Source organism: Oncorhynchus nerka, linkage group LG12, assembly GCF_034236695.1.
Source record: "Oncorhynchus nerka isolate Pitt River linkage group LG12, Oner_Uvic_2.0, whole genome shotgun sequence".
Lineage (NCBI taxonomy): Eukaryota > Metazoa > Chordata > Actinopteri > Salmoniformes > Salmonidae > Oncorhynchus > Oncorhynchus nerka.
This window is the reverse complement of record NC_088407.1, coordinates 61,364,312-61,436,400: the sequence shown is the minus strand read 5'-3', so window position 1 is coordinate 61,436,400 and position 72,089 is coordinate 61,364,312. Positions and strand designations below refer to the sequence as shown.

Sequence of the window (72,089 nt, the reverse complement as noted above, 5' to 3'; positions counted from 1 at the left end):
ATCACTGCAGTTGGTATCCCCAGTTGTAATAAGATATCAGAGACTTGCTGTGGTGTCAGCACATCAGTTTGAGGATTACATCAATGAAATGTGTTACTTGACTCAGCAAGTATAAACTTCTTCCAGATACAATTGATGTAGCTAAAAGCACGGCTATACATTTTACAGATGGGGATAAAGTATGTTCTGGTTTTAACGCATGCCGAGGAATTCCAAATAATGTTCATATATGTTTGATCTGGTAAACTGTATTGTGGAATTGACTGTATGGTTTTGTGCTTCAATGGGAATAGTATATCAATAGCAATGAATGTTGTGTTAAAGTAAACATCCATGTTCAGTACTCACATAGATACCTCAATGTCATCCACTGTGATTTGACCTCATTGTTACAATGTTTAGAGTTTTCCATGAAAACATCCAGTGCTATATCTATCAAGATGTAATTTATGATGATTTATTTTTTTACCTCAGATTTGGACTTGTTTGTCAAATAAAAAAAGTTAATGAGCATTGATTGCTTATTGATAAATATTCACATTAAATATTCATTCAAAGTGATTTTGGGTGCTTTTTTTTGATTGTTAAACATCACACATACCAGCTAGTGTTGCTCCATCGAGTTTCACAATTAATGCATTTCATAATATCTAAAAACAACCCGCATTGAATTTGATATGGATGCTCCCCTTGTTTGTAGTTTCTCTTAATTGTTGTAGAAAAGATCTCTCTCTCTCCGTGTTTCTGTCTCTGGAAAAGAAGGTGAGAGTATTGATATAGTGAATTATTCAAACAAAAATGGCGTTTATAGGCATTAACGGCAGTTGTAAATTACACACGGAATCCCAATTGAGGTGCGTGGGCAGACGACAGGGTCTGTCCTGTTCTGCACTGGGTCAGTGGAGGGGTTTGTTTTCTGGTTTCTAGGGGAGGGACGGATAGGACTTCCCCACTTCTTGCTCCCACTTTGAGCTGTGCTTTTTACATCCCAGTTTACGTCTAGTTGGCATAACTCATTTCCGCATTCCCAAATCCTCCCAGATAGGGATCACTATTTAAACGGGCTGATGCAACGGTTTCCAATTTTTAAAATATACTCTCGACCTTCAGCTGACAAGAAGAAAGGACAACTGTTGCACTCGGGATCAAAGTCAGGTAATATATTTTCGTAGTCGAGAAACATTTATTATACTGGGGCGCCACACTTGAGTTGCGAATGTGTGCAATTCATGAGTTTTTCAGTGGACAATTGTGCGCAATTGTGCAATCCCGTTCTTTCGTTCTCTTTGGATTGGGCAGCAATAGCCTAATTTAAGCATTTATGGAGTTTATAAACGTTCTTCACAAGACAACTTTACACTCAATGGTTTTCATGTTTAGTATGCACGCTTGCAGACCTACACGTTTATTCATCCCAATAAAGTGGTTCTCTTCAACTTAATTTTTCCTGAACGAACATGTATAATTGGTTTAACGTTTCATCACTGCAAAAGTCCGTTACATAACATGCATGCCATACTGAATATATAACTAATGCTTTGAAATGAGTCATGACTCAAGTGTATCATTATTAACCAGGTTTACTTTTCTTGTTGCTGTGTAAACACGGGCTTTCAGGAGTTTTACAAAAACGTGATGGAATTCTGACAATGTATCAATTTAGTAGGTAGCCTACTATTTACAGTGGACGCTGGATCTATTTTTTCTGTAAAATAAAATAGGCTTCTGGTAATAATGCTCATTTCTCAACTATTTTCAGCTCTCTGTTAAAGGTTTCTTTATTTTTTCACTTTCTGTTTTAGTATTAACTTTTCCTGTTGCATACCCAAATCATTGAGTAATGAACACATTTGTATCGTTCTTATTCATATAATACATATTTCAATTTAATTACATTTTCTAATCTGCCTTTATTGGGACATAGATTATTGGTATGAATGGTGAGGTTGCAGGTACACAGTCCTCAATTGAAAACCTCCAAAGGTGTCTTGACATGAGACATTGGATTGCTCATAAACCCTGCCTTATTGTTCACCATTCATTCCTTACTTTCACTGGGAGGGAGAAAACATGTTTCTTTGTGAATGCAATGTAACTGCGCTTTACAGGACCACAGGACATTACATTAAGATATACATTTTGTTCATTGGGCAGATGCACTTATCCAGAGCAACTTAGTCAGGGCATAAATTACCAAGATGTATTTATCTCTAATACAAGGACAACAATACATCTATTAGATCATTTTCTTAGATATCTGCAATGACTGTGTAATTGCAGTTAGCCTGCACATAAACTGTGCTATGGAGATATTTGTATTATTGTTAATTAAAATTGTCTGCACATTCTTATGGCTTTGTATACAGACGCACATTACAGTTGTTGCATAAAAAAACATTACAGGGACCTGGTTGTTGAAGTATGGGACTACTGCATAGGCTACTAAAGCTGCCACAAAGGTCATTATCATGTAGCATTGCAACTAACATCATAACAGTACTAGTTTCAACAATACCAGAGGAGTTCCACATATTACTTCCAGGTTTTTGGGCTTGGTACTTTCCTTTTGAGGAACTTTAGAACTGAAACTAATTATATGCTGAGACAAAATGATGGACATTTGCTTGTATTTTCTTGATTTAAAAATGGGTTTCAGTCTGGTACAATCAAAATGTGCACCACATAGCAAACATTGAATCACGTTCTGCACATAAGGTGAAGCAGGCTAAGACAGGTTTTGCTAAGACATACCAATATCTATTCTGTTAGTTAGCTCTCGCTCTCTATCTATCCAGGCAAAAGTTTGGACGCACTTACTCATTCCAGGGTTTTTCTTTTCTTTTTACTATTTTCTCCGTTGTAGAATATTAGTGAAGAAATAACTATGAAATAACACATGGAATCATGTAGTAACCCAAAAAGTTTTAAACAAATCAAAATACATTTTAGGTTCTTCAAAGTAGCCACCCTTTGCCTTGATGACCGCTTTGCACACTCGGGGCATTCTCTCAACCAGCTTCATGAGGAATGCTTTTCCAACAGTCTTGAAGGAGTTCCCACATATGCTGAGCACTTGTTGGCTGCTTTACCTTCACTCTGCGGTCCAACTCATCCCAAACCATCTTACTTGGGTTGAGGTTGGGTGATTGTGGAGGCCAGGTCATCTTATGCAGCACCCCATCACTCTCCTTCTTGGTAAAATAGCCCTTACACAGGCTTGAGGTGGGTTTTGGGTCATTGTCCGGTTGAAAAACAAATGTTAGTCCCACTAAGCACAAAACAGATGGGATGGTGCATCACTGCAGAATGCTGTGGTAACCATGCTGGTTAAGTGTGCCTTGAATTCCAAATAAATCACTGACAGTGTCACCAGCAAAGCACCCCCACACCATCACTCCACCTCCTCCATGCTTCATGGTGGAAACCACACATGTGGAGATCATCCATTCACCTACTCTATCAAAGACACGACGGTTAGAGCCAAAAATCAGACCAAAGGACAGATTTCCACCAGTCTAATGTCCATCGCTCGTGTTTCTTGGCCCAAGAAAGTCTCTTCTTCTTAATGGTGTCCTTTAGTAGTGGTTTCTTGCAGCAATTTGACCATGAAGTCCTGATTCACACAGTCTCCTCTGAACAGTTGATGTTGAGATGTCTGTTACTTGAACTCTGTAGCATTTATTTGGGCTGCAATCTGAGGCTGGTAACTCTAATGAACCCTTTGCCTTGACACATTTGCACACTCTTGGCATTCTCTCAACTATCTTCATGAGGTAGTTACCTGGAATGGTAAAGCTGCCAGGACTTCATGGCTTCTCTGCAGCAGAGGTAACTCTGGGTCTTCCTTTTTTGTGGCGGTCCTCATGAGAGCCAGTTTCATCATAGCACTTGATGTTTTTTGCGACTGCACTAGAATAAAGTTCTTGACATTTTCCAAATTGACTGACCATGTCTTAAAGTAATGATGGACTATCATTTCTCCTTGATTATTTGAGCTGTTCTTGCCGTAATATGGACTTGGTCTTTTACCAGATAGAGCTACCTTCTGTATACCACCCCTACCATGTCACAACACAACTGATTGGCTCAAATGCATTAAGGAAAGAAATTCCACAAATTCACTTTTAAAATGGCACAGCTGTTAATTGAAATGCATTCCAGGTAACTATCTCATGAAGATAGTTGAGAGAATGCCAAGAGTGTGCACATTTGTCAAGGCAAAGGGTGGGTACTTTGAAGAATCTAAAATATAACATATATTTTGATTTAACACTTTTGGTTACTACATGATTCCATATGTGTTATTTCATAGTTTTGATGTCTTCACTATTATTCTACAATGTATAAAATAGTAAAAAATAAAAACCCTGAATGAGTATGTCAAAACATTTGACTGGTACTGTGTGTGATATATATATATATATATATATATATATATATATATATATATATATATATATATACACACACTGACAATTACAATATTTTCATCTGTTAAGCCAAATTGGGTTGTATCTGTGCAATGGTAATATTTTAGTAAATTATTTACTTAGTTGAACAGAATTTGCTGTAAAAGGAGGGCAAATGGAAGTTGTTGGTAGATTTAGTGTTGCACATTAGGGCAGTTAGGTGGTGGAGGGAGGGGGCAGATAGAAAGGGCTAGCATATTCTTGAGTGAAACAGGCTACACTTGCATGCAAATACACAAAAACCTCGAATTACTTGTCTTGGTACCTTGCCCAGAGTGAGGTTATTGGCTTACTTTGCTTGGGTCCCATTAATTGCAACTCAACGTTGTACGACTAAACGGCATAGGCCCAAGCTGTATAGACATTTGAAGGAAACCTTCAGTACTTTCTATTATTTGGGTCAGAGGTAGGACATCCTGTATCAATGTATCCTGAGTTTTAGTTGGTGTCTGGATTACTGTACTCTTTTACTAGTTTGAAGTTTTATTAGCCGTATGTACGGGATACACATGGTATTCACCGTCCAACAAAATGCTTACTTGCAGGTTCCTTCACAACACAAATAATCAATAATAAAATATAAAAAATACAGACATAAAGTAAATGGCTCAGTACAACAGAATACATTTTTTAGCACAAGTATAATACAGGAAGGCACAATGTTTAGTCCAATATTTACACGTTTTGGAGAAGGGGGGTTTGGGAGGCAAGTGTTTAAGTTGTGCAGCATTTAGAAATCATAATAGGAGTCTGGTAGTGTGTGTGTGTGTGCTAAGTTCTGGAGAGTCTGTGCAGGTGGTCAGTCCAGTTAGTGTTCAGCAGTCTGATTGCTTGTAGATACCAACAGGCTCCGAGACAGTTTCTATCAGACCTCAAGCTCTGATACCGACTGCCTGATGGTAAGGGAGTGAACGGCTTGTGGCTGGGGTGTGTGTGGTCCTTAATGATGCTGCGGGCCTTCCTCAGGCACCGTTCTGAGTAGATTTCCTAGATGGGTGGGAGCACGGTACCAGTGATGTACTGGGCCATCTTCATCACAAGCTGGAGGGCCTTGCGGTCGTGGATGGAGCAATTTTCGTTCCAGGCCGCGTTCCAACCAGTCAGGGCGCTCTTGATGGTGCAGCAGTAGTATATAGGACCCGGGTGGCATGTGAATTTCTTCAGCTGCCTTAGGAAGTAGAGATGCTGTTGCACCCTCTTGACAAGAGTGGTGGTGTTGTTGGTCAATGTCATGTCCTCAGTGATGTGGACACGGAGGAACTTAAAACTGCTGACTCTACTGCAGTCCCGTTCATTTGAGTCAGGTCATGTTCCCTCCTCTGCTTCCTGAAGTCAACAATCAACTCCTTTGTTTTGCTGATGTTGAGGGAGAGGTTGCAAGTTCACTTACTTCCTCTCTGTAGGCTGACTTGTTGTTAGTTATCAGGCCTATATATAACTGTGGTGTCATGCAAAGCCATGCAGTCATAGGTGTATAGGAAGAGGGCCGAGGAAACTTTAAGAGTCAGTGTGGAGGAGGTGTTGCCAATCCTCACAGCCTGTGCTCTGCTCGTCAGGAAGTCCAGGGTCCAGTTGCAGAGGGTGGTGTCCAGACCCAGAGCTTTGTGTTGAGCTTGGAGGGAACAATAGTGTTGAATGCTGTACTGTAGTCAATGAACAGTATTCTCACATAGGTGTTCCTGTTGTCCAGATGTGTTACGGCTGTGTGAATAGCGATGGAAATGGCATCCTATGGCATGCTAACTTCCAAACAAAGAAAACAGTTTATGTTCTGTTTGTTTTTCCCTCATCATTCACTCAGCCATTACTTGAATGCTTGCATATCCTGCTGAGCTCAAGCTATTTCTATTTTTAGATCTTTTGGAAGGATACTGTACATTCAGAACAAAGGTATACGCTAATATGATTCTTTACCCAGGTTGTACCCCAGGGGTGTTATTTAGTTGGTGTTGTGAGTATATCTGTAAGTCCATTTCAGTCCATAATGTGGTGGGAAATGTGAAATCAGACAGTGGTATTGTCTGCAGCATGCAACAGGCTCTGATATCCTTGGGAGAGTTGTGGTATCTAGCTGTTCTTGGCTACCTCTCTCTACGCACCTTCTCTTTGATTTTAGAGCCGGTTGATTTTCATGGTAACCTTTGCATTGAATAGTAGCAAAATAATGAATGGCTGATGCAAGCTTACAAATGAGTGAGGCAACATTTTGTAGAGTCAAGCAGTTAATTTAAAATGCTTTTGTTTAAACAAGCGATATTGAGACACTGTTAAGTGAGCTACAGTGTAACCTAAACAAAGCAAAAAAAAGAAATGTCCCCTTTTCCAGACCCTGTCTTTCAAAGATAATTTGTAAAAATCCAAATGGCTTCACAGATCTTCATTGTAAAGGGTTTAAACACTGTTCCCCATGCTTGTTCAATGAACCATAAACAGTTCATGAACATGCACTTGTGGAACGGTCGTTAACTCAAATCAAATGTATTTATAAAGCCCTTCTTACATTAGCTGATATATCAAAGTGATGTACTGAAACCCAGTCTAAAACCCCAAACAGCAAGCAATGCAGGTGTAGAAGCACAGTGGCTAGGAAAAACTCCCTAGAAAGGCTAAAACCTAGGAAGAAACCTAGAGAGGAACCAAGCTATGAGGGGTGCCAGTCCTCTTCTGGCTGTGCTGGGTGGAGATTAATAACAGAACATGGCCAAGATGTTCAAATGTTCATAAATGACCAGCATGGTCAAATAATAGTAATCACAGTGAACAGGTCAGGTTTCATAGCCGCAGGCAGAACAGTTGAAACTGGAGCAGCTGCACAGCCAGGTGGACTGGGGACTACAAGGAGTCATCATGCCAGGTAGTCCTGAGGCATGGTCCTAGGGCTCAGGTCCTCCCAGAAAGAGAAAGGGAGAATTAGAGAGCATACTTGAATTTACACAGGACACCGGATAAGACAGGAGAAATACTCCAGATATAAAAGACTGTCCCTAGCCCCCCAACACAAACTACTGCAGAATAAATACTGGAGGCTGAGACAGGAGGGGTCAGGAGACACTGTGGCCCCATCCGATGATACCCCCAGACAGGGCCAAACAGGCAGAATATAATCTCACCCACTTTGCCAAAGCACAGTCCCCACACCACCACATCGTTAAGACACTAACAGCGTACAGACGGTAGGCAATTAAGGACACAGTTATGAAAACTTAGGACACTAAAGAGGCCTTTCTACTGACTCTGAAAAACACCAAAAGAAAGATGCCTAGGGTCCCTGTTCATCTACTTGAATGTGCCTTAGGCATGCTGCAAGGAGGAATGAGGACTGCAGATGTGGCCAGGGCAAAGAAATTGCAATGTCCGTACTGTGAGACGCCTAAGACAGCGCTATATGGAGACAGGACCATCAGCTGATCGTCCTCGCAGTGGTAGACCACGTGTAACAACATCTGCACAGGTTCGGTACATCTGAACATCACACCTGCGGGACAGGTGCAGAATGGCAACAACTGCCCGAGTTACACCAGGAATGCACAATCCCTCCATCAGTTCTCAGACTGTCCGCAATAGGCTGAGAGAGGCTGGACTGAGGGCTTGTAGGCCTGTTGTAAGGCAGGTCCTCACCAGACATCACCGGCAACAACGTCGCCTATGGGCACAAACCCACCGTCGCTGGACCAGACAGGACTGGCAAAAAGTGCTCTTCACTGACGAGTCGCGGTTTTGTCTCACCAGGGGTGATGGTCGGATTTGCGTTTATCATAGAAAGAATGAGCGTTACACCGAGACCTGTAATCTGGGGCTGGATCGATTTGGATGTGGAGGGTCCATCGTGGTCTGGGGCGGTGTGTCACAGCATCATCGGACTGAGCTTGTTGTCATTGCATAGGACTGAGCTTGTCATTGCAGGCAATCTCAATGCTGTGCGTTACAGGGAAGACATCCTCCTCCCTCATGTGGTACCCTTCCTGCAGGCTCATTCTGACATGACCCTCCAGCATGACAATGCCACCAGCCATACTGCTTGTTCTGTGCGTGATTTCCTGCAAGACAGGAATGTCAGTGTTCTGCCATGGCCAGCAACGAGCCCGGATCTCAATCCCATTGAGCACATCTGGGACCTGTTGGATCGGAGGGTGAGGGCTAGGACCATTCCCCTCAGAAATGTCTGGGAACTTGCAGGTGCCTTGGTGAAGGACTGGGGTAACATCTCACAGCTTTAAATGGCAAATCTGGTGCAGTCCATGAGAGAGCGAGAGTTGCACCCCTTCTGAAAAAACCTACACTCGATCCCTCCGATGTCAACAACTACAGACCAGTATCCCTTCTTTCTTTTCTCTCCAAAACTCTTGAACGTGACGTCCTTGGCCAGCTCTCCCGCTATCTCTCTCAGAATGACCTTCTTGATCCAAATCAGTCAGGTTTCAAGACTAGTCATTCAACTGAGACTGCTCTTCTCTGTATCACGGAGGCGCTCCGCACTGCTAAAGCTAACTCTCTCTCCTCTGCTCTCATCCTTCTAGACCTATCGGCTGCCTTCGATACTCCTCTCCACCCTCTCTGAGTTGGGCATCTCCGGCGCGGCCCACGCTTGGATTGCATCCTACCTGACAGGTCGCTCCTACCAGGTGGCGTGGCTCTCACCACTGGCGTCCCCCAGGGCTCTGTTCTAGGCCCTCTCCTATTCTCGCTATACACCAAGTCACTTGGCTCTGTCATAACCTCACACGGTCTCTCCTATCATTGCTATGCAGACGACACACAATTAATCTTCTCCTTTCCCCCTTCTGATGACCAGGTGGCGAATCGCATCTCTGCATGTCTGGCAGACATATCAGTGTGGATGACGGATCACCACCTCAAGCTGAACCTCGGCAAGACGGAGCTGCTCTTCCTCCCGGGGAAGGACTGCCCGTTCCATGATCTCGCCATCACGGTTGACAACTCCATTGTGTCCTCCTCCCAGAGCGCTAAGAACCTTGGCGTGATCCTGGACAACACCCTGTCGTTCTCAACTAACATCAAGGCGGTGGCCCGTTCCTGTAGGTTCATGCTCTACAACATCCGCAGAGTACGACCCTGCCTCACACAGGAAGCGGCGCAGGTCCTAATCCAGGCACTTGTCATCTCCCGTCTGGATTACTGCAACTCGCTGTTGGCTGGGCTCCCTGCCTGTGCCATTAAACCCCTACAACTCATCCAGAACGCCGCAGCCCGTCTGGTGTTCAACCTTCCCAAGTTCTCTCACGTCACCCCGCTCCTCCGCTCTCTCCACTGGCTTCCCGTTGAAGCTCGCATCCGCTACAAGACCATGGTGCTTGCCTACGGAGCTGTGAGGGGAACGGCACCTCAGTACCTCCAGGCTCTGATCAGGCCCTACACCCAAACAAGGGCACTGCGTTCATCCACCTCTGGCCTGCTCGCCTCCCTACCACTGAGGAAGTACAGTTCCCGCTCAGCCCAGTCAAAACTGTTCACTGCTCTGGCCCCCCAATGGTGGAACAAACTCCCTCACGACGCCAGGACAGCGGAGTCAATCACCACCTTCCGGAGACACCTGAAACCCCACCTCTTTAAGGAATACCTAGGAAAGGATAAAGTAATCCTTCTCACCCCCCCTCCCTTAAAAGATTTAGATGCACTATTGTAAAGTGGCGGTTCCACTGGATGTCATAAGGTGAACGCAGCAATTTGTAAGTCGCTCTGGATAAGAGCGTCTGCTAAATGACTTAAATGTAATGTAAAATGAGGAGATTCATTGCAGTACTTAATGCAGCTGGTGGCCACACCAGATAGGGACTGTTACTTTTGATCTTGACCCTCCCCTTTGTTCAGGGACACATTATTCCATTTATGTTAGGCACATGTCTGCGGAACCTGTTCAGTTTGTCTCAGTTGTTGAATCTTGTTATGTTCATACAAATATTTACACATGTTTAGTTTGCTGAAAATAAACGCAGTTGACAGTGAGAGGACGTTTCTTCTTTTGCTGAGTTTATATACCCTATCTATCATCCTACCAAATTAATTACTTGCTACTCTCCTGGGAATAGAAGCAGATGTCCTTGCGAAACGTAGTGCATTCGGAAAGTATTCAGACTCCTAGACTCTTTCCAAATGTTGTTACGTTTCAGCCTTATTCTTAAACTGATTAAGTAGTTTTTTCCCCTCATCAATCTACACACAATTACCCCATAATAACAAAGCCAAAACAGGGTTTTAGACATTTGCAAATGTATTGGAAAAAAGAGATGTGATAAGTATTCAGACCCTATACTCAGTACTTTGTTGAAGCACCTTTGGCAGCGATTACAGCCTCAAGTCTTCTTTGGTATGACACTACAAGCTTGGCACACCTGTATTTGGGGAGTTTCTCCCATTCTTTGCTGCAGATCCTCAAGCTATGTCAGATTGGATGGGGAGATTCGGGTCTCCAGTCCTGGCTCTGTCACTCAAGGACATTCAGAGACTTGTCCCGAAGCCACTCCTGCGTTGTCTTGGCTGTGTGCTTAGGGTCATTGTCCTGTTGGAAGGTGAAACTTCGCCCCCAGTTTGAGGTCCTGAGCACTCTGGAGCAGGTTTTCATCAAGGCTCTCTCTGTACTTTGCTCTGTTCATCTTTCCCTTGATCCTGACTAGCCTCCCAGTCCATAGTCCATGCTGCTGAAAAACATCCCCACAGCATGATCCTGCCACCACCATGCTTCACCTTAGGGATGTTGCCAGGTTTCCTCCAGATGTGACACTTGGCATTTAGGCCAAATAGTTCAGTCATGGTTTCATCAGACCAGAGAATCTTGTTTCTAATGGTCTGAGAGTCTCTGTTAGGTGCCTTTTGGCAAACTCCAAGCGGACTGTCATGTGCCCTTTGCTGAGGAGTGGCTTCCGTCTGAACACTCTGCCATAAAGGCCTGGTTGGTGGAGTGCTGCAGAGATGGTTGTCCTTCTGGAAGGTTCTCTCATCTCCACAGAGGAACTCTGGAGCTCTGTCAGAGTGATCATCGGGTTCTTGGTCACCTCCCTGACCAAGGCCCTTCTCCCCTGATTGCTCAGTTTGGCCGGGCAGCCAGTTCTAGGAAGAGTCTGGGTGGTTACAAACCTCTTCCATTTAAGAATGATGGAGGCCATTGTGTTCTTGGGAACCTTCAATGCTGCGGATATTTGTTGGAACCCTTCCCCAGATCTGTGCCTCGACACAATTATGTCTCGGAGCTCTACGGACAATTCATTCGACCTCATGGCTTGGTTTTTGCTCTGTCATGCACTGTCAACTGTGGGACCTTATATAGACAGGCATGTCCCTTTCCAAATCATGTCCAGTCAATTGTATTTACCACCGGTGGACTCAAAGTTGTAAACATCTCAAGGATGATCAATGGGAACAGGATGCACCTGAGCTCAATTTCAAATCTCATAGCAAAGGGTGTCAATACTTATGTAAATAAGGTATTTCTGTTTTTTATTTGTAATACATTTGCAGAAATTTCAAAAAATCTGTTTTCACTTTGGCATTATAGGGTGTTGTGTGTAGATTCATGATTTTTTAATATTTATTTAATCCATTTTAGATTAAGGCTGTAACGTAACAAAATGTGGAAAAAATGAAGGGGTCTGTATACTTTCCGAATGCACTGTATATCACTACAGTTATAAACCAAACAGATTTACAGGCAAGATGCCGGTGAACAAGTATGACACCATAGCTCTTGGATAGTGTCAGTTTAGTCAGACAAAATAGAAGGAGAAGGGATAGAGGAAGGGCCTTTATCAGAGAACCAGGGTTGGCCACATTGTCCTGAGATCCTCCAGCCACATTCCACCTCGCTGACATGGAGAAAAGGCTCATATGGAGGAAAACATGGGAAATGGATGTTTGTTGGCAATGGCAGTCTGTAGCTCTCCGTGGGATAAAGTGGAACGTGTCTGAGTCTACTTTTGTGCAGGGTTGTGTGCCTCTCTTGGCCTTCTTGGGAATAAAAAAAAAAACCACATAGATCCTTGCCAAGACCTCTGTAAATGGGAGTATACATACATTCCAGAAAAAAGAGAGATGAAATAATAAAATGGCCTAATGGGAGACAGCCTCGGCCTCCTGCTCTGCAACATGCCAACATTTCATTAGAGAAGGCTGCCAGGGAAACCAGGTGCACTCGTGGAAATGACACATTTAAGCCCTTTAGCAGACTGAAATGAAAGTAAACCAATTATCTGTCTACTATACCAAAACTAGAAGCAGGTTTGAAATGTGAATATTTTGAGTAAAATGTATTCAGATCTTTTACTCTGGTACAGCTGCAAAATGTTGTGAAATATTCAGAACATGGGGACAAGGTGGTGAATTGTACATCTCAATCCACATCTTCGATTTTCTTCATGTATTTTCCTGCCCTTTTGTCCCTGTTCCTATCAGCTGTGGTCACGGCTGGGTCTTATATGATGCCGGGACCAATCCCAGATCCTCGGATGACAGCCGGCTCATTGCCCAGCCTGGGTCCCCTGGCAGGGATCCCGTACACCACACTGACTGACCAGCTCAAATACACCAACCTCCGGGAACTGGGGGCCATGCTCTCTCCACTGCACTTCCTGGGCAAGCTAGGGAAGAGGCCCCTAACCATCAAAACAGAGGTGAGATTGAAAGTTTTGCTTTGGTTCTTGAAGATGTTGTCAGAAGTTGAAATCCAGATATCTTTCAGGTAATTTTACTGTTTAAGACCATTCATTTTTTTGTTTTGTTTTTTGTAACTTTTCTAACCATCACAGAAGTTTGAAAACATAATGTTTTGTTCCCAGACCTCAGAGGGACTTAAGTGTCTACCTAAAGGTCCAATGCAGCTGTTTTTATCTCAATATCAAATCATTTCTAGATAACAATTAAATACCTTATTGTGATTGTTTTAAATTAAAATGGTCAAAAAGAAACAAAAATAGCCTCTTTTAGCGAAGAGCAACTTATCAAGCAAGAACAGCATGGGTGCTGTTTATATGAACCTGTTTTCCCATTGCCTCTATCAAAATGTCGTGGGGCAATGGATAGGCGTGAGCGTTGGTAAACAAACTTTTTGCCCTGTTTATTTCATTTTTTACTTTGCATCCATGGTTAGTGATTTCACCAAAATGTTGGTTATTTTTCGGGTTTTAAACAACTTATTGACTGACTTCGGTTCAATTATTTGAATTTCATTTAGTTCCTTTTTCTTCTTTGAACTCCATGTGCACATTGCTCTAGAAATAAATCCAATCCCGTTTGAACTGTAAGGAGTTGTAGTTTCCAACAGGCCAATATTCTACATACTTTAGTGTATTAAACTGTGGTAATTAACAACAATGACCATAATCCATAGCGCATCTACTTGGTCTGTGTATCATTTACGACTGCTATGGAAGAGACAAGAATTCGCAATCGTGAGGACATAGAGAGCATAGAGGTCTCTTTACCTGAAAATGCAGGATCAAAGTGATTGATAGTTGGTATTCAGCCATCATAAAAGTATGCCTTATTTACTTAGAAGAACTACAAAATAGTGATTTTTGTCAGGCAGCACAGGCAGCAGCTCCACAGAGATGAGATGATGACTTGCTTGGAATGAAATAGTAATCAAATAAAATGCACAACTGAAATATTTTATTAAAGTGAATAAATTATAGTTTGTATGTGTTAAGCAGTAATGAATGGGCAATCATGGAACTTTTATTAATCGTTTTATTCTGTGTTACAGCATTCAACCAAAATAATTGAAACCGAAAACAGTAATTATTTTTTACAATTATTTTATCGAAACACCAGGATCCTGAAGTCGCCTCTTCACTGTTGACATTGAGACTGGTGTTTTGCGGGTACCATTTAATGAAGCTGCCAGTTGAGGACTTGTGAGAGGCATCTGTTTCTCAAACTAGACACTCTAATGTACTTGTCTTCTTTCTCAGTTGTGCACCGGGCCTCCCACTCTTTCTATTCTGGTTAGAGACCGTTTGTGCTGTTCTGTGAAGGGGTAGGCCATTTTGATTGTCTTTCTCTCTCTGAGTCAATTACTCACCAAATTTTATGCGCTGCAGTGCTAGCTAGCTGTATCTTATGCTTTCAGTACTAGATTAGTTATCTGATCCTTTGATTGGGTGGACAACATGTGAGTTCATGCTGCAAGAGCTCTGATAGGTTGGAGGACGTCCTCTGGAAGTTGTCATAATTACTGTTTAAATCTATGGAAGGGGGTGAGAACGAAGAGCCTCCTAGGTTTTGTATTTGAAGTCAATATAACAAGAGGAGGAGGGAAGCTAGCTGTCCTCCGGCTACACCATGGAGTGCTGTTGAGGCTACTGTAGACCTTCATTGCAAAACAGTGTGTTTTAATACATTATTTGGTGAAATGTGAATCTATTTAGTATAGTTTTGTCTAAATGTTTTACATTTATTTTTATGAAGTTCACTGAGGAGGATGGTCCTCCCCTTCCTCCTCTGAGGAGCCTCCGCTGACATGCATGCATACAGTACCAGTCAAATGTTTGGACACACCTACTCATTCCAGGGTTTTTCTTTATTTTTATGATTTTCTACGTTGTAGAATAATAGTGAAGACATCAAAACTATGAAATTACACACATGGAATCATGTAGTAACCCAAAAAGTTTTCAACAAATCAAAATATATTTGAGATTCTTCAATGTACCCACCCTTTGCCTTGATGACAGCTTTGCACACTCTTGGCATTCTCTCAACCAGATTCATGAGGTCGACACTTGGAATACATTTCAAATTCAAGTGAATTTGTGGAATATCTTACCTTAATGCGTTTCAGCCAATCAGTTGCGTTGTGACAAGGTAGGGGTGTAGCCCTATTTGGTAAAAAACAAGTCCATATTATGGCAAGAACAGCTCAAATAAGTAAAGAAAAAATGACAGTCCATCATTACTTTAAGACATGAAGGTCAGTCAATCCGTAAAATTTCAAGAACTTTCTAAATTTCTTCTAGTGCAGTCGCAAAAATCATCAAGCGCTGTCATGAAACTGGCTCTCATGAGGACCACCATGAAAGGAAGATCCAGAGTTACCTCTGCTGCAGAGGATAAGTTCATTGGTTACCAGACTCAGCAATCGGCAGTTAACTGCACCTCAGATTACAGCTCAAATAAATGCTTCAGAGTTCAAGTAACACACTTCTCAACATGAACTGTTCAGAGGAGACTGTGTGAATCAGACGTTCATGCTCGAATTGCAGCAAAGAAACCACTACTAAAGGACACCAATAATAAGAGGCTTGCTTGGGCCAAGAAACAGGAGCAATGGACATTAGACCGGTGGAAATCGGACCTTTTGGCCTGATCAGTCCAAATTTGAGATTTTTGGTTACATCTGCCGTGTCTTTGTGAGACTCAGAGTATGTGTGGTTTTCACCGTGAAGCGTGGAGGAGGTGTGGGGGTGCTTTGTTGGTGACGCTGTCAGTGATTTATTTAGAGTTCAAGGTACACTTAACCAGCATGGCTACCACAGCATTCAGCAGCGATACACCAGTCCATCTGGTTTGCACTTAGTCCCACTATCATTTGTTTTTCAACAGCTGTGTAAGGGCTATTTGACCAAGAAGGAGAGTGATAAAGTGCTGCATCAGATGACCTGGCCTTCACAATCACCTGACCTCAACCCAATTGAGATGGTTTGGGATGAGTTGGACTGCAGAGTGAAGGAAAAGTAGACACAACAAGTGCTCAGCATATGTGGGAACTCCTTCAAGACGGTTGGAAAAGCATTCCTCATGAAGCTGGTTGAGAGAATGCTAAGGGTGTCCAAAGCTGTTGTCAAGGCAAAGGGTGGCTACTTTGAAGAATCTCAAATATATTTTAAAACTGGTTTGGTTACTACATGATTCCATATGTGTTATTTCATAGTTTTGATGTCTTTACTATTATTCAACGTTTGGGTGTGTGTCACAGAATATCATGTTTTTGATTGTACTGGGCCTTTAATGTTGACCAATAGCATCACCTATTGGACAGAATTATCATTAAAACAAGTAACCCGCTTTTAGATTGTTTCCTGCAGTTGAACTGTAATTGCGGGGTCCATTTTCCACCTTGTTCGGTTTTAAAATACGTTTGCATTTTCCTTTAATGTAGAGAGATGAGGAAGAAGACAGGAGGAAACGAAGGAGAGAGAAAAACAAAGTAGCAGCAGCACGCTGTAGAAACAAAAAAAAGGAGAGGACAGACTATCTACAAAGGGTGAGAGGTTTTTCTTTAATGAAATGTGAAATAATTCTCCAGTTTTCTAGGAATAAGTAATGATCTTCCTGCCCCCACTGTCTCAGGAATCAGAGAGACTAGAGGTGATGAACTCTGAACTCAAAGCTCAGATTGAGGAGCTGAAGCATGAGCGGCAGCAGCTGATCATCATGTTGAATCACCACCGCCCAACGTGCATAGTCAGGACGGACAGCGTCAAGACCCCTGAGAGTGAAGCCAACCCCCTGCTGGAGCAACTGGAAGGCTAGTGATGTCTCAGGACTCTGAGCTGAAGAGCAGGGTGTTGTTACAGTTTACAGTGAAGCCCCACTCCGGTCAGCTAGCAGCACTTCGGTATCTCTGGGTTCCTGGCTTAGAGGCAAACCAGCTAAGCACACCTGCCTGGAGCCAGAGAGCCTTTACACACAAATGTGACCCAATGTGATTGGACTTTGTGCTGGCAGTTAAACACATTTATTTTGATGTGTTGTTATTGTTTCCATTCAGGTCCCCATAGCCTCAGCCACTATCACTGTAAATAAATACATACATGGCTAAATGCAGCTTGGTGAGAAATACTCCCACTCCTGGGCAACGTGACAGATCTCTCAGGCCCCATAGGCACAGTCAGAACTTGTCCTATGTTTGTTTTTACTTGTGTACTGGTTATGAACTAGTATGGTTTTTGAATATATTTTTTTCTCTGTATTACAGTATGTGCTGATGGCAGACCGGTTGAGACGTTTTATTTTTGTTGGCGCAGGCGTCATATATGCACATAGCCTATGTATGGACTGTTTACATTGTAGTTGGTCTGCTATTGCTTCCAAATATGGTTCTTATTTTTAAACTTACTGTATATTATATCATATAGACACATATAAGCGATCACAAAAAGTGATACATTTTGTATTTCTGTTAAATAAATAGTTCCTTTCTCCTTTTCTCATGGTTTAGGTTATGGTTATGGTTTCTATTCAAATGGTCATTTATTCCGTGATATGAATAATGGCATTACACAAATCCTAATTGTAAACGATATCATACTGTAAGTCCATGTAAATACAGCTGATGATTTGTCTATAGGGTTATTTAAATCAGCTGCCTGATTTGATCACTCTTCTCATTCATTTGTTTACAGGGTAAATGTAGTTTGACACTACCATCTGATGGCAGATATTCATATAGGTTTTGGCTTGGGAGGCTATATGGACCGTAGAGTAGATGTTCAAACCAGATATGGACACGCCTGGTGCCCAAATTGATGACCTATTATTTAAATAAATAAATCACTTTTTAATTTTTTTTACAAGATAGGCTAATTGATAACAACTTCTCATTTACAACTGTGACCTGGCCAAGATAAAGCAAAGCAGTGCGACAACAACACAGAGTTACACATGGAATAAACAAAACATACAGTCAATAACACAATAGAAAAAAGTCTATATACTGTGTGTGCAAATGAGGTAAGATAAGGGAGGTAAGGCAATAAATAGGCCATAGTGGCAAAATAATTACAATTGAGCAATTATACATTGGTGTGATAGACTGGAGTGACAGATGTGCAGAAGATGAATGTGCAAGTAGAGATACTGGGCTGCAAAGGAGAGAAAAAAAACAGTATGGGGATGAGATAGTTGGATGGGCTATGTACAGGTACAGTGATCTGTGAGCGGCTCTGACAGCTGGTGCTTAAAGTTAGTGAGGGAGATTCAGTGATTTTTGCAATTCGTTCCAGTCATTGGCAGCAGAGAACTGGAAGGAAAGGCGGCCAAAGGAGGAATAGGCCTTGGGGTGACCAGTGAAATATACCTGCTGGAGTGTGTGCTACGGGTGGGTGCTGCTGTGGTGACAAGGTGAGCTGAGATAAGGCAGGGCTTTACCTAGCAAAGACTAAAAGATGACTTGGATCCAGTGGGTTTGGCGACGAATATGAAGCGAGGGCCAGCCAACGAGAGCATACAAGTCGCAGTGGTGGGTAGTATATGGGGATTTGGTGACAAAACGGATGGCACTGTGATAGACTGCATCCAATTTGCTGAGTAGAGTGTTGGAGGCTATTTTGTAAATGAAATCGCCAAAGTCAAGGATCGGTAGGAGAGTCAGTTTAACAAGGGTATGTTTGCCTGCATGAGTGAAGGATGCTTTGTTTGCGAAATAGGAAGCCAATTCTAGATTTAATTTAGGATTGGAGATGCTTAATGTGAGTCTGGAAGGAGAGTTTACAGTCTAACCTGACACCTAGGTATTTGTAGTTGTCCACATATTCTAAGTCAGAACCGTCCAGAGTAGTGATGCTGGACGGGCGAGCAGGTGTGGGCAGCGATCGGTTGAAGAGAATGCATTTAGCTTTACTTGAATTTCAGAGCAGTTGGAGGCCACGGAAGGAGAGTTGTATGGCATTGAAGCTCGGCTGGAGGGTTGTTAACACAGTGTCCAAAGAAGGGCCAGATGTATACAGAATTGTGTCGTCTGCGTAGAGGTGGATCAGAGACTCACCAGCAGCAAGAGCGACATCATTGATGTATACATAGAAGATAGTCGGCCCAAGAATTGAACCCTGTGGCACCCCCATAGAGACTGCCAGAGGCCCGGACAACAGGCCCTCCAATTTGACACACTGAACTCTTATCAGAGAAGTAGTTGGTGAACCAGGCGAGGCAATCATTTCAGATGGCGGTTAAGATATCGTTTAGGACCTTGAGCGTGGCTGAGGTGCACCCATGACCAGCTCTGAAACCAGATTGCATAGCGGAGAAGGTGCGGTGGGATTCGAAATGGTCGGTAATCTGTTTGTTGACTTGGCTTTCGAAGACCTTAGAAAGGCAGGGTAGGATAGATATAGGTCTGTAGAAGTTTGGGTCTAGAGTTTCCCCCCCTTTGAAGAGGGGGATATGTTCCGCATTGCGGCGAACAACAACATTGACGAATACGCTGAGTTGGTGAGCGGGTTTATTTGCAAGTGCATCGGCCATGTCGTACCCACAGCGTCTATTAAAGCATTCTCAAACCAGAAACCGTGGATTGATGACAGCATTCACGCAAAACTGAAAGCACGAACCACTGCTTTTAATCAGGGCAAGGTGACCGGAAACATGACCGAATACACACAGTGTAGCTATTCCCTCCGCAAGGCAATCAAACAAGCTAAGTGTCAGTATAGAGACAAAGTAGAGTCGCAATTCAATGGCTCAGACACGAGAGGCATGTGGCAGGGTCTACAGTCAATCATGGACTACAAAAGGAAAACCAGCCCCGTCGCGGACCAGGATGTCTTGCTCCCAGAGAGACTAACCAACTTCTTTAATCGCTTTGAGGACAATACTGACACGTCCCGCTACCAAAACTTGCGGGCTCTCCTTCACTGCAGCATTTAACATTTAAACATGTCAACCCTCGCAAGGCTGCAGGCCCAGACGGCATCCCCAGCCGCGTCCTCAGAGCATGCGCAGACCAGCTGGCTGGTGTGTTTACTGACATATTCAATCAATCCTTATCCCAGTCTGCTGTCCCCACATGCTTCAAGAGGGCCACCATTGTTCCTGTTCCCAAGAAAGCTAAGGTAAATGAGCTAAATGACTACCGCCCCGTAGCACTCACTTCCGTCAACATGAAGTGCTTTGAGAGGCTAGTCAAGGACCATATCACCTCCACCCTACCTGACACCCTAGACCCACTCCAATTAGCTTACCGCCCCAATAGGTCCATAGACGACGCAATCACACTGCACACTGCCCTGACCCATCTGGACAAGAGGAATACCTATGTGAGAATGCTGTTCATCGAATACAGCTCAGCATTTAACACCATAGTACCCTCCAAACTCGTCATCAAGCTCGAGACACCCGCCTTGTGCAACTGGGTCCTGGACTTCCTGACGGGCCGCCCCCAGGTGGTGAGGGTAAGTAACAACATCTCCACCCCGCTGATTCTCAACACTGGGGCCCCACAAGGGTGCATTCTCAGCCCTCTCCTGTACTCCCTGTTCACCCACGACTGCGTGGCCATGCACGCCTCCAACTCAATCATCAAGTATACACTTCCGGCGCCGACAGAGATGGCCGCCTCGCTTCGCATTCCTATGAAACTATGCAGTTTTTTTTTTACGTGTTATTTCTTACATTAGTACCCCAGGTCATCTTAGGTTTCATTACATACAGTCGAGAAGAACTACTGAATATAAGATCAGCGTCAACTCACCATCAGTACGACCAAGAATATGTTTTTCGCGACGCGGATCCGGTGTTCTGCATTTCAAACAGGACAACGGTATGGATCCCAGGCAGCGACCCAATAAAACGACTCCGAAAGAGAGGGAAACGAGGCGGTCTTCTGGTCAGACTCCGGAGACGGGCACACCGTGCACCACTCCCTAGCATTCTTCTTGCCAATGTCCAGTCTCTTGACAACAAGGTTGATGAAATCCGAGCAAGGGTAGCATTCCAGAGGGACATCAGAGACTGTAACGTTCTTTGCTTCACGGAAACATGGCTCACTGGAGAGACGCTATCCGAGGCGGTGCAGCCAACGGGTTTCTCCACGCATCGCGCCGACAGAAACAAACATCTTTCTGGTAAGAAGAGGGGCGGGCGTATGCCTTATGGCGAACGAGACATGGTGTGATGAAAGAAACATACAGGAACTCAAATCCTTCTGTTCACCTGATATAGAATTCCTCACAATCAAATGTAGACCGCATTATCTACCAAGAGAATTCTCTTCGATTATAATCACAGCCGTATATATCCCCCAAGCAGACACATCGATGGCTCTGAACAAACTTTATTTAACTCTTTGCAAACTGGAAACCATTTATCCGGAGGCTGCATTCATTGTAGCTGGGGATTTTAACAAGGCTAATCTGAAAACAAGACTCCCTAAATTTTATCAGCATATCGATTGCGCAACCAGGGGTGGAAAAACCTTGGATCATTGTTACTCTAACTTCCGCGACGCATATAAGGCCCTGCCCCGCCCCCCTTTCGGAAAAGCTGACCACGACTCCATTTTGTTGATCCCTGCCTACAGACAGAAACTAAAACAAGAGGCTCCCACGCTGAGGTCTGTCCAACGCTGGTCCGACCAAGCTGACTCCACACTCCAAGACTGCTTCCATTACGTGGACTGGGATATGTTTCGTATTGCGTCAGATAACAATATTGACGAATACGCTGATTCGGTGTGCGAGTTCATTAGAACGTGCGTTGAAGATGTCGTTCCCATAGCAACGATTAAAACATTCCCTAACCAGAAACCGTGGATTGATGGCAGCATTCGCGTGGAACTGAAAGCGCGAACCACTGCTTTTAAACAGGGCAAGGTGTCTGGTAACATGACCGAATACAAACAGTGCAGCTATTCCCTCCGCAAGGCTATCAAACAAGCTAAGCGTCAGTACAGAGACAAAGTAGAATCTCAATTCAACGGCTCAGACACAAGAGGCATGTGGCAGGGTCTACAGTCAATCACGGACTACAAGAAGAAATCCAGCCCAGTCACGGACCAGGATGTCTTGCTCCCAGGCAGACTAAATAACTTTTTTGCCCGCTTTGAGGACAATACAGTGCCACTGACACGGCCTGCAACGAAAACATGCGGTCTCTCCTTCACTGCAGCCGAGGTGAGTAAGACATTTAAACGTGTTAACCCTCGCAAGGCTGCAGGCCCAGACGGCATCCCCAGCCGCGCCCTCAGAGCATGCGCAGACCAGCTGGCCGGTGTGTTTACGGACATATTCAATCAATCCCTATACCAGTCTGCTGTTCCCACATGCTTCAAGAGGGCCACCATTGTTCCTGTTCCCAAGAAAGCTAAGGTAACTGAGCTAAACGACTACCGCCCCGTAGCACTCACTTCCGTCATCATGAAGTGCTTTGAGAGACTAGTCAAGGACCATATCACCTCCACCCTACCTGACATCCTTGACCCACCCCAATTTGCTTACCGCCCAAATAGGTCCACAGACGATGCAATCTCAACCACACTGCACACTGCCCTAACCCATCTGGACAAGAGGAATACCTATGTGAGAATGCTGTTCATCGACTACAGCTCGGCATTCAACACCATAGTACCCTCCAAGCTCGTCATCAAGCTCGAGACCCTGGGTCTCGACCCCGCCCTGTGCAATTGGGTACTGGACTTCCTGACGGGCCGCCCCCAGGTGGTGAGGGTAGGCAACAACATCTCCTCCCCGCTGATCCTCAACACTGGGGCCCCACAAGGGAGCGTTCTGAGCCCTCTCCTGTACTCCCTGTTCACTCACGACTGCGTGGCCACGCACGCCTCCAACTCAATCATCAAGTTTGTGGACGACACAACAGTGGTAGGCTTGATTACCAACAACGACGAGACGGCCTACAGGGAGGAGGTGAGGGCCCTCGGAGTGTGGTGTCAGGAAAATAACCTCACACTCAACGTCAACAAAACTAAGGAGATGATTGTGGACTTCAGGAAACAGCAGAGGGTACACCCCCCTATCCACATCCATGGAACAGTAGTGGAGAGGGTAGCAAGTTTTAAGTTCCTCGGCATACACATCACAGACAAACTGAACTGGTCCACTCACACAGACAGCATCGTGAAGAAGGCGCAGCAGCGCCTCTTCAACCTCAGGAGGCTGAAGAAATTTGGCTTGTCACCAAAAGCACTCACAAACTTCTACAGATGCACAATCGAGAGCATCCTGGCGGGCTGTATCACCGCCTGGTACGGCAACTGCTCCTCCCTCAACCGTAAGGCTCTCCAGAGGGTAGTGAGGTCTGCACAACGCATCACCGGGGGCAAACTACCTGCCCTCCAGGACACCTACACCACCCGATGTTACAGGAAGGCCATAAAGATCATCAAGGACATCAACCACCCGAGCCACTGCCTGTTCACCCGCTATCATCCAGAAGGCGAGGTCAGTACAGGTGCATCAAAGCTGGGACCGAGAGACTGAAAAACAGCTTCTATCTCAAGGCCATCAGACTGTTAAACAGCCACCACTAACATTGAGTGGCTGCTGCCAACACACTGACACTGACTCAACTCCAGCCACTTTAATAATGGGAATTGATGGGAAATTATGTAAATATATCACTAGCCACTTTAAACAATGCTACCTTATATAATGTTACTTACCCTACATTATTCATCTCATATGCATACGTATATACTGTACCCTATATCATCGACTGCATCCTTATGTAATACATGTATCACTAGCCACTTTAACTATGCCACTTTGTTTACATACTCATCTCATATGTATATACTGTACTCGATACCATCTACTGTATCTTGCCTATGCTGCTCTGTACCATCACTCATTCATATATCCTTATGTACATATTCCTTATCCCCTTACAATGTGTATAAGACAGTAGTTTTGGAATTGTTAGTTAGATTACTTGTTGGTTATTACTGCATTGTCGGAACTAGAAGCACAAGCATTTCGCTACACTCGCATTAACATCTGCTAACCATCTGTATGTGACAAATAAAATTTGATTTGATTTGAAGTTTGTAGACGACACTACAGTGGTAGACTTGATTACCAACAACGACGAGACAGCCTACAGGGAGGAGATGAGGGCCCTAGGAGTGTGGTGTCAGAAAAATAACCTCACACTCAATGTCAACAAAACAAAGGAGATGATCGTGGACTTCAGGAAACAGATGGGACAGTAGTGGAGAGTGTAGAAAGTTTTAAGTTCCTCGGTGTACACATCACAAACAAACTGAAATGGTCCAACCACACAGACAGTGTAGTGAAGAAGGCACAGCAGCACCTCTTCAACCTTCAACCTCTTCAGGAGGTTAAAGAAATTCGGCTCGTCACCAAAAACACTCACAAACTTTACAGATGCACAATCGAGAGCATCCTGTCGGGCTGTGTCACCGCCTGGAACGGTAACTGCTCCTCCCATAACTGTAAGGCTCTCCAGAGGGTAGTGAGGTCTACCTCAGGGTAGTGAAAACTACCTGCCCTCCAGGACACCTACACCACCCGATGTCACAGGAAGGCCAAAAAGATAATCAAGGACAACAACCACCCGAGCCATTGCCTGTTCACCCCTCTATCATCCAGAAGGCGAGGTCAGTATAGGTGCAGTCTCTGCGGAAGCAGAGAGAAGAGTCTATGAATTGGGTGACTGGAGTATTTGACCATTTTTGGGCCTTCCTCTGACACCTAGTATATATGTCCTGGATGGCAGGACATATATTGGCCCCAGTGATGCTTGACCCTCTGCAGCGCCTTCTGGTCAGATGCAGAACAGATGGAGATGGAACCGGTCAGGATGCTCTCAATGGTGTAGCTGTAGAACTTTTTGAGGATTTAGGGACCCATGCCAAATCTTTTTAGTCTCCTGAGGGGGGAAAAGTGTTGTCGTGCCCTCTTCCCGACTGTTTTGGTGTGTTTGGACCATGATAGTTCTTTGGTGATGTGGACACCAAGGAACTTGAAACTCTCGACCCGCTCCACTACAGCCCCTTCAATGTTAATGGGGGCCTGTTCGGCCCTCCTTTTCCTGTAGTCCACGATCATCTCCTTTGTCTTGCTCACAGTGAGGGAGAGGTTGTTGTCCTGACACCACACTGCCAGGTCTCTGACCTCTCTATAGGCTCTCTCATCGTTGTCGTTGATCAGGCCTACCACTATTGTGTCGTCAGCAAGCTTAATGATGGTGTTGGAGTCATGTTTGGCCACGCAGTCCTTGGTGAACAGGGAGTACAGGAGGGGCATGGCACGCACCCCTGAGTGGCCCCGCTGTTGAGGATCAGCGTGGCATATGTTTTCTTGCCTACCCTTACCACCTGTGGCGGCCCGTCAGGAAGTACAGGATCCAGTTGCAGAAGGAGGTGTTTAGTCCCAGGGTCCTTAGCTTAGTAATGAGCTTTGTGGGCACTATGGTGTTGAACGCTGAGCTGTAGTCACTGAACAGCATTCTCACAAAGGTATTCCTTTTGTCCAGGTGGGAAAGGGCAGTGCGGAGTGCGATTGAAATTGCATAATCTGTGGAGCTGTTGGGGCAGTATGCGAATTGGATTGGGTCTAGGGTTTCCGGGATGATGGTGTTGATGTGAGCCATGACCAGCCTTTAAAAGCGCTTCATGGCTACTGACAAGAGTGCTACGGGGCGGTAATCATTTGTGCAGGTTACCTTTCAAGCCCTGCTCCATCTGACGAGCGTCAGAGCCGGTGTAGTAGGATTCAGTCTTACTCCTGTTTTAATGTTTTCCATGTTCGATGGTTTGTCTGAGGGCGTAGCGGGATTTCTTATAAGTGTCCGGATTAGTTTCCTGCTCCTTGAAAGTGGCATCTCTAGCCTTTAGTTCGGTGAGGATGTGGCCTGTAATCCATGGCTTCTGGTTGGGATATGTACGTACGATCACCGTGGTGACGGCTTCGTCGATGCACTTATTGATGAAGCCGGTGAGTGAGGTGGTGTACTCCTCAATGGCATTGGATGAATCCCAGAACATATTCCAGTCTGTGCTTGCAAAACAGTCATGTAGCGTAGCATCTGCATCATCTGACCAATTTTTGCTTGTAAGCAAGAATCAAGAGGATAGAATTATGGTCAGATTTGCCAAATGGAGGCTGAGGGAGAGCTTTGTATTTGTCTCTGTGTGTGGAGTGAAGGTGGTCTAGAGTTTATTTTCCTCTGGTTACACGTGGCATGCTGGTAGAAATCAGGTAAAACGGATTTGTTTGCCTGTATAAAAATCCATGGCCAATAGGAGCTCTGCTTCTGGATGAGCATTTTCTTGTTTGCTAATGGCCTTATACTGCTCATTGAGTGCGGTCTTAGTGCCAGCATCTGTTTGTGGTGGTAAATAGACAGCTATGAATAATATAGATGAGAAGTCTCTTAGTAGATAGTGTGGTCTACAGCTTATCATAAGGTACTCTACCTCAGACGAGCAATACCTCAAGATTTCTTTAATATTAGACATCGAGCACCAGCGATTATTGACAAATAGACACACACTCCCGCCCCTCGTCTTACCAGATGCTCTGTCCTGCCGATGCACGGAAAACCCAGCCAGCTCAGTATTATCCGTGTCGTCGCTCAGCCACGACTCGGTGAAACATAAGATATTACAGTTTTTAATGTCCCGATGATAGGATAGTCTTAATCGTAGATTGTCCAGTGTATTATCCAATGATTGCACATTGGCCAATAGTACAGATGGTAGTGGACGTTTACTCACTCTTCTCTGAATTCTCACGACGCAACACAACCCGATCTCCTTCCCCTTTTTCTCCATCTTTTCTTCATGTGAATGACAGGGATTTGGGCCTGGTCTCAACAAAGCAGTATATCCTTTGCTTCGGACTCTCAAATCTTTGTCTAGTTTGAGGTGAGTAATCGCTGTTCTGATGTCCAGAAGCTCTTTTTGGTCATGCGAGACGGTAGCAGTAACATTATGTACAAAATAAGTCACAAACGATGCAAAAAAAAACTAACAAAATAGCACAGTTGGTTAGGAGCCCTTAAAATGGCAGCCATCCCCTCTGACGCCATTACTACTAATCCTTGCCTTTTGGCAATCCTGACAAGTCTCCCAGTCCCTGCCGCTGAAAAACATCCCCACAGCATGATGCTGCCACCACCATGCTTCACCATAGGGATGGTGTCAGGTTTCCTCCAGACTTGACGCTGGCATTCAGGCCAAAGAGTAAAATCTTGATTTCATCAGACCAGAGAATCTTGTTTCTCATGGTCTGAGAGTTTTTAGGTGCCTTTTGGCAAACTCCTAGCGGGCTGTCATGTGCCTTTTACTAAGAGTGGCTTCTGTCTGGCCCCTCTACCATAAAGGCCTGGTTGGTGGAGTGCTGCAGAGATGGTTGTCCTTCTGGAAGGTTCTCCCATCTCCACAGAGGAACTCTGGAGCTCTGTCAGAGTTAACATCGCGTTCTTGGTCACCTCCCTGACCAAGACCCTCATCCCCCGATTTTTCAGTTTGGCCGGGTGGCCAGCCCTAGGAAGAGTCTTGGTGGTTCCAAAATTCTTCCATTTAAGAATGATGAAGGCCACTATGTTCTTGGGGACCTTCAATACTGCATACATTTTATTTTACCCTTCCCCAGATGTGTGCCTCGACACAATGTCTCGGAGCTCTATGGACAATTCCTTCGACCACATGGCTTGGTTTTTTCTCTGACATGCACTGTGAACTGTGGAACCTTATATAGACAGGTGTGTGCCTTTCCAAATCATGTCCAATCAATTGAATTTACTCCAATCAAGTTGTAGATACATCTCAAGGATGATCAATGGAAACAGGAGTAGAAAGGGTCTAAATACTTATTACATTTGCAAACATTTCTGAAAAACTGTTTTCACTTTGTCATTATGGGGCATTGTGTGTAGATTGATGAGGAAAACATTTATTTAATCAATTTTAGAATAAGACTGTAAGGTAACAAAATGTGGAAAAAGGGAAGGGGTCTGAATGTTTTCTGAATGCACTGTATATAGAGTCTCAATGCAATGAAATGCTAACTAGCATGTACCTTGTTGACAATGCAACAACAATAGAAAAAGTAAGTAGCTAAGTGAATAAAAAGAGTAATAAAAATAAAAGCTCAATAAAATAATTTCACCAATTAATTAATGGGAAGTTTTTTTTAACCAAATAGTTGTGAGATAGCTATAAATCAGTCGTTCTGCCCCTGAACAAGGCAGTTAACCCACTGTTCCTAGGCCGTCATTGTAAATAAGAATGTGTTCTTAACTGACTTGCCTAGTTAAATAAAGGTTAAATAAAATAAAATAAAAAAGATAGCCTGTATGGGAATAACAGACATGAGCTAAGCATGTTTACCTGTCGAATGGAATAGATTATAAGACCTCTATGATTCATTTAATTTTGTCAGTTCTACCTCAACATTGCACATTTTAAACAGGGTTAGATATAGTAAAGTTATAATAAAGTAGTAAAGTTCAGCTTCAGTCCACAGGTTGGCACTGTGTCACTGTCAGAAGATATGGGGCGGCAGGGTGGCCTAGTGGTTAGAGCGTTGGACTAGTAACTGAAAGGTTGCAAGTTCGAATCCCCGAGCTGACAAGGTCTGTCGTTCCGCCCCTGAAAAGGCAGTTAACCCACTGTTCCTAGGCCGTCATTGAAAATAAGAATTTGTTCTTAACTGACTTGCCTAGTAAAATAAAGGTAAAAAAAAAAAAAAAAAAAGTGCTTCAAGTCAGAAAAACATTCTCTCATCTCTTTGGTCTTAACGAGCCATCCAAACTAGCTACAGAAACTAAACCCATCAAATACACTTGCTGGAAATAAACCTATTTCCTAATATCATGACTTATATCCAGTGGCAATTTTAGCAAAATAAATAAATAAATGGAATGCATGCCAGCAAAGCCACTACACAACACAACACCAAACAATACATGAATTGCACTACAACGGTGACAAATGGTGCCCAAAAACTGTTAGGGCCTGTCCCAACAGCAGAGTCCCAACAGCAGTCCCAACATCTTACCACTGCTACACCTGGCTATCAGTGGAGCCTTGTCTGGCAGCAAAACAGCTCATTCAGCCTCATTTACTGCCTTTAAAAAAATATAGCTGATATAGCTGACTTGCTTAAACAAATGTGGTTCAACTGACAATTGAGATGTACAAACTATGTCATAAGGGGATGACAATTGGCTAAGAGGAAATCCGTAATTTTGATTAAGACAATGAGTGAGCTAGGACGGACGTAATGTTCGTCAATATAACTATTTGTTTAGCACTTTTGAAATGTACAGCAACATATTTCAGAACATGGGCCGTTGTTACAGTGCTCTGCCTGTACACCAAGTTAGAACTGTAGGCTAAACAAAGTGGGCATATAAGCAGACAATGAAAGCTCTTACAATATTTGATGATTACATTTCTCTAAAACAGGTTATTGAGTGACAGAACACTGAGCCAATCACGACGCAACGCTTCATATTTTCTGCTGGCTTGCCCAACCACAACAGAAAGCACTGAGCTAGGCTGAAAGACATGCATTACTCAAGAAAAAAAAGAGACCATGTTTGTATGTGGCTTTATTAACTCAATGATATATATTATTTTTACATTGTTTGCAAACTGGTATGTGACACGTATTAATGACAAAATAACATGCCAAACAGGCAAGCCTGTTTTTGCAAAAAAATGTGGGGCTCTGCCCCACCTACCCTGAATGACAAGTCACCACTGCTTGTATCAATATCCTTAGCTTGCCCATTCACTAAATATACTGTTCATTAACTCTGACTGACAGCGAATAGCTTAAGGATGCTGACTACTAACGCTAGCTTATTTTCATTAGCCAACCCTTATGCTGAGGGAGACTAGCTTGTTAGCTACCACCAACCCTGCACAAACCTGTGGCTAACTCTGCTGCCTCAACCTGCTCGTCTTTTTGCCACTCCTTAAGAATACATTTTGAATATCCATAATTGCTCTGTGCTATGCTGCAGACTGACTGAGTGACAGACATTTTGCTGAGTGATGACATTGACATCTAACCGGTGCTGTAGGGGTGGGGGAATGGTCAAGGGACATGAGCGGTCCACTGGTAAAATTAGTCTGTAAAATGTTTTATTTTATACCACATTAAGCCCAGGCCTAATGACGCCACTGTAATTGTGTACAATGTTTGTTTATTAATTCATTGTCACATTTAGCAAGAAATATGTTTGTAAGAAGCAATATGGGTCATTAAATGCTAATTATAATTTGTTCTGTCAGTCACGTCGTGTGCGGAAGTTTTCCTTGTCATTGGTTCAACTTCCATCAGGGTGGAGATAGAGTTTGGACATCACGTGGTATAATAAGCCGATTGGAATTTTCCTCGGAGCAAAAGCACTATCACCGACCTATTCGGGACATTCTTATGTTAAGAAAAACAGGCTGTATGTATGATTCCCCATTTCAAGTTTTGGAACTTTGTATCATTATATAATAAGAGATGATATTTAACATTAGCCTACATTATACCCTGGTTTACTATTTGGCTTGCAGTTTTAATAGCTAGTTAGAAGATATTGCTCACCGAGCATTTTGACGTTAGTTGCACATTTAAAAAGTTTAGATGTGTTGCGCGTTAGCCTACACTGCGTGCTCATTTTGAATAATACATAGACCTAGGTGTTTAAGTTGCAGTTTCTGTAGACTAAACTAACAGTGCGCGCAGGTACCCAAGGGTACCCAAAAACGTTGTCATTATGGGCGACAATCCTGACTTTGATAACAAAGCAATTAAAGAGGAGAAAAATGGTCTGGATCTGAGGAAAACGAACCCTTCCAAATCCGTGGACATAGAGGAACAAATTGAATGTACGAGCATCTCGAATGAGAACCAGGACAATAGGCCTTTAACTACCACGCGTTTATACAAAAGGAGATGGGCGATGGTGTTCCTTTTCAGCTGTTACTCCCTGTGCAACGCATTTCAATGGATCCAATACGGAATAATCAACAATATTTTTATGAAATTCTACAATGTGGACTCTTTTACCATTGACTGGATGTCAATGGTCTATATGTTGACCTATATTCCTTTTATATGGCCTGTCTCCTGGCTTTTGGACAAAAAGGGACTGCGGCTCATAGCACTGATGGCCACCGCAATTAATTGCCTTGGGACATGGATCAAGGTGGCCAGCGTCAGGTCAAACTTATTTTGGGTGACGATGCTCGGACAGTTTGCAAGTTCCCTATCCCAGGTCTTCATCCTTGGGATGCCCTCCCGCCTGGCATCGGTTTGGTTTGGTTCCGAAGAGGTGTCCACCGCCTGTTCCATCGGCGTTTTTGGGAATCAGGTGAGTTTATCCCACCTCAAGCAAAGGTACCCTATTACGTTAAAAAGAATTGCGATTGATTTCGTTTCTAATTCGCCTAACATATTGATCAAAATAAACATTGCACATAAATGTGGTGTTTTGAAAAAGGTCGGTCTTAGAGGAGAAGTAACTTATTATTTGACATCTTAGATGATGAATGAATAATGAATAAGAACATCTCAATGTCTTAAACTGGACAGTTCATTGGCTCAGACTACATATAGGCCTACAGTATGGCATGTATGACCAATGGCCATCAAGAGAGGGTCCTTACTTTTTGTGGTATTTTGGATGTAAAAGTTGTTTAGACAAATGATCATACATTGAAAGTGGTTAACATGTTATGATTTAGCCCAGAGCAATCCATATGCATTCACACATGGATCTAGGCTACTGTCATTCTGCAATGGATGTTTTTTTGAGCATTGGGAGCATCTTGAGCATGCATTCTTTTTTATAAAGTTCTGACACTGTGAACACAATCTGGAACTGAAAGTATCTACAACCTCTCTTAGGGCGAGATCTGTCTTATTTCCTCCCTCATATGTATAATTACACTACTGCAATATGCCTGTATTCAGTATCCAACGACGTTGAAGTCAAACCTTAAACTGGAGGCCATTTGGGACTTGCTGAGGCAAAGTTACATGCATAGTGACAAGCATGTCCTAAAAACTGATCTGAGATGATTTTCATAGGCAGCTTCACATCCACTGCTCCAATAAAGTAGCTTTCCAACCAACCGCAGGCATTTTGTTCTTTGTGAGCCTCTTTGCTGGATTATCTCTTTCAGAGCTCACTTTTGTATGGATTTAAAATATATCTGATTTAGCCTACTTTTATGACTCAAGTAGCCCTGTGGTTAAGTGTTTGAGTTGATAACAATGATATACTAAACATGCTGTTTTAGCCCTGTGGTTAAGTGTTTGAGTTGATAACAATGATATACTAAACATGCTGTTTGAGCCCTGTGGTTAAGTGTTTGAGTTGATAACAATGATATACTAAACATGCTGTTTGAGCCCTGTGGTTAAGTGTTTGAGTTGATAACAATGATATACTAAACATGCTGTTTTAGCCCTGTGGTTAAGTGTTTGAGTTGATAACAATGATATACTAAACATGCTGTTTTAGCCCTGTGGTTAAGTGTTTCAGTTAATAACAATGATATACTAAACATGCTGTTTTAGCCCTGTGGTTAAGTGTTTGAGTTGATAACAATGATATACTAAACATGCTGTTTTAGCCCTGTGGTTAAGTGTTTGAGTTGATAACAATGATATACTAAACATGCTGTTTGAGCCCTGTGGTTAAGTGTTTGAGTTGATAACAATGATATACTAAACATGCTGTTTTAGCCCTGTGGTTAAGTGTTTGAGTTGATAACAATGATATACTAAACATGCTGTTTTAGCCCTGTGGTTAAGTGTTTGAGTTGATAACAATGATATACTAAACATGCTGTTTTAGCCCTGTGGTTAAGTGTTTGAGTTGATAACAATGATATACTAAACATGCTGTTTTAGCCCTGTGGTTAAGTGTTTGAGTTGATAACAATGATATACTAAACATGCTGTTTTAGCCCTGTGGTTAAGTGTTTGAGTTGATAACAATGATATACTAAACATGCTGTTTGAGCCCTGTGGTTAAGTGTTTGAGTTGATAACAATGATATACTAAACATGCTGTTTTAGCCCTGTGGTTAAGTGTTTGAGTTGATAACAATGATATACTAAACATGCTGTTTTAGCCCTGTGGTTAAGTGTTTGAGTTGATAACAATGATATACTAAACATGCTGTTTTAGCCCTGTGGTTAAGTGTTTGAGTTGATAACAATGATATACTAAACATGCTGTTTTAGCCCTGTGGTTAAGTGTTTGAGTTGATAACAATGATATACTAAACATGCTGTTTGAGCCCTGTGGTTAAGTGTTTGAGTTGATAACAATGATATACTAAACATGCTGTTTTAGCCCTGTGGTTAAGTGTTTGAGTTGATAACAATGATATACTAAACATGCTGTTTTAGCCCTGTGGTTAAGTGTTTGAGTTGATAACAATGATATACTAAACATGCTGTTTTAGCCCTGTGGTTAAGTGTTTGAGTTGATAACAATGATATACTAAACATGCTGTTTTAGCCCTGTGGTTAAGTGTTTGAGTTGATAACAATGATATACTAAACATGCTGTTTTAGCCCTGTGGTTAAGTGTTTGAGTTGATAACAATGATATACTAAACATGCTGTTTTAGCCCTGTGGTTAAGTGTTTCAGTTGATAACAATGATATACTAAACATGCTGTTTGAGCTTAGTTACCAGTATAGCTTTGTGCTCAAATAATAATATTAAATATTTATTTTTTGAGATGTGTGTGTGTGTAATGTGCTGAGTAGGGTGGGGAGTTTTCCTCCTGCAAGTTCAACTCTACATCTTTCCAACCCCATATCTTCCTAGCTATCCAATCATCTCCTTGGGATGTAGCCCTTTCTGTATGGATGATCTCTTTGAATATGTATACTTTTTAAAAACAATTCAGCTCTCAGACTTAAAATGTTTCAGACAGACACTGGCATAAAAGGTTATACCCTAATTCTAACCTGAAAATTGCAACATACAAATCTTGAAACTCCATGAGAAGACGTCATGTCAAAAACCATTTCAACATTTTTGTGTGTACCTTTTTCTAAAATTGCAGCACATTTCAAGATGTCATCACCATAACTGTCAAATACACAACATTGAGCAACTCTATAGCTGAATGATGGACAAAAATGTCTGAAGTATTTCTGTTATGTTTTCTAATACAACTCAATGGATCTTCCACGATTGGCTAGGTTTCTTGAGAATTCTGTCACTACAGCAATTTATGGAATTCAAAGAAAACTCTGAAAAATATGAAAATATAAAGGTAAGTAAGGGGAAATGACATGGTACAATTCCACCATCTTCTGCCAGTACAGTGTATGCAGCTGTACAGTAGGCTATGCAGCTGTACAGTAGGCTACACTCAATCACACACTTAATGCATTAATGCAGCTACTTTTCTACAGGTATGTTAAATTGTTGCTCTTTTAAAAATCCTTTATGTATTTATGAGGAAATCCGCTAAAATATTTTATGAAACTAATAGGCTAGCCTATTATTGATAAAACCAAAAATTAGACACTTCATACACTCCAGTGGGTGGTGAAGACATTCCAGGACATCACTGGCACCGTGCTCCCTCCCATCTATCTATTCGAAACGGTGCCCGAGGAAGGCCAGCAGCGTCATCAAGGACCCCACTCACTTCAGCCATGAGCTGTTCTCTCCCTTACTGTCGGGCAGACGACATCGGACCATGAGGTCTGATACCAACAGGCTCGGAGACAGTTTCTATCTACAAGCCATCAGACTGTTGAAAACCTGAACTGGATTGACCACCTGCACAGCCTCTCTGCAATTTAGCACACATGCACTCACTCAAGTGCACACCCACACAGATATACACTCATCCATACACACATACACGCACGCACGCACGCACACACACACACACACACTCACACATTCATGCTAAACACACATCACAACTGCTGCTACCAGACTCTTGTTGTATCTTTGGCTATGCCGGATTAAGTGAAAAGACATTCTATTCTATAAAATACTTTCTCCGTAATTAATATTACCTGATTGAGTTAATCATGTAAATGTAATTAACTAGAAAATCGGGGCACCACGAAAGAATATTTATAGAGCTGTTATCTTCCGAATAATCTCTTAAAGACCAAGTAATATTTTACATCAATAGCAGTCAATATTAATCGTCACCTTATTTCAGTCTCATCTGAAAGTTGTAAATTCTTGGTTATCTTCACGAACCCTGGCTAACAAGTTGAATCAGCAATACAAAATTGGGTTTAATTATTTATTTACTAAATACCTAACTAATCACACTGAATTACATATACATAGAATGAATCATACCTTGATTACAAATGATGTCATAAAGGAAAATGTCCCTAGCGGACGGAACAGATATGACAGCTGGTTACACAAAGGAAAGTGGGTTGGGTTTGAGTGAAAGAGCGGGAAGACTGAAGAACAAAGTGTGAAGCTGTGATATCGTAAATAGAATATCCTATGCATTCTAAATTACCGCCCATTTGGAAAAGGAAAATGCAATAAATATTTACTCTGAGCTGCGCTTCAATAGGTTGGTGGTAGATGGATGGCCGTGTTGCCCAACAGAGTCCTTTGTCCTTTGAAGAGTGTCTCTGGTGGAGAACGGGAAATGTTGTAGTGTCGTCGTTGGGTGGTAGACGGGATACTCTGTCTGTCCTTTCCTAGCCCACGTTTTTAGCTGATGTTGCTAACTCAACGGCTGGGATGTCTCACTTCTTTAGTGAATAAGAGTTCAAAGTTCATACCATTCACAACCAAAGCTCACGCTGAGGTTGGCTTAGTTCTGTAGTTGACATGTTAGTCCTTTTTAACGTATGAACCGTCGTCCTCACGTCCTCGGAACGGGAGGTTATATTGACGTCAAGGCTTAACCTCTTCAACCTATGGGGGCGCTGTGTCATTATTGGATAAAAAGACGTGCCCGTTTTAAGCGCAATATTTTGTCACGAAAAGATGCTCGACTATGTATGGAATTGACAGCCTTGGAAAGACAAAACTCTGACGTCTCCAAAACTGCAAAGATATTATCTGTGAGTGCCCCAGAACTGATGCAACAGGCGAAACCAAGATGAAGTTTCATACAGGAAATGCCCCAGATTCTGAAGGCGGTGTGTTCCAATGTCTCCTTATATGGCTTTGAATGCGCCAGGATTGAGCCTGCGCTTTCTGTCTATTCCCCGAGGTGTCTGCAGCATTGTGACGTGTTTGTAGGCATATCATTGGAAGATTGACCATAAGAGACTACATTTACCTGGTGTCCCGCCCGGTGTCCTGTGTGCGTAATCTGTAGGTCCATGAGCGTTCCATTTCTTCAGAAGAGAAAGTAAACTTCAGAAGAGAAAGTAAACTGCCACGATGGATTTTATCGTCGATAGATATGTGAAAAACACCTTGAGGATTGATTCTAAACATCGGTTTGCCATGTCTGTCGATATTATGGAGTTAATTTGGAAAAAAATTCGCGTTTTAATGACTTTTTTTTTTTTCCTTACCCAAACGTGATGAACAAAACGGAGCGATTAGTCGACACAAATAATATTTTTTGTAAAAACGGAACATTTGCTATCTAACAGAGTCTCCTCATTGAAAACATCTGAAGTTCTTCAAAGGTAAATGATTTTATTTGAATTCTTTTCTGTTTTTTGTGGAAAATGTTGCATGCTGAAATAGAGGCATAATCCAATGCTAGGCTATCAATACTGTTACACAAATGCTTGTTTAGCTATGGTTCAAAAGCATATTTTGAAAATCTGAGATGACAGTGTTGTTAACAAAAGGCTAAGCTTGAGAGCAAATAGATTAATTTCATTTGCGATTTTCATGAATAGTTAACGTTGTGTTATGCTAATGAGCTTGCGGATAGATTTACACAATCCTGGATACAGGTATTTTTTTGTAGCTAAACATGACGCTGTAAGGGTTTTCCTGTGGTGAAGGAGAAGCGGACCAAAATGCAGCGTGGTGGTTATTCATGTTCTTTAATCAAGGAACTAGACATGAAATAACTGGCAAAACAACAAACATGTGAAAACCTAAAACAGCCCTATCTGGTGCAAAACACAGAGACAGGAACAATCACCCACAAACACACAGTGAAACCCAGGCTACCTAAGTATGATTCTCAATCAGAGACAACTAATGACACCTGCCTCTGATTGAGAACCTGGGCTGAGGGGCTCTGGCGCCTCAGAAACGGATAGAAATACCCAAAACCTAGAAAAACAAACATAGACTGCCCACCCAACTCACGCCCTGACCATACTAAATAAATACAAAACAAAGGAAATAAAGGTCAGAACGTGACAGACGCAGAAAACGGAGCGATTTGTCCTAAACAAATAATATTTCAGGAAAAACTGAACATTTGCTATCTGAGAGTCTCCTCATTGAAAACATCCGAAGTTCTTCAAAGGTAAATTATTTTATTTGAATGCTTTTCTGGTTTTTGTGGAAAATTTTGCATGCTGAAATAGAGGCATAATCCAATGCTAGGCTATCAATACTGTTACACAAATGCTTGTTTAGCTATGGTTCAAAAGCATATTTTGAAAATCTGAGATGACAGTGTTATTAACAAAAGGCTAAACTTGAGAGCAAATAGATTAATTTCATTTCATTTGCGATTTTCATGAATAGTTAACGTTGTGTTATGCTAATGAGCTTGATTGGATAGATTTACACAATCCTGGATACAGGTTTTTTTTTCGTAGCTAAACGTGACGCAGAAAACGGAGCGATTTGTCCTAAACAAATAATCTTTCAGGAAAAACTGAACATTTGCTATCTGAGAGTCTCCTCATTGAAAACATCCGAAGTTCTTCAAAGGTAAATTATTTTATTTGAATGCTTTTCTGGTTTTTGTGGAAAATTTTGCATGCTGAAATAGAGGCATAATCCAATGCTAGGCTATCAATACTGTTACACAAATGCTTGTTTAGCTATGGTTCAAAAGCATATTTTGAAAATCTGAGATGACAGTGTTATTAACAAAAGGCTAAACTTGAGAGCAAATAGATTAATTTCATTTCATTTGCGATTTTCATGAATAGTTAACGTTGTGTTATGCTAATGAGCTTGCGGATAGATTTACACAATCCTGGATACAGGTTTTTTTTCGTAGCTAAACGTGACGCAGAAAACGGAGCGATTTGTCCTAAACAAATAATCTTTCAGGAAAAACTGAACATTTGCTATCTGAGAGTCTCCTCATTGAAAACATCCGAAGTTCTTCAAAGGTAAATGATTTTATTTGAATACTTTTTCTGGTTTTTGTGAAAATGTTGCCTGCTGAATGCTAACGCTAAATGCTACGCTAAATGCTACATTAGCTATCAATACTGTTACACAAATGCTTGTTTTGCAATGGTTGAGAAGCATATTTTGAAAATCTGAGATGACAGTATTGTTAACAAAAGGCTAAGCTTGAGAGCAAATAGATTAATTTCATTTCATTTGCGATTTTCATGAATAGTTAACGTTGCGTTATGGTAATGAGCTTGAGGCTGTAGTCACGATACCGGATCCGGGATGGCTCGACGCAAGAAGTTAATATAGGAAGGGTGAGGAGGGTGTGTTTCATTGGTTATAACCAATGTCTCTTCACGTGGGCGGGCCACTGAGTCGGGCCTAATTCACTCATAAAAACCTAATTCTCACATTTTAGAAGCTAAAATCACATTTCATCCCATCACAAATAATTTCATATTCAAACATTTAAATTGCACAACAATTCCATGTGAATCTGATAACTATAATGTGTAGACTTTCCACTGTAGTGTTTAAGTCATCCTATCATTGATGAGAATGTCTCAGATGACAACTGAACTGACATCATATTCATTATGTACCAGCGCATATGTTCAACTGGTTGGGTTACCAAAATATGGTTAATTTCCCCTCACCTTCTGATGTTCCCAGAATCTCTATGTTAACCAAGGGATTTTCAATAGACACATCAGTAGGGTAGAGAGAGGAAAAGGGGGGGGGGGGTATTTATGACTGTCATAAACCTACCCCCAGGCCAGCGTCATGACACTCTTATTATAATTGCTAAACACTGTACAATTGTAATACGTGCACCCAACCCCCTTCCAAAAACATGTGTAAATATTGGACTATAAATTATGCCTTCCTGTATTATACTTATGCAAAACAATATATACACTACCGTTCAAAAGTTTGGGGACACTTCGAAATTTCCTTGTTTTTGAAAGAAAAGCACATTTTTTGTCCATTAAAATAACATCAAATTGATCAGAAATACAATGTAGACATTGTTAATGTTGTAAATTACTATTTTAGCTGGAGACGGCTGATTTTTAATGGAATATCTACATAGGCGTACAGAGGCCCATTATCAGCAACCATCACTCCTGTGTTCCAATGGCACGTTGTGTTAGCTAATCCAAGTTTATAATTTTAAAAGGCTTGCTAGAAAACTCTTTTGCAATTATGTTAGCACAGCTGAAAACTGTTCTGATTAAATAAGAAATAAAACTGGCCTTCTTTAGACTAGTTGAGTATCAGGTGCATCAGCATTTGTGGGTCCGATTACAGGTAAAAAATTGCCTGAAACAAATAACTTTCTTCTGAAACTCGTCATTCTATTCTTGTTCTGAGAAATGAAGGCTATTCCATGCAAGAAATTGCCAAGAAACTGAATATCTCGTACAACGCTGTGTACTACTCCCTTCACAGAACAGCACAAACTGGCTCTCACCAGAATAGAAAGAGGAGTGGGAGGCCCCGGTGCACAACTGAGTAAGAGGACAAGTACATTAGAGTGTCTAGTTTGAGAAACAGACACCTCGCAAGTCCTCAACTAGCAGATTCATTAAATAGTACCCGCGAAACACCAGTCTCAACGTCAACAGTGAAGAGGCAACTCTGGGATGCTGGCCTTCTAGGCAGAGCTGCAAAGAAAAAGACATATCTCAGACTGGTCAGTAAACATTTACAGATTAAGATGGGCAAAAGAACACAGATACTGGATAGAGGAACTCTGCCTAGAAGGCCAGCATCCCGGAGTTGCCACTTCACTGTTGACTTTGAGACCGAAATCTATCCTAATATTCAGCTATATTTCAAATAGCAGAAATTAAACATTTTCTTTCTTTCCTTTATTGCATATGTGGATAAGCTTAATAGCAGGCTTACTTTTTAACGAACAATCTTTACATGGCCTATTTGGAATGCATTTGTAGTTTTTAGTCTCAGTTTGCATAAAAAGGACGTTGTTGGTCGGGCTTCAAGCTTGCTGTGAAGTTGTTCCTTCTCCTCTTCCGTTAAACGTTTATGATCAGCAGTTGTATAGGACATAGCAGAGACTGAAGGGGCAGTATACCATTGCAATTTTCCACTGTGCTCAATCCCATGAGAGCTATAGACAGCTTTTCTTTTGATTTGAAAATAATATGGACTGGGTCTGGCCCTACAGTCCTATATACATAATCATAAGATGTGTCTTGTGTTTAGTTGAAAAATGTACACAAATAGACATTTAACCCACAATAAGTAGAACACAACTTGTCGTTTTATGATAGGCTACATTATATAGCAGTGGTGCCTGGAGAAGTGGGCATACTCTAATTTTGCCCAAATTAGTCAAGGAAAGGTGCCCTGTGTCAAGAATTCTATGACAAACTCTGACATACACTCTGAATAAAATGATCATTCCCATATTGGTATTTCACAGTCAGGCCAATCCAAGCTGTACTGTGCAAGTAGGCAAATAGTAGAACTACTATTGAAATAGATGCACTATTGTAAAGTGGCTGTTCCACTGGATGTCATAAGGTGAAAGCACCAATTTGTAAGTCGCTCTGGATAAGAGCGTCTGCTAAATGACTTAAATGTAAATGTAAATGTAGATAAATGAGGCTGTCAACTAAGTCTGAAATACACAGGTTTCTGATTTTTTTTTTCTTTTCTTCAGGTTTTCACTTTCAAAGTCACACTTTTCTCATAAAAACAACAACAATTTTGGATGTTTTAAATCCACAACAACGCTTAAACCACATCTGGAGACCACTTTCAAAGTCTGGGGAAAAATCTACTAAATTTAGATTTTTGAGTGTAGTTACCCTGTAATTCAACTGTGCATTCACCTAGCACTGTTGTTTGGTTAGCAGGGTTTCTGTAGCACACATGATATGGAGTTTGCAAAATGGCCACTGGATTGATGCCAGTAGTGGAAAAAGTACCCAATTGTCATACTTACTTAAAAGTAAAAATACCTTAATAGAAAATGAGTCACCCAGTAAAATACTACTTGATTAAAAGTCTAAAAGTATTTGGTTTTAAATATACTTGAGTATCAAAGGTAAATGTAATTGCTAAAATATACTTAAGCATCAAAAGTAAATCATTTCAAATTGCTTATATTAAGCAACCCAGATTTTCTTGGAGGCTTGAACGAGGAGAGCAACACCACACCTCATGTAGTAGTACATCCTAGCCATGTCAAGCTCTCTGTAAATAGATTTTAGACTTGTGTAACCAACACACAGGGTGCTAACTCTCCTGTGCTCCAGAAAAGCATTGGGCTGCTAAGCTAAAGCCTAGGCATTGACTCAGGGAGCCAAAACAACTCTTTAGGTCTCAGGCAAGGTTAGGCCTACTCATCAATCATGTGTGGTACCTGAACCACCTCAGTTACAATTCCCCATCCTTGGACCTCTTTTTCCTCATAAAAACCCATTTGAGCCACGGAACAAATGTGAATGACAGGGTTCGAACAAGTGTCACATCAGAAAAGCACATTAGTTCGCTAAACCAAAGCCTATAGCCAATGTAACTCTTCAGGTATCAGGCAAGGTTACTCAACATGAAAACAACTAACCAGGATGAAGTGGTTTGGTGAACACACACGTGATGAGTAACTTTGCCTGAGACCAGAAAAATTTAATTAGCTTCTCAAGATAAATTGCCTATAGGCTTTGGCTTAGCAGGCTAAGGCAGCTAGTTAACATTAGCATACTACATCTAGCTACATGTTGAACTTCCATCCTCTCAGGCCAGGGGCACAATTTATGGATTTATGGTTGGATCAGAATCACTGTTATAATCATTGGCTAGGGTTAGGGTTCAAATCACAGCTGAGCTCATTCAGTTTAACTCAATGCTGATTGGCTATTATAAAAAAATATATCAAGGGAGGCCAAATACTCGCTGGTTTCCTTGTATTCAATGCTACGGGCAGCAATAATGTCATACTCTTTTTGACTAGACATCATCATAGATACGCTATACATACTGAGACAGAGGGGCGCTGTTTTGTTTGCTCGAATGCTTTCCCCGGTGAGATACATTCAGCCTCTTGTGAATTGAACGACCTTTATGAAACACAGAGAGAGATTTTAAAAAATTATTTTTTATTGGTAAATTATTTTGGGAAGACTTGGCATCCATGCCATTTTCTGTTTACCCTTTACAATGTTTATTTTGAATGTCTGATTACAGTTTCCAATTCTCAGTTAATCCTTTTTTAATTTAATTTAAATGTTCGTTGTGGTATGAATCATTTACACGGATGTTTGTCCTGTATATTGTGTTGTTTGTGCCGTGTTATGTTGAGGATTGTGTTGCCACATTGCCGCACAAGGGTTGTATGGTGTCTTAGTTCAGGCATCTCTGGCAGTCTGTTTAATATCTATAAAACCCAGCAATTAAGACGTTTTTAACTGGTGCTATGATTCAGTTCAGAGGGGATAATCATTTCTGGTCTGTGAAAGACATTAGGATCCCATCCCGTGAACAATATATTAATGACATTAACTTCTCAGAAATCGAATTGTATATGGGGGCTATTTGTTTACCTGAGGTCAAATCATTGCATTATTTTGAAACATGAAAGGAAACCTTTGTCATGATGCGTGGAGGTCTCTGGGTTTCTTGTTCTGCACTAGCAGGTGCTGTGACAGAAGTTCACAACCATTTTACTCATGCTGCCAAACTGGACATATGAAAGTGTCTTCAGGCCCATATCTCTGGCCATTCTTGAAAAGTGACCTGACCTCGTAACTTTTAGCATCATGTTTTCACTGGATCATGAAATGACACTCACACTGCAGCATCCAATACAAAACAGGGTTTGGATCTGCTTTTGTTGTCCAGGTTTCATGGTCAACTTTATTATACATATTATTAATTTTGTCAGTACATGCTCTACCATTTGAGGTCAGGGTACCACGGAGTCATTGGCTGATAATAACAAAGATTGAAAATAAACTGGCTGAGGTTTGAGTTTATGCTCTGTTGAGGTAATGCTCAAGACAGATGATGTAATGTGATCTGGCATTAGAAGACCCTATTTATGCCACGAACACTGAGGCTATGCCCAATAACTGAAATCAAATTTAAAAAATTGTCACATGCGCCAAATACAACAGGTGTAGACTTTGAGTTTATTTTATTTTACAGGGACAGTGCACATTAATCAACTTTTCAGTAAAAGTGCTGGTTTTAGCCAGCTGGCTAACCTTCAATCGCAGTGCCTGGGCAGGTTATTAAAAACAATTACAATAACAATACAGATAAACAATGAGCAGTGAGTGCCTCCCGAGTGGCGCAGCGGTCTAAGTCACTGCATTGCAGTGCTAGAGGCATCACTGCAGGTCCGGGTTTTATCCTGGGTTGTGTCGCAGCAGGCCGAGACCGGGAGACCCATGAGGCGGTGCACAATTGGCCCAGAGTCGTCCGGGTTAGGGGAGGGTTAGGCCGGCCGGGATGTCCTTGTCCCATCGCGCTCTAGCGACTCCTGCGGCGGGCCGTGCACTGACACGGTCGCCAGTTGGACGGTGTTTCCTCCGGCACATTGGTGTGGCTGGCTTCCTGGTTAATCAAGCAGTGTGTCAAGAAGCAGTGCGTCTTGGCAGGGTTGTGTTTCAGAGGACGCATGGCTCTAGACCTTTGCCTTTCCTGAATCAGTATGGGAGTTGCAGCGATTAGATAAGACTGTAACCACCAACTGGATATCACAAAAATGGGGAGAAAAAGGGGTAAAAAATACATAAATTAATAAATATTACTATGATCAGTAAGCACATGCAGAGCAACATAGGAAATGCAACAAGTAGCACGCAGCAATCGCAACAAAAGAAAATTCATAAAAGCAACAAAGTGTTTCCACACTTCAGAAGCTACTGACAACTTTAATGTGAAATGCTTACTTACAAGCCCTTTCCCAACAATGCAGAGTTAAAAAAAAACGTAAAAACAAATAGTAACACTACAAAATAACAAGGCTACATACAAGGAGTACCGGTACCGAGTCAATGTGCAGGGTACTCTGCCCTAACTGCTGGATATCACAAGAAGGTCATATGAGGAGCATCTTTTCTTAAGGTCTATTGTAGAATATTTGGATCGTGTATGTTCATTCAACACTGGTGAGCTGGCTGGGCAGATCATGTAGTACAGTGGTTCCCAAACTGTGAGGCACGCCCCCTAGGGGGAGCATGAGGGATTTGCATGGGGGGAGTGGGGGTCCCCCCCCAAATTATTTTTGTTATTTTTTTCAAGGAACTTTAAACTTACTCTTGAAAGTTGTAATAGTATAATGCACAATGTGCAATTTCAAAATTGGGCAGTGCATCATCAGTTCCTCTTGTCATGTTAGTCATTGTATACCATAGAGAGCTATTTATAACTGGTCAGAAATATCCAGATCAACTAGCCCATGTCAGCTAATGTGTTTTTATTTAGTTTTTTTTTGCCAATGGATATTGTTGTATTTTTTCCATTCAAATATCACATGGCAAAATGTATAGAATTGCAAGAAAATGTGCTTTAAAACGGCAAAATCCTCTTTGCACCCTGTGACAAAAGGTGTAGAATTGCAGTAAATAAGCTTTAAGCCTGGAAAATTCTCTCCACCAACAAGAGCGGCGTGAACAGTTTGTGTCATGAACAGTGCTTGTGCCTATAGATATAGACGTGTGTGTGGGGGGGCAGTGAAAAAGTCTGGCAGCGCCTGATGTAGAACAGTAAAAACATAGAAGGTCTAGTCTAAGCGTAGCGTACTATGAGTCTCACATGGTCAAGAACGTAAATATGAGTTTGCATCATCTCCACTGTTGTTTAAGTCCAAGTCCCTGACATAAGAGCTTGAGTGTGACTTTAGCATGTGTCAGGGAGGGGGGATATTAGGGATTTGTATTTGACATTTGCATCTTATAGTTATTGAGAAAGAATTGATTGAAGTTGGAATATTTGTGACATTATAGCTTTACCGACGCCTCCTTTAAGACTTCATAATGTTTCATCTGTAGGTGTTACAAAGCAAAAGTTGGAGTCATATGAAGCTTTACCGCTCGCTCTGTAATATGAGTAGTATTTTGATTTCAATAACATGCATAACAAGTGTACATACACAAAGTTGACTGTGCCTTTAAACAGCTTGGAAAATTCCAGAAAATGATGTCATGGCTTTAGAAGCTTCTGAGTCAATTGAAGGTGTACTTGTGGACATATTTCAAGGCTTACTGTAAAGGAGTCTGTGTGTAGCTGGTGAGATGAGTCAGGCGCAGGACAGCAGATATGAAGTAATAAAATACTTTACTCAAAAATTCAAACATAGCACGTAATTTACACGGCCACACAATATGGACCACAATACAACAAACAATCACTCACAAATACAACATGTAGAACAGGGGGTTAAATAATAAACAAGTAATTGATGAAGGTACCACGTTCATCTGTACCAACAATAGTACGCAAGTATAAACACTGTGGGCCCAGGCAGCTGTCATACCGCTCAGGAAGGAGACGTGTTCTGTCTTCTAGAGATGAACGTACTTTGGTGCGAAAAGTTCAAATCAATCCCAGAACAACAGCAAAGGACATTGTGAAGATGCTGGAGGAAACGGGTACAGAAGTATCTATATCCACAGTAAAACGAGTCCTATATCAACATAACCTGAAAGGCCACTCAGCAAGGAAGAAGCCACTGCTCCAAAACCGCCATTAAAAAAATAGACTACGGTTTGCAACTGCACATGGGGACAAAGATCATAGTTTTTGGAGAAATGTCCTCTGGTCTGATGAAACAAAAATAGAACTGTTTGGCTATAATGACCATTGTTATGTTTGGAGGAAAAAGGGGGAGGCTTGCAAGCTGAAGAACACCATCCCTACCGTGAAGCACGGGGGTGGCAGCATCATGTTGTGGGGGTGCTTTGCTGCAAGAGGGACTAGTGCACTTCACAAAATAGATGGTATCATGAGGGAGTAAAATTATATATATTGAAGCAACATCAGTCAGGAAGTTAAAGCTTGGTCACAAATGGATCTTCAAATGGGCAATTACCCCAAGCATTTACTTATTTTACCTTTATTTAACTAGGCAAGTTAAGAACAAATTCTTATTTTCGATGACGGCCATCACAAAGCCATGACTTCAATCCTATAGAAAATTGTTGGGCAGAACTGAAAAAGTGTGTGCGAGCAAGGTGCCTACATATTTTTGATATGCAAAGCAGGGAAGCACTGGAAGTTATTTTAAATATGTCATATGTGTTTTCTTTTATGCCTCAAATTAAAAAAAAATGTGCCTTGGTTATGATCCCTTTTTCCAAGCTTTGTTTTATATGTCTGTAGGTGTGAGGGGAGGAGTCATTGAATGATCATGTATTTTTGTCTCCCTCACTCACAGTTGGGCATTGCCATTGGCTTCCTGGTGCCACCCATCCTCGTGCCAAATGTTGACAATATAGACGAGCTGGCATACCACATCAGCATCATGTTCTACATCACTGCTGGAGTGGCCACCGTGATCTTCATCCTCGTGGTCTTCAGTAAGTCCCGAGGGAAAATGGCCAGTCTTATGCACAGTACATCCTGTGGCTAACACATAGAGTTGGCCAGTAGAGTCACTCCTTCCTAAACTCATCCCAATTATAACGTATAACTCTTTGTCATTATACATTTACATTTACATTTAAGTCATTTAGCAGACGCTCTTATCCAGAGCGAATTCATTATAATGCCAATATGAGGGGCCAGCATGACCTATCCCCTAACATTGTCGATGTCACAACAACTCATAGTTAACTCTTGGTAGAGGACAAATAGAGCCTCAGTTCATAACCTTGTGCCGAAGAGATTTGGTTTCCGACTTGCTTCATTGTAAGATTATTTCAACGGGGACACATAGCTCTGCTTTGGCAGTTGGAATACAATTACATTGCAGCATTGCATCTCTGGGGCTTACCATTGGTTCTGTAGTCTCCTGTCCTGGATATCTATTTGTCCCTGGCTGTCATGTTCTCCTGGCAGGGTTGGTGGATAGGTCAGCAGTCTCAGGGATTAGTGTGTGTTGAGATGTGCTCTGAACAGACCACCTAACGTCTCTTCACTCACTCGCTGTGGCAGGGCTGCGATCGCTGTAATTGACCGAGATCTCTTTAGCTGTGATATTAAAACGGAGTAGGGACGTTGAGAGGTCTAGTATAGAGTGATTCCTTTGCCCCCTAGACTCTGTTTAATGACTGACACTTTCTCAGAGTGATGACATGGTAGGATAGATAGAGAGGTATTCACATGAGTCACATGGACTTCAGTAACCTATGTTTGTCCAGTGTTCATGACTTCTGCAATTACCCTCAGTTAAAACCGCTGAACTGCCTTTTTAAGGTATTTTTTTATTTCATCACACAAACCAGGTCATCCCACTTCTGTTTTGGGGCTTCCCACATGGCTTCCCACATGGAACCTAGCCTTAGATGAAGAACGGGGATTCACTGCCTGACCTGCCATTATTTATCTTTCCTTGACTATTGGGAAATGAAACTCTCCTCCGGTGTCAGCAGATAGTATTGAGTAGCGACTTAACGAATTGATCAAACTGAACACAGGATAAGACAAGGCCCTTTCTATCTCCCCAGACTGCTCTGTGGGAAAACATAAGCATGTTTACAGCCTGTAGCCCTCTAGTTCTGGATCAGTAAACCAGATAATCTTCCAAGAAAATTCAGAGACAACCTATGCCTCTCTTGGTACGGTATCTACAGTATCTGATACCTATTGAAGCCCTCTGTTAGCTGGGTGCTGTAAGATATCTGACGCCTATTGAAGCCCTCTGTTAGCTGGGTGCTGTAAGATATCTGACGCCTATTGAAGCCCTCTGTTAGCTGGGTGCTGTAAGATATCTGACGCCCATTGAAGCCCTCTGTTAGCTGGGTGCTGTAAGATATCTGACGCCTATTGAAGCCCTCTGTTAGCTGGGTGCTGTAAGATATCTGATACCTATTGATGCCCTCTGTTAGCTGGGTGCTGTAAGATATCTGACGCCTATTGAAGCCCTCTGTTAACTGGGTGCTGTAAGATATCTGACGCCTATTGAAGCCCTCTGTTAGCTGGGTGCTGTAAGATATCTGACGCCTATTGAAGCCCTCTGTTAGCTGAGTGCTGTAAGATATCTGACGCCTATTGAAGCCCTCTGTTAGCTGGGTGCTGTAAGATATCTGACGCCTATTGAAGCCCTCTGTTAGCTGGGTGCTGTAAGATATCTGATACCTATTGAAGCCCTCTGTTAGCTGGGTGCTGTAAGATATCTGATACCTATTGAAGCCCTCTGTTAGCTGGGTGCTGTAAGATATCTGATACCTATTGAAGCCCTCTGTTAGCTGAGTGCTGTAAGATATCTGACCCTATTCTGTTAGCTGGGTGCTGTAAGATATCTGATGCCTATTGAAGCCCTCTGTTAGCTGGGTGCTGTAAGATATCTGACGCCTATTGAAGCCCTCTGTTAGCTGGGTGCTGTAAGATATCTGACGCCTATTGAAGCCCTCTGTTAACTGGGTGCTGTAAGATATCTGACGCCTATTGAAGCCCTCTGTTAACTGGGTGCTGTAAGATATCTGACGCCTATTGAAGCCCTCTGTTAGCTGGGTGCTGTAAGATATCTGACGCCTATTGAAGCCCTCTGTTAACTGGGTGCTGTAAGATATCTGACGCCTATTGAAGCCCTCTGTTAGCTGGGTGCTGTAAGATATCTGATACCTATTGAAGCCCTCTGTTAGCTGGGTGCTGTAAGATATCTGACGCCTATTGAAGCCCTCTGTTAGCTGGGTGCTGTAAGATATCTGACGCCTATTGAAGCCCTCTGTTAACTGGGTGCTGTAAGATATCTGATACCTATTGAAGCCCTCTGTTAGCTGGGTGCTGTAAGATATATGATACCTATTGAAGCCCTCTGTTAGCTGGGTGCTGTAAGATATTTGAAGCCTATTGAAGCCCTCTGTTAGCTGGGTGCTGTAAGATATTTGAAGCCTATTGAAGCCCTCTGTTAGCCCGGTGCTGTAAGATATTTGAAGTCTATTGAAGCCCTTTGTTAGCCCGGTGCTGTAAGATATTTGAAGCCTATTGAAGCCGTCTGTTAGCTGGGTGCTGTAAGATATTTGAAGCCTATTGAAGCCCTCTGTTAGCCCGGTGCTATTTGAAGCCCCTCTGTTAGCCCGGTGCTGTAAGATATTTGAAGCCTATTGAAGCCCTCTGTTAGCTGAGTGCTGTAAGATATTTGAAGCCTATTGAAGCCCTCTGTTAGCCCGGTGCTGTAAGATATTTGAAGCCTATTGAAGCCCTCTGTTAGCTGGGTGCTGTAAGATATCCGACGCCTATTGAAGCCCTCTGTTAGCTGGGTGCTGTAAGATATTTGAAGCCTATTGAAGCCCTTTGTTAGCCCGGTGCTGTAAGATATCTGACGCCTATTGAAGCCCTCTGTTAGCTGGGTGCTGTAAGATATTTGAAGCCTATTGAAGCCCTCTGTTAGCTGGGTGCTGTAAGATATTTGAAGCCTATTGAAGCCCTCTGTTAGCTGGGTGCTGTAAGATATTTGAAGCCTATTGAAGCCCTCTGTTAGCTGGGTGCTGTAAGATATTTGAAGCCTATTGAAGCCCTCTGTTAGCTGGGTGCTGTAAGATATCTGACGCCTATTGAAGCCCTCTGTTAGCCCGGTGCTGTAAGATATTTTAAGCCTATTGAAGCCCTTTGTTAGCCCGGTGCTGTAAGATATTTGAAGCCTATTGAAGCCCTTTGTTAGCTGGGTGCTGTAAGATATCTGACGCCTATTGAAGCCCTCTGTTAGCTGGGTGCTGTAAGATATTTGAAGCCTATTGAAGCCCTCTGTTAGCTGGGTGCTGTAAGATATCTGACGCCTATTGAAGCCCTCTGTTAGCTGAGTGCTGTAAGATATCTGACGCCTATTGAAGCCCTCTGTTAGCTGGGTGCTGTAAGATATTTGAAGCCTATTGAAGCCCTCTGTTAGCTGGGTGCTGTAAGATATTTGAAGCCTATTGAAGCCCTCTGTTAGCTGGGTGCTGTAAGATATTTGAAGCCTATTGAAGCCCTCTGTTAGCTGGGTGCTGTAAGATATTTGAAGCCTATTGAAGCCCTCTGTTAGCTGGGTGCTGTAAGATATCTGACGCCTATTGAAGCCCCTGTTCGGTGCTGTAAGATATTTTAAGCCTATTGAAGCCCTTTGTTAGCCCGGTGCTGTAAGATATTTAAGCCTATTGAATAGCTGGGTGCTGTAAGATATCTGAGCCTATTGAAGCCCTCTGTTAGCTGGGTGCTGTAAGATATCTGACGCCTATTGAAGCCCTCTGTTAGCTGGGTGCTGTAAGATATTTGAAGCCTATTGAAGCCCTCTGTTAGCTGGGTATCTGACGCCTATTGAAGCCCTCTGTTAGCTGAGTGCTGTAAGACGCCTATTGAAGCCCTCTGTTAGCTGGGTGCTGTAAGATATTTGAAGCCTATTGAAGCCCTCTGTTAGCTGGGTGCTGTAAGATATTTGAATGCCCTCTGTTAGCTGGGTGCTGTAAGATATTTGAAGCCTATTGAAGCCCTCTGTTAGCTGAATGCTGTAAGATATCTGACGCCTATTGAAGCCCTCTGTTAGCTGGGTGCTGTAAGATATTTGAAGCCTATTGAAGCCCTCTGTTAGCTGGGTGCTGTAAGATATCTGACGCCTATTGAAGCCCTCTGTTAGCTGGGTGCTGTAAGATATCTGACGCCTATTGAAGCCCTCTGTTAGCCCGGTGCTGTAAGATATTTGAAGCCTATTGAAGCCCTTTGTTAGCCCGGTGCTGTAAGATATTTGAAGCCTATTGAAGCCCTTTGTTAGCCCGGTGCTGTAAGATATTTGAAGCCTATTGAAGCCCTCTGTTAGCTGGGTGCTGTAAGATATCTGACGCCTATTGAAGCCGTCTGTTAGCCCGGTGCTGTAAGTTATTTGAAGCCTATTGTCAGTTAGCCCGGTGCCTATTGAAGCCGTCAGTTAGCCCGGTACTGTAAGATATTTGAAGCCTATTGAAGCCGCCAGTTAGCCCTGAAGCCTATTGAAGCCCTCTGTTAGCTGGGTGCTGTAAGATATCTGACGCCTATTGAAGCCGTCTGTTAGCCCGGTGCTGTAAGATATTTGAAGCCTATTGAAGCCCTCTGTTAGCTGGGTGCTGTAAGATATCTGACGCCTATTGAAGCCGTCTGTTAGCCCGGTGCTGTAAGTTATTTGAAGCCTATTGAAGCCGTCAGTTAGCCTGGTACTGTAAGATATTTGAAGCCTATTGAAGCCGTCAGTTAGCCCGGTGCTGTAAGTTATTTGAAGCCTATTGAAGCCCTCTGTTAGCTGGGTGCTGTAAGATATCTGACGCCTATTGAAGCCGTCTGTTAGCCCGGTGCTGTAAGATATTTGAAGCCTATTGAAGCCCTCTGTTAGCTGGGTGCTGTAAGATATCTGACGCCTATTGAAGCCGTCTGTTAGCCCGGTGCTGTAAGTTATTTGAAGCCTATTGAAGCCGTCAGTTAGCCCGGTGCTGTAAGTTATTTGAAGCCTATTGAAGCCGTCAGTTAGCCTGGTACTGTAAGATATTTGAAGCCTATTGAAGCCGTCAGTTAGCCCGGTGCTGTAAGTTATTTGAAGTAATTGAAGCCCTCTGTTAGCTGGGTTAAGATATCTGACGCCTATTGAAGCCGTCTGTTAGCCCGGTGCTGTAAGATATTTGAAGCCTATTGAAGCCGTCAGTTAGCCCGGTGCTGTAAGTTATTTGAAGCCTATTGAAGCCGTCAGTTAGCCCGGTGCTGTAAGTTATTTGAAGCCTATTGAAGCCGTCTGTTAGCCTGGTACTGTAAAATATTTTAAGCCTATTGAAGCCGTCTGTTAGCCTGGTACTGTAAGATATTTGAAGCCTATTGAAGCCGTCTGTTAGCCTGGTACTGTAAGATATTTGAAGCCTATTGAAGCCGTCTGTTAACCCGGTGGTGTAAGATATTTGAAGCCTATTGAAGCCGTCTGTTAGCCCGGTGCTGTAAGATATTTGAAGTCTATTGAAGCCCTCTGTTAACCCGGTGGTGTAAGATATTTGAAGCCTATTGAAGCCGTCTGTTAGCCTGGTACTGTAAGATATTTGAAGTCTATTGAAGCCTCTGTTAACCCGGTGGTGTAAGATATTTGAAGCCTATTGAAGCCCTCTGTTAACCCGGTGGTGTAAGATATTTGAAGCCTATTGAAGCCCTCTGTTAGCTGTACAGATAGGTGGAGTAGAAGCTAGTTGGTGTGTGGGTCTACTCTATGAACTCCTACCCCAGTGAGCTGATCTCTCCTCCACTTCTCAGACTGAACGTTGGAGCTGGACTCTCCAGCGTGACTATTGTTGAATCACTGACTGACTGACTCACTCACTGCACACCAGGGGCATGGAGGAAGAGAGGGGGCCCTGATAGGGCAAACAGTTACTGGTGCATTTCATCTCTCCAGTCTTCAGGCAAATTCTCAGACACGCATCTTTCTTTCTCTCTCTTTCTCTCTTGCTCTTTTAGCGATAGGCCTGGTGTGTTTCCTTGGCTGCGTTGTACTGAACTAGCTGGATGTAACTTTGGCCCCTCCTGTCCTATAGTCCCCCAAAGCTATGTGACTGCCCTAACTCCTACTGAGCTCAGGTGTCTGTGTTGATTGATAGAAGCACAGATGGAGGGATGTTAGAAGTCATGGGATGGCCATTGGCCTTTCACTAATTTGTTGCTATCACCAGCTTATTTGAGTGACTGCTGCTAGTTTTTCTTGGGAGGAGAAACGAGGGGGAGGATTGGCTTGTGGTTGGATCCAATTTTAACATGGTCTTTTAAAGGGCTCTGACAGATGTGCAACTTCAGAATCTACATCCAACCCTTTTCTAATATATTTTGGGTGCGTCTAGATAATGTATGTTGAGAACACACATTTAGGTGTGTCTATGATTGGTGTTTGTCAAATATCTGTATAGGAATGAATGGTCCAGTGTTACGGGAATTGCATACAAACTTCTACTCTACAGTATATCAGCATTATGACTTATTACCGGTTCTGTTTCTGTGTTCAACAGTGTTCCAAGAGAAGCCGGAAATCCCTCCCACCCTGGCTCAGGTCCAGGCCAGGAGCATCCCTCCAGAAGAGTACTCCTACGTGGCCTCTATCCTGAGACTGCTGCGTAACCTACCCTTCATGCTCCTCGTCATCAGCTATGGTGGGTCGTATTCACCCTCAATCACTCTCAAACCACACCCATGTCTACCAGCATGTTTGTACTCCTATTATTTGAGAAAACAGAAGTTACATACGGCTGGCCAGATCAAAGCTTGTTGTATTGGTGATGCCCCAGACCTCATCTCATAAACACACACACATGGCCTCACAGCAGAATCGCCCCTATTCGAAGTACACTGTGCATTATCCTGCAGTCTCTACTGTGTGTCCCCTGAATGAGTTCAAGTAAGGTGAACTCACAAACGTAAATATGAACAACGTGGATGCTGTTGCATCATCACAGTGACAGGTGATTGAAAACATGTACACAACATCAGAGTATAACCATCTGAAGAAAACATCTGTTAGGGTCTTAAAGCCAGATCAATAGGTCACTATCAGTTTGTGCTTAGAGATGTGAATATATCTCTCATTATGTTTTTGTATCCAGCACACTGTACATATTTGTACATCAAACGGTATTTTTGAGGATTTTAGGTTGATTGTCAGATTCTTAGGGTTGAAAGCTCACAGCCCTTGTAGTTAATTGTTAACTTATTGAATATTTGCAATGGTAGGGTTACTAGTCCATAAAAGTATTGCCTCGGGTCAGCTTAGCCTGATTAAATTTTCACTGAATTATTGTCTGCCTTGGCTGTGCCATCTCAAGAAAACAATTAAATAAATGCTAGAGTTGAACTAGTACATATGTCATGCCCTTTAGCTGTTTGGAAATATGACGTTTTACTTTTTTAAAATGTTATTTGATGTTAACATTGTTTACCCTTTGATGTGGCAAATACGGATTTTCAGGAACAAGACAACAAACCTTAAGGGCAAAGCTGTCCAAACCAATTAAATATTGAGTGACACACCACCATTTATGTCAAAGTCAAATATTCTCTCCTTTGTAGTAGTAGACTGGCTAAGGGCCAGGTATGGGTTCCATTAGGACAGGGCCAGTGAAACCCAAATACAGTGTCCCATCTGGATCCCCCTGCTTTCCCTGCAGGCCTCAGACTAAATAAAGACCTGCTTCTCTGCAGACTAGAGCTCCTTTAAAATACAGCTCTGTCTCAGAGTGCAGAAACAAAACTAACATGTTTCCTTATGTTTTCTGCAGGGCTGAATGTCGGTTGTTTCTATGCTGTTTCCACACTGCTGAACCGGATGATTATTGAGCATTATCCAGTAAGTCTCACCTGAATCTTATCACAACAAAACCAACCTACTGTAGTCTGCATAAGTCCCTCTGTGGTCATGCCCTTCAGTTATATCCTCACTTACTGTATTCAAAGAAGATCTTGAGATGTTACCTCCCCAATAAGTAAAACATTTAACTGTGTAGTCTATAATTAAGGGTATTTTCTAGACTAAAGACACAATTCTATAGCCCCGAAAAAGATGACTGAGGTATAAGAGAACTAGTATCAAGTTCTAGTAGCAAGTAGGCTCACCCCAGGTAAGATAACTGAAAAGCGTGAGAGGGTCAGGATGTCCAATTTGACTGCAGAAAGACCAATTCAGTCATTTTAACCTCCACAGGGTGAAGAGGTGAATGCTGGAAGAATTGGCCTCACCATTGTCATTGCAGGGATGGTGGGGTCCCTCATATGTGGGATCTGGTTGGACAAGACCAAAACCTACAAGTAAGATACTCTTAGGAACACTTAGGAACACTTGAGAGTACACAATACTTTACTAAAAATACACGTTATTGCATGTAGCATTATACATGCTAATTCCTGCAGTTATACCCATTTTGCCATGACTTATGCCATGATACAATTATATCTTGAGTGAGAGTGACGAACAAAATCAATGTGGGCCCCCTGGAGGACAGGGCTCCTGGGCATGTGCCCTGGTATAAGGCCATGATTATTAGATAGCTGGCAAGACAAACGTGCCAATCAAATGATTTTCTCTGCAATGGCTATTGAGTGACTGAAATAACAAGATAAAAACTGCTGATGCACAACCACATTTCGAAATTGCACTTTGTGTATTCTAGTAACAGTAAGTAGAGACCCTGACTGAGTCCCTAAAAAAACTAAAACGATTTGGTTAGGGACCCTCTAGTGGCCACGTGGCCCTAAGCGACCACTTATGCCCAGGGCTCAGTGGCCCTTCCTTAGTACTAATGAACTAAATAAGGTTACATACACATTCCCCAACTTAGACACATACGCATTGTAATAGTGTGGCTGTAACTGGCTGCTGACAAGGCTACTGGCTAATCTTTTGTCTGATGACACCAGAAAATTCCCAGTAATTGGCTTTATAATCCTCTCAAGCTTTTTCGTCACGCTCTCTGATCAAGTCAGTCAAGCTCCGTGTTGGAAGAGGTCCAGTAACTGCTGATGAGTCAGTTAATAAGATAAGAGCTGTTAAGGTCCCACTTCTCATCTCTTTGAGAACCTTTGCCCTTTTTAATTAATGATTAAAATGTGATTTGCCTTGCGTACAGATAACTATTGTGTACAGATAAAGACTAGTGCATACAGTAGCCAGATTCACTGTATCTACTTAATCTTACTCTACATCTAACATCTCAATCATATCCTTCATTAAAGAAACGATCCATAGCATAGGTTGACAAGGTAACAATCAGTAATGTTGTGTTACACTCTTGAACTCCGGGCTATGAAAACAGTAAACCAAATATGACCTTGGATGGGCTGGGCTCTTGCTTCTCTCATTAGCCACTCTAGTGGAGTCACTTTCTACATGAATGTCTTTTAAAGCTCTCATTCAAAGGCAGGCGTCTAGGCAGATTAGTTATTTTTGTTGGAAGTGGAAACCATTGAGGTTCTGGAGGAACTAAGCGTTGTATCTGATGCCTCTCCCTGCATATCCAAGCTGACAAGTTTTATCTATGAATCCTCTCAGCTGAAGTACTGGCCTGTTGGAATTGAGGCTCCATAGTTAATGGTGCCAGAGAGGAAGTCTCTATCCTTTTAAATACATCTATATACAGATGTAGATCTTAAGGGAAAGGGGGATACCTAGTCAGTTGTACAACTGAATGCATTCAACTGAAATGTGTCTTCCGCATTTAACCCCATTTGACTGAATCAGAAAGGTGCCGGGGGCTGTCTTAATCGACATCCACGTCATCGGATTCCGGGGAACAGTGGCTGACATTTTAAAGTGGAAATTACAATCTTTAGAAGCCTTTTTAAACCTTGAATACACTACAAGTTCACAATTCCTGCTGTGTAGGAAAATTCTCAGTAACAAAATAGTGATCAAATTAAGATACTACATCTGTAGAGGTTATTAATGTAGTCATTCAGACATCTGCGCAGACAATGTCCAATTCCGTTTAAATCTCCTTTCTATTTGTTTTGGTCAAATAACACAGGTTGTTGTTTCTCACCACAGAGCAGCCATTCATCAAACACCTGACCTGATCATGAACTACCTTGGTTGGTGGAAATAAAAGTACAGGCTTTGTTACCTCAATACCTTTCAAATATAAAGAAAATGTGATAGAAGTTGACGGTAAAGTTGGCAACTTTTCATCTTAGTATGAAAGGGATATATAACACATGTTATGAGGGTGAAAATTGTTTCCCCAAATTCTTCACATGACATCTGAATAAATCGAGCCAAAGCAGTCAACCCAGATTTCTGTTATTGATGCTCCCTTCCTCATACCTCCATGTGTGTGAGAGACAAAGGACGAAGTTGTATTAACAACAATAGCTGAGTGGAGCAATGTTTCATGCGTGGTTGTACAGGAAGAGCTTCACCATAGTAAGCCTGTTGGTGTAGGCCAGAATGTGCCAGTTTTAATAAGGGGGTCTTAGATGGTCAGGAATCTTGTTTTTCCTCTCATAGAGGATGGGATTGGAGGGGTTGACAGTGGAGCCACAGCCAGCCTTACTGAACAGTTATGCATGCTAGTTCAGAACCTGGACAGGTTACTGGTGCTGTATGTAGGCCTACCACAGAGGAGGAGGACTGGGACTTTTCTGAAGTGCGTTGTGAAGCTTATGTAAAAGCAATATCCAGATAAGATGAATACATTGCAGACTCATTCAAATCCCATGTGGGATATGCAGCAATGTTGACGTGTCCGTGAGCAATGCAGCAAATCAAACTGCTTATTAAAATATAGTTAGTACATTTGTATTTACACAAGCATACAGTACATTTCATACAGGCAAAATCCAGGAAAAACAAACATATATGATTATTTTCCTCTCTCCCCAGACAGACTACCCTGGCTGTATATCTTCTGTCCTTCGTGGGAATGGTGGTCTATGCCTTCACCCTCAACTTAGGCCACCTATGGGTGGTGTTTGTAACATCGGGGGCTCTTGGGTAAGAGTGAACAAACACTGTGACCATACACAATGATGTTTGTGAATGATTTGCATTTGCTAGCTATTCCACCTTTAGCATGTCAGTTGTAATGTGGGGTGGACTAGGTTTCCTGCCCTGGTCACACCGCAGGAGCACTGCATGCTATTTACATTGCAAACTGCCTCCTTGCTCTTTAAACAGCCACTCTGTGGGAAAAGGCAGACAATATCTTAAAATGCTCAGTAGTTAAGACTGTTTAAGGTCAAGTGTAGTGGGAGACAAGCCCATGATTATGTGCAACATTAATTATTTTCCTCTGGAGTTGAATAAGTATTTTATTATTTGTTAACTGATGTATAAAGGAGATGAACAAGAGCTGAAGGTTTTAAAGGGTCTGCTAGAGAAATGCCCTCAGAGGAGATTTGGCTGTGGAGTAGATTTTTTTATTTCTCTCAGAAGGCATGAAATGTTAAGTGCTGCTCTTTAGTTTGACTAAAAACAACACTGGAAAACCTCATGTCTTCAGGTTCTTCATGACCGGGTACCTGCCGCTTGGCTTTGAGTTTGCTGTGGAGCTGACCTTCCCAGAGTGTGAGGGCACCTCCTCAGGCCTGCTCAACTGTTCAGCTCAGGTAACAGGGATCATACTTTGGGATAATATTCACCATTGAAATAGTACATCTATGTTTGTTGTATGCATGAAGTCTATGTATGAACTTAATGCATTTTATGCACGCGTTGACAATAACAACATAGTCCCGGGTGTGAGGGCTGCCCCCGACCCAGAAGATTAGGTGGTCTCGCTCTCCAAGGCCGACGTGAGTCCAGTCTGTAACCCACCTCAATGGGGCTGCAGTGGAGCAGATCGAGAGCTTAAAGTGTCCAAATCACTAAACTTAAAATGGTCCACACACAGTTGTGAAGAATGCGCGGCATGGACCCTCAAATCTTCAAAGTTCTACAGCTGTACCATTGAGAGCATCTTGACTGGCTGTATCACAGCTTGGTATGGCAATAGCACCGCCCTCGACCGCATGGACAACCCAGTACATTACTGGGGCCGAACTCCCTGCCATCCAGGACCTCTATATCAGGCTGTGTGAAAGGAAGGCCCGGAAAAAAGTTAGACTCCAACCACCCAAGCCATAGAAGGTTCTCTCTGCTTCCGCACAGCAAGCTGTACCGGTGCATTAAGTCTGACACCAACAGGCTCCTGAACAGCTTCTATCCCCAAGCTATAAGGCTAAATAGCTAACTAAATAGCTAACTAAATAGCTAACAAAATGGTTACACATAACATCTGAGTTGACCTTCGTATTTTATTCTTATTTTTGCACTCTCTATGCACGTTCACAGGGTCCTACACACTATGCACACTGATACTTCAACACACATACGCTCTCTCCATAATATGCACATACCTTTACATTTCATACCAACTCTACACACCCACTCACATACACTCATCAGATATGCTGCTGTTACTCTGTTTATCATATATCCTGATGCCTAGTCACCTCACCTTACCCCTATACATATCTACCTCTATCCATCCAGTATCCCTGCACATTGTAAATATGGTACTGGAACTGACTCGTGTTATTTTTTTTGTTCAACCTTGTTATTTTTAGTATTACATTGTTGGGCTTGAGTTTGCAAGAAAGGCATTTCACTGTACTTGTGCATGTGACATTAAAACTTGAAACTTGATTGTGTTTAGAGATGATCAACTCTCATGTTCACTCCCCTTATTCTTCCAGATATTTGGGATCATATTTACCATCGGTCAAGGGAAGATCATAGAGCACTTTGGAACGTTCGCTGGGAACATCTTTCTCTGTGCCTTCCTCCTCATAGGCACTATTATGACAGGTAGTTTGCTTAACCCCTACACACATTATAGCCCTATTTTGCAATAACAGAACAGCTTTACGGTAGATTGAACTTTGGACTCATTGTTATAGTGAAGCACAGTGTCCTGTTATGTGATCCACATTATATGGGGCTGTAGGAACGCATGACTCCTCAGATAATCGCAGTCAGTTGCACAGATTTTGTGTAATAGCCCTATCTAGGATTCATCCTGGAGTAATGATGCCCTCTAGTGGGTCATAGTGACCATGATTTCTCTTCACAGGAAAACGTTAACACATTTTCTACATACAGTAGTACATTTCCCACATAGTTTCCGAGGCTATACATTCCTGAACATCAATACTATATATGACCCATGCATTTCTGAATATGTTTCTGAGTAGTGCCTTACCGCTCTCATCTATATGTCACAGCATTCATCAAGTCTGACCTCCGACGGCAAAAGGCCAACCATCTGGCTGAGACACAGGCGGCAAGTGTAAGTATATCTGTTTCTGCTATTTGGTGTCAGCGGTAGGATCTCTGCCTTCCAGTTAAAAGGGATGTGATTGGTTGGATACTGCCCCTGGCTGATGCTCCATTCAATGGACTATGCTGGCTGTCTGGCTGCTTCTCTGGTGTGGGTTCCTCTTGTTTGCTGTGGAGTGGACACAGGGGTCACAAGCGTCAGACACCACCGTGCTTTTCCTCAGCTCTCTGAAAACAACCCAGCTGTTTCTGAAAACATGACTTTGCACCCGCTGTCAGCTCTCTGAAAACATGACTCTGCACCCGCTGTCAGCTCTCTGAAAACATGACTCTGCACCCGCTGTCAGCTCTCTGAAAACATGACTCTGCACCCGCTGTCAGCTCTCTGAAAACATGACTCTGCACCCGCTGTCAGCTCTCTGAAAACATGACTCTGCACCCGCTGTCAGCTCTCTGAAAACATGACTCTGCACCCGCTGTCAGCTCTCTGAAAACATGACTCTGCACCCGCTGTCAGCTCTGAAAACATGAAAACATGAAACATGCACCCGCTGTCAGCTCTCTGAAAACATGACTCTGCACCCGCTGTCAGCTCTCTGAAACATGACTTTGCACCCGCTGTCAGCTCTCTGAAAACATGACTTTGCACCCGCTGTCAGCTCTCTGAAAACATGACTCTGCACCCGCTGTCAGCTCTCTGAAACATGACTTTGCACCCGCTGTCAGCTCTCTGAAAACATGACTTTGCACCCGCTGTCAGCTCTCTGAAACATGACTCTGCACCCGCTGTCAGCTCTCTGAAAACATGACTTTGCACCCGCCTCAGCTCTCTGAAACATGACTTTGCACCCGCCGTCAGCTCTCTGAAAACATGACTTTGCACCCGCTGTCAGCTCTCTGAAACATGACTCTGCACCCGCTGTCAGCTCTCTGAAAACATGACTTTGCACCTGCCGTCAGCTCTCTGAAACATGACTTTGCACCCGCCGTCAGCTCTCTGAAACATGACTTTGCACCCGCTGTCAGCTCTCCGATTAGCTGTATTTGATTACATGCCTTGCTGGTGTTTGATACAAAAACATGCTTGAGAAGTTTCTGTTTCGTTCGACATGCAACATGCATGACAAAGATACTGTACCTTTTGTCACAGATTATTATGGCTGCAGAGTTGTAGGAATCTACAGGTATCACACAATATCAGGGTGAAATATCATTGTGGTTTATCTGGAGTATAGAACTACAATGATCCAGCCACCTTTTATTTAACTAGGCAAGTCAGTTAAGAACAAATTCGTATTTTACCATGACTGCCTACCCCGGCCAAACCCTCCCCTAACCTGGACGACGCTGGGCCAATTGTGCATCGCCCTATGGGACTGCCGATCACGGCCGGTTGTGATACATCCCGGGATCAAACCAGGGTCTATAGTGACACCTCTAGCACTGAGATGCAGTGCCTTAGACCGCTGCGCCACTCAGGAGTATATTCATCATAAGAGTGTACAATAGGCTATAGTAAAAAATACATCACATTTACTTTTTCAATTACTCTCACTTGGCAGCAAAAATAAATCATATACCAATGGCTTGCTCATGCAAGATAATGTAATTCTGTTTTTTTTTTGCTTTAATCATATAATAGATTCATAATTAACTTCAGGTTCAACTCACCATTGGCCAGTGATGTTCAGCTGTTGAAGGTCAACTTTAAATCATTAACAAGACTATCATGCCTAACAAATCCCCTCTGCTCAGCGACTATTCTTTCTATTATTATTACTTATTTTATCTCAATGCAGGTTGGGAGCTTTACTCACTTCATTTATGGAATACTACAATAATCCCATCAATACTTCTCTTAATATTTAAAACCAGTGCAATGTCCCTTGTCTCCAGTAACAGTGCCAAGAGAATTCAAGAATTCCATACTCTCCATTTTTTTAAATTCAATGTTGAAAATGGAATGCTTGTTAGTCACAGTAGGTAGCATTGTATTAGTTGAAAATATATCTTAGAACATTTTTTATAGCGTCTGAAGAGTCAAAAGACCATATTGCACAATTTGACTGTTTAATCCATAATCCTTTACAATTCCAGTCCAGCTTTATGTCATATCCTTTCCATCCTCAGAAGAGTCCTCATTAAGAGAAGGCTCTCTCTAGAGGCAGGTGGACTGCTGGAGTTAAAAGAAGGTGTTATGGGAGGGTCTGGAAAGGGCAGAGGGATTATGGTGATAGGGATGGTGGAGGAGCCCTCTTGCCCCTCTTGTGCGTGATTCCCTAGTCGTTGTTCCAGGCTGCAGACTCCCCGTCTCGGATACAGGACTACGGGGCCACAACACCCAGCAGATCACAGGAGCAGCAATCCTGACATTAACTTCACTAAAACCCAAACACACACCTGCCAAGGTACAGGTATCAAGTCTTTGAATCTTATTTCACACATGCAAAGTGCTGTACAGTACAAAATGCAATCATAAAGAGCACTCCTATTGGGGATGTGTTGAGAATTCCAATAGAAATATAAAGACATAAAACACTAAATTCACTCAATCTTTACACATTAAACATTTTCTAAATGCTGTAGCCTGTAACCCGCTTCAGCAGGGTGAAAGGTCGTAAAGAAAGACATGGCACCTGCTCTTTCTGTGAAAAGAGCAGTAACTTGGATTGAGAATGCCATGTGGGACTTGCCAAAGCAGATGACAGGGATTGGTCAAGCATAAGGAGTCTCCAAGCAGGGTTAGGAGTTAATATCTGGATAGGGTACTGTGCTTCAATTCCAATAATCAGTAAGACACATTTTCTGTCAGCTAAGCAGTGACTGAGGAACTGAAGTTCTGTAAAATATTGTTGGAAATGAAGTGATCATGCCGAAGCTTTGTTGAAGTATGCTACTTTCAGCTTGAGTGTAATATTAGTGCTTTGAACTATTTGTCCTTCGGTTGATCATCCTTCTCAAAGCAAAGCCCTACTATATGAGTTGGTTGGAAAACAAAATGGTGATGATTTTATGTGTGGCAGAGAGCTTTTAACTTCCTGTTTAAGTGTTAGCTAATAAACCCCTGAGAAAATGTTTTGGTACCTTACAACAAGAATCAATCAGCTTTTTCTGTTTTCCAGAGAAAGATAATCATAAGTGTATACATTACCTGTAAAACACATATTGTTTTGATAACCTAAATACATTCTAGTGAAACCAAGTTACTTAAGTGCCTGTTTGTCTAATTTACACCATCAGCATACCACCCTGCATCCCACTGCTGGCTTGTCTATGAAGCTAAGCAGGGTTGGTCCTGGTTGGTCTCTGGATGGTAGGCCAGATGCTACTGGAAGTGGTGTTGGAAGGCCAGTAGGAGACACTTTTTCCTGGTCTAAAACAAATATATCCCAATCCCCCAGTGCAGTGATTGGGGACATTGCCCTGTGTACGGTGACGCTTTTGGATGGGACGTTAAACATGTGTTCCGACTCTGTGGTCACTGTGGCACTTATCGTAATAGTAGGGGTGTTAATCCCGGTGTCCTGGATAAATTCCCAATCTGGCCCTCATACCATCCCCAGCTTCCAATTGGCTGTAACTGTTCCCCTGGTCGTTGCTGTAAATGAGAATGTGTTCTCAGTCAACTTACCTGGTAAAATAAGGGTAAAATAAGGGTTAAATAAAATGTGCTTAGTTTATAAATATTGAGACCCAATAAGATGTTCCATTGTTAGTAAGCTCCACCTCAATAGAAATAACACAATTTAAAGTTTTAACATAGTACATGTAGTAATATATAATATTGGAACATCATGAGGAAAATCTGATTTCTAATAGTAATGTTTTGATTTGACAGAAACAGGAAGGCATCTCACCGCCAGCTACACTGGAGGTCAAGTTATAAGGAAGAATTCCAGTTGGACAGGTGTGAGAAGACAGCCCAGCACACACTGACATGTTTGAAAATGACCAAAGGATGTACACACAAACAGATACAGTACGTAACAGTAAAAAGCATGCTGCTTTCCCTCTACAAATGTGAAGGTGAGCACATGCACAAGTGATGAATTTGGATGAACATGTAATTACTACTTAATTGAAACTATGCCATGGAGGACGCCTCTGAGGAAGTCAGAGCCCAGGAATGTACTGTAGGCTGGGGCATAGACACCCTGCTCTGGCTTTAGTTCCAGTGACTGCTATTTCTACTGCCTAGCACAACTGGCTCCCCAGATCTACTCAAGCCATGCAGAGGAACTCACGTGGAACCTCACATGTTCTCCCTCGACAGATAACGAGTTTGATTGTCAAGCACAACCGGAAGTATTTCAAGTTTAATGACCTGTTAATTCATATTTAAGTGTCACTTTTTGAGAGTACGCTACGAATGGTTCATCTTTTCATTTTGTTTACCTTTGTCTCCAATCTAAATCATGTAAATGTTGATGTCTGTGCATCCTGATATGAGCAGTATTGTGCTTTTTGTTTCCTGACATTTGACCAATACTATACCGTAACCAAACTTAACATTGCTAAATGTATTAATGTAACTGTTGTATTTTTGGAATGCTAGTTAAAGGTAGACTACAGACTCAGTGGTTTCAGTTGAATGGCAGTCTGTTCAGAGGTTCAGTCAAGCCAACTCACCTAGTGGTTTAACATGATTTTGAGATTGCTATCTGCCAAATAGGATTACAGAGATACTTGTGGGTACTACTGATAATGGTGAATAGGGCTGATACTGTGCCTGAGTATGTCTCAGAAGGAATCAACCTGCTTTAACCACATTCTTAGAATAACTATTGTATTTAATGCTCTGCATTGACTTGTTTTAGAGCCTAAAACGCAATGATAACAATGTGAGCACAAAATCATTAGCGTGACGAGACAGACGATCCAATGGATTTGTCATTTTGCACAAGGTAGGCTAGTGTTGTATTTTGTATGTATGATTCTTTTGGCCTGTACATTTGTTACTGAGAACTCTTTCATGCCATACTTAATGATAATAGTGAGATTTAAGATGAAATTCCATAGTGCAGTGTTTCATCAGCTTTCTTTTTTTTTTGAAGGATCATTTTATATACATCAAATGGTGATGTAATTTTTTACTATTTCTCATACTCAGTAATGAACAACGTAATTATAGTTTTGTAAAAATGTTTGTAGACGTTGTTTGGACAAATTGTCAGTGTGAACAATTGTACATGGTAATCTGGTGAACTAAATGTAAAAAACATTTTAAAATGCTCTGTTATTTTATCAATGGATGTGTTATACCACACACAAAATCCAGTAACATACAGAAACCATCACTGAGCAGTTTAGAAATCAAGACAAAGGCCCAATGTTGAGAGAATCCATTCAAGTACTGTACATGGCACTCACACCAAATTGTTAATTTACATAAAACAATTCCAAATCCAGTCAACCCTACCACACATTAATCAAACCATTGTTAATATACATAAAATCATCACTGTACATTTATCTACCATTACTGTACATGCTGAAACATTGATCGACAATCCCTGTTCAATTGTCCATGCAAGAGTGAAACAGCTGTAGCCAAACTCTAGTATATCCTAGCACAGGTACAAATCACGTAGGACAGGTACAAATGACCTGCAAAATAAATTCCAGTTATTGTATACCCCCTCTTAAAAGCTTAAAGCTATTGGACTTGTCTTTGTGTACATACAGTATAGTAAATAGGCCACTCATTATTCAAGAGAAGAAGCATACTATCCCACAGCTCTCTCTATTGCTGGGCTAAATGGCACAATGTATAACAAAAGTTTTCTGTAGCTTGGAATCAGTTCTGCTTCTTATGCCATGCAGCCACCTCCTCCTGAGGCTCTGGAACACACTGGAACCCAATCAGCATTCCCATGATAGAGAAACCTGGAGAGGTGAGAGGATGGAATGGGGTTTCCTCTGCATAACAGACACCAGCAGCACAAGCTCTGAGCAAATTATATCAGATGAAAAATGTTGTTGAGCGATGCACATTCTGTACCTGGTAGTTTGATGATTTACTAACACTGTGTTGTTACTGGTTATAACAAAACAAGCTCACTATTTGATCAGATGGGATTATAGAGCTGCAGTACTTTCTCGCCACAATGAGAGGTGCCATAATGCCAATGGTCAGAGGTGCCGTTTTGTGGATGAAGGATGGATAGACTCTACAGTACCCCATTCATAGACACTAACTGCTTTTGCGCCTATTGATGATAGCATCTTCGGGTCGGGGGAGTTGTGTGTGTTATGGGAGGGTCTGACTCTCTGAACGTTGAAAATGCATCGGTTTTGGAAACATAAGGAACCTATCTTTCACATCCGCTAGAAATAATTTTCAAAACAAACACACATTAATAGAGTTAGTGTTCCCACACAAAACGGCACCTTCTAGATGTCACTGAACTGGATTCATTACCACCAACCCCGGACTGTCTTGTCTCATTATGCGCACCTGGTTCCATTCCCCCTGATTTGGATATATATATATCTATTCCAATCTATACTGTATATCTCTCACTCACACACTCACTCACTCACTCACTCACTCACTCACTCACTCACTCACTCACTCACTCACTCACTCACTCACACACACACACACACCAAGAACCCACACACACTGTTCCCTGTTGTCCTTGTCGGTTGTTGTTACCATGTCCGTTGGTCTTGTGAGTACCTGTGCTGTTGTATCGGCTTCCATGCTACGTGTTATTATGCACATGTTTTATGGGTCTCGTCCCATGTATTGTTTAGGGGTTTACACCTCACTCTTTTGTTTGGGTGGAGAAATAAAAAAAACTATTACGTATGCGCTTGTCTCCTATTATTATCCAGCGTGACACAGTGATGACCCCCCCAACCTAGCAAAAACACCAGGTGCATGCCTTAATCTTCTTCACATTACGCTTTTCCATTTCCAGAATCTTCCCTTGCTGAGCCTGGCTACCACAAAATATTAGAAATCTACCATTTCCAATTAACCGGGCTAGTTTAACTTCACCCATCTCTCTCTTTCTCTACAGCATTGGTTAGTCAGGTAGGGTGTAAATGAGGCCCTATGGTCTCATCAATCACAACTTTCCACTCCGACACATTATTGCTCTTGCTTCCTACCTTGACCCTATTTTTGCTTTCTACACTAGACGCTCAGTTGCTTTCAGTATCATGATCTCTCTTCTTATGTCTTTCCTCTACAGACCATTCAGATTCTTGCCCCTCATCCTCCCACTCCATATCATCAGAATGGTTACCCATAATGATCGCACTCCAGCACAGCTATTGCTTCTCTAACATTCTCTTAATTCTTAGGGCTGCAATCCCGTTACCGGGATTGATATGACAACAGCCAGTGAAGGTGCAAAGTGCCAAACAACAGAAATAATTAAAATTACATGCATCTTACACCATTTTAAAGGTAATCTTGTTGTTAATGTCACGTTCGTTGTAACGATGAGACCAAGGCGCAGTGTGATAAGCATACATTCTTTAATTCTTTAAAACAAACAAACAAACAAACAAACAAACAAACAAACAAACAATGCCCTGGAAGCTATATAACACAAGTGCTGACAGGAAACTACACATAGACAATAACCCACAAAACCCAAATGGAAAATGTCAACCTAAATAGGATCCCCAATCCGAGACAACGATAAACAGCTGTCTCTGATTGGGAACCAATTCAGGCCACCATAGACCTACATTTACCTAGACAATACCCAAACCCCATATACAAAAAACACTAGACAGGGCAAAAACACCTAGACAATACAAAAACTAAACCAACCACCCTTGTCACACCCTGACCTAACCAAAATAATAAAGAAAACAAAGATAACTAAGGTCAGGGCGTGACAGTTAATCCCACCAAAGTGTACGATTTCAAATAGGCTTTACAGCGAAAGCACCACAAACGATTATGTTAGGTCACTACCAAGTCACAGAAAAATTCTGCCATTTTTCCAGCCAACAAGAGGAGTCACAAAAAGCACAAATAGAGATCAAATTAATCACTAACCTTTGATGATCTTCATCAGATGACACTCATAGGACTTCATGTTACACAATACATTTCTGTTTTGTTCGATAAAGTGCATATTTATATAAAAAGATCTCAGTATACATTGGCGCGTTACGTTCACTAGTTCCAAAAACATCCAGTGATATTGCAGAGAGCCACATCATTTTACAGAAATACTCATTATAAATGTCGATGAAAATACAATTGTTAGATATGGAAATATAGATACTTCTCCTTAATGCAACCGCTGTGTCAGATTTCAAAAGAACTTTACGGAAAAAGCAAACCATGCAATAATCTGAGTACAGCTTTCAGACAACAAAGCAGCCAAAAAGATATCCGCCATATTGGGTAGTCAACATTATTCATAAATAGCATTATAAATATTCCCTTACGTTTGATGATCTTCATCAGAATTGCACTCCCAGGAATCCCAGTTCCACATTAAATGTTTGATTTAGTTCAATAATGTCCATCATTTATGTCCAAAGAGCTACTTTTGTTAGCACGTTTCATAAACAAATCCAAAGTCATGAAGCGCGATCCCTAGTTGCAGACGAAATGTCAAAAAGTTCCATTCCTGTCCGTAGAAACATGTCAAACAATGTATGGAATCAATCTTTAGGATGATTTTAACATAAAACATGAATAATGTTCCAACCAGAGAATTCCATTGTCTTCAGAAGTGCGATGGAACACTAACCCTCTCATGTGAACGCGCATGGTCAGAGCATGGTCAGCTCATGGCAGACCTGACTCATTCCCTTCTCATTCGGTCCCACTTCACAGTAGAATCCTCAAACAAGTTTCTAAAGACAGTTGACATCTAGTGGAAGCCTTAGGAAGTGCAACACAACCAATTTCTCACTGTGTATTCAATAGGGGCTGGGTTTAAAATCGACCAACCTCAGATTTCCCACTTCCTGTTTGGATTTCTTCTCAGGTTTTTGCCTGCCATATGAGTTCTGTTATACCCACAGACATCATTCAAACAGTTTTAGAAACTTCAGAGTGTGTTCTATCCAATACTACTAATAATATGCATATATTACTAACTGGGACTGAGGAGCAGGCCGTTTACTCTGGGCACCTTTCATCCAAGCAACTCAATACTGCCCCTGCAGCCATAAGAAGTTAATTTCTTCCGTTTCTTTTGCTCATTCCACCAATCATTATAGCCCAAGCCACAATTGCGACTGGGCGCACTCGATTTAGCTCTCCTGGTGCACCGGGCCCGACTATATGGAGACTTCGCTTCATTTAGTCCAGTGATTGGCTGGTGATTAAGACATGTAGGTGTGTGTGTGTAATATATATATATATATACCTATGTACTATAAAAACACCATACATATGTGGATACTTCATCAATTGTTTTAATACTATGATAGACAATGTTGATTTATTTTGTATTTCACCTTTATTTAACCAGGTAGGCTAGTTGAGAACAAGTTCTCATTTGCAACTGCGACCTGGCCAAGATAAAGCAAAGCAGTTCGACACATACAACAACAGAGTTACGCATGGAATAAACAAACATACAATAAATAATACAGTAGAAAAATCTATATACAGCATGTGCAAATGAGGTAGGATAATAGAGGTAAGGCAATAAATAGGCCTTGGTGGCAAAGTAATTACAATATAGCAATTAAACACTGGAATGGTAGGATGTGCAGAAGATGAATGTGCAAGTTGAGATACTGGGGTGCAAAGGAGCAAGAAAACGAAATAAATACCGTATGGGGATGAGGTAGATTGGAAAAGAGTTTGGATGTTGCCACCCACATACCTACTTATTAACAAAATTAAGGAAGTTTATTTTAAAATTATTCATAAATATTATCCTGCCAACCACTATATGAAGAAGTAAGAAACAAAAAAAACTAATTCAAATTGTACCTTTTGCAATGACCACTCAGAAACAGTGTTGCATCTTTTTTGGCATTGTATTCATGTAAGGAATCTGTGGCAAGACATCAGTAGATTTATAATTGAACACATTTATTAAGATTTGACACTATTATGGAGAGCTGTGCTGCTTGCATTCTTTATTTATGATAGAAATAAGTAGTAAATGTTTTATGTAATTAATATAATTATTATTTTGGCCAATTGTGGGCCGTCCCATGACTGCCACAGAGCCTGGACTTAGACAGAATCCTGGACAGAATCTCTAGTGGCACAGCTAGCACTGTGATGCAGTGCCTTAGACCACTGCGCCACTTGGGAGGTCCGCCCAGATATTCTTTGTATATTCTTAATATATACTTGTTTTCCCCATTAACTCTTTGTATCGATTTGTTGTTAATAATAATACATTTAAAAAAGTTCCAAATGTAATATATAAACTACCGGTCAAAAGTTTTAGAACACCTACTCATTCAAGGGTTTTTCTTTATTTTTTCTATTTTCTACATTGTAGAATAATAGTGAAGACATCAAAACTATGAAATAACACATATGGAATCATGTAGTAACCAAAAAAGTGTTAAACAAATGAAAATATATTTTATATTTGAGATTCTTCAAATAGCCACGCTTTGCCTTGATGACGGCTTTGCACATTCTTGGCATTCTCTCAAACAGATTCACCTGGAATGCTTTTCCAACAGTCTTGAAGGAGTTCCGGCATATGCTGAGCACTTGTTGGCTGCTTTTCCTTCACTCTGCGGTTCGACTCATACCAAACCATCTCAATTTGGTTGAGGTCGCGTGGTTGTGGAGGCCAGGTCATCTGATGCAGCACTCCATCACTCTCCTTCTTGGTCAAACAGCCCTTACACAGCCTGGAGGTGTGTTGGGTCATTGTCCTGTTGAAAAACAAGTGATAGTCACACTAATCCAAAACCAGATGGGATGGCGTATCGATGCAGAATGCTGTGGTAGCAATACTGGTTAAGTGTGCCTTGAATAAAAAAATAAAAATCACTGACAGTGTCACCAGCAAAGCACCCCCACACCATAACACCTCCTCCTCCATGCTTTACTGTGGGAACCACACATGCGGAGATCATCCGTTCACCCATACTGCGTCTCAGAAAGACCCAGCGGTTGGAACCAAACATCTCCAATTTGGACTCCACACCACATCGTGTTTCTTGGTCCAAGCAAGTCTGTTCATCTTATTGGTGTCCTATTTGTAGTGGTTTCTTTATAGCAATTCGACCATGAAGGCCTGATTTACACAGTCTCCTCTGAACAGTTGATGTTGAGATGTCTGTTACTTGAACTTTGTGAAGCATTTATTTGGGCTGCAATTTCTGAGGCTGGTAACTCTAATGAACTTATCCTCTGCAGCAGAGGTAACTCTGAGTCTTCCATTCCTGTGGCGGTCCTCAGGAGAGGCAGTTTCATCATAGCGCTTGATGGTTTTTGTGACTGCACTGAAATGTTCCGTATTGACTGACCTTCATGTCTTAAAGTAATGATGGACTTTCATTTCTCAATGCAGATAGCCCGGTTAGCCAATGTGTGGGAGCACTGGTTGTTCGGCCCAATTGAGGTAGTATGTACATGAATGTATAGTTAAAGTGACTATGTATATGTGATAAACAGAGAGTAGCAGCAGCGTAAAAGGGGGGGCACACAATGCAAATGGCCTGGTTAACCATTTGATTACCTGTTCAGGAGTCTTATGGCTTGGGGGTGAAAACTGTTGAGAACCCTTTTTGTCCTAGACTTGGCACTCCGTTACCGTTTGCCATGCTGTAATAGAGAGAACAGTCTATGA

The 72,089-nt window shown here is 42.1% G+C and overlaps 3 protein-coding genes across 5 annotated transcripts in view; all 3 read left to right on the top strand.

Annotated features, from left to right (window-relative positions):
* Nucleotides 1-552, top strand: part of fosaa (v-fos FBJ murine osteosarcoma viral oncogene homolog Aa) — a 3,944-nt gene extending 3,392 nt beyond the window's left edge. For both annotated transcript variants that reach the window (XM_029675419.2, XM_029675420.2), the window contains exon 4: nt 1-552. This exon is cut by the window's left edge and continues 695 nt beyond it. The gene's annotated coding sequence lies outside the window, so the exon portion shown is untranslated.
* Nucleotides 553-893: 341 nt separating this feature from the next.
* Nucleotides 894-17,624, top strand: LOC115138510 (jun dimerization protein 2-like). Its single transcript, XM_029675412.2, has 4 exons — nt 894-1,155; nt 12,873-13,090; nt 16,576-16,680; nt 16,767-17,624. The coding sequence occupies exons 1-4, from the start codon at nt 1,068-1,070 to the stop codon at nt 16,947-16,949; spliced, it is 594 nt and encodes a 197-aa protein (XP_029531272.1). The 5' UTR covers nt 894-1,067; the 3' UTR covers nt 16,950-17,624.
* Nucleotides 17,625-30,519: 12,895 nt separating this feature from the next.
* On the top strand, nt 30,520-67,138 carry LOC115138509 (heme transporter FLVCR2-like). Of its 2 annotated transcripts, XM_029675410.2 has the most exons (11): nt 30,520-31,490; nt 46,834-46,975; nt 53,537-53,677; nt 54,800-54,867; nt 55,222-55,325; nt 57,895-58,005; nt 58,514-58,619; nt 59,748-59,859; nt 60,276-60,340; nt 62,626-62,738; nt 64,169-67,138. In XM_029675410.2, exons 1-10 carry the CDS (start codon nt 30,894-30,896, stop codon nt 62,698-62,700), a joined length of 1,521 nt encoding a protein of 506 aa, XP_029531270.1. In that variant the 5' UTR covers nt 30,520-30,893; the 3' UTR covers nt 62,701-62,738; nt 64,169-67,138. The 2 variants fall into 2 exon arrangements, with proteins under 2 accessions (XP_029531270.1, XP_029531271.1); XM_029675411.2 differs by lacking the exon at nt 62,626-62,738.
* The last annotated feature ends 4,951 nt before the right edge of the window (nt 67,139-72,089 follow it).

Coding starts and splice junctions, on each gene's coding strand:
- LOC115138509 (XM_029675410.2), top strand. CDS start 30,894: ATGGGCGACAATCCTGACTTTGATAACAAAGCAATTAAAGAGGAGAAA. Junction 31,491..46,833: donor TCGGCGTTTTTGGGAATCAG/GTGAGTTTATCC, acceptor CCTCACTCACAG/TTGGGCATTGCCATTGGCTT. Junction 46,976..53,536: donor CTTCATCCTCGTGGTCTTCA/GTAAGTCCCGAG, acceptor TGTGTTCAACAG/TGTTCCAAGAGAAGCCGGAA.
- LOC115138510 (XM_029675412.2), top strand. CDS start 1,068: ATGCAACGGTTTCCAATTTTTAAAATATACTCTCGACCTTCAGCTGAC. Junction 13,091..16,575: donor CCCTAACCATCAAAACAGAG/GTGAGATTGAAA, acceptor CCTTTAATGTAG/AGAGATGAGGAAGAAGACAG. Junction 16,681..16,766: donor GGACAGACTATCTACAAAGG/GTGAGAGGTTTT, acceptor CCACTGTCTCAG/GAATCAGAGAGACTAGAGGT.